Raw genomic sequence first — 72089 nt, forward strand, 5'->3', positions numbered from 1 at the left:
GATCGTTACATGTCGGCACATGTAATGCATTTTTAAAGCTTATTTTATGTGCTGACTGCATAGGCTGGCACATGACCTTTACTGAGTTGGAGTTTTCCTTCGAGATCTTTAGGGTTTAAAGGTTTTTGACAAGATTGTGCAATTTGTATCCGATCGAGTGAAAGCCTTGAGACTAGGTGTGTCGGCAAGGGAGTAGCGTGAAACGATGTGTTGACAAATCTTGGGTTCAACAAGTGTGCATTTGAGATTAATTCAGTCGGGTGAAGACATTGAGACAAGAAGGTCATGCAAGGAAGTAACAACAACATATGAATTGAAGCGGCGGTGTTGGTAACTTGATCAAACTTTAATCACGGTTTTTGGAGGTGCTAGAGTCAAGAACAAACTTAGGGTTTGTGGGATTTGATTTCTCATCTCTTGTATTCATACATTTGCAAAGTAAGATTTATTATATAAATATCTCAATTCGAATTCGAATTGAGGGAAGACGTATCCATAGATATGTCGATTGGGGAACTGTCTAAACAAATCCTTATGTACTCTCTCTCTCTCTCTCTCTTTTCTCTCTCTCTCTCTCTCTCTCTCTCTCTCTCTCTCTCTCTCTCTCTCTCTCTCTCTCTCTCTCTCTCTCTCTCTCTCTCTCTCTCTCTCTCTCTCTCTCTCTCTCTCTCTCTCTCTCTATCTATCTATATATATATATATATATATATATATATATATATATATATATATATATATATATATATATATATATATATATATATATATATATATATATATATATATATATATATATATATATATATATATATATATATATATTATTTTTGTTTCACAAATTGTTGATTACTTTGATCTCTTGATCAACATTGTTTGGATAAAAACTTTTGAATTCTTTGTTAATTTGTATTGTTGTTGTAGTAATCACATACCATTTGGTACTGATTTGATTTCTAAGAACTACAAACACTATACTAATATACAAACTTTGTTGCTTGCACGCAGAGTGTTTGACAAATTGTTTCAACTAATCTTTTGTGTGTTTTTACCATTGGAGATAGATATTTACTATAGTAGAGTATTCAACTTGCTGTTTGAAGTGTTTTTAATTAACTTGTGAATTATTATCATATCATTGACATTCTTACGCATATATGGGTTTTTCAATAGTATGGTCGGTTAGACGATTTTTGATCTGGGAAATATTTGAAACTTGCTTCCGCGTCATAAATTTTTCTATGTCAAATTTTTTAATAATTTTTTATCTTGAGATCTATTCACCCCCTCTAGATCTAGGCCTATCGCCTAACATAATATATTTCTGAGTATTACAGGTTTGTATGAACTGAGTATCATGTCATGTTATTGTGTGCATGATATGACTCTGATGCTAAGTATTAGTATTTTGTGTAAGAAATAAATTTTTTCAAAAAACATACTCACACATCATCTATCCTACAAATGGTTCTCAACTATGGCATGTAGATGGTGAATTAATGGTCAATCCATTAGTGATGAGAAAGGCAATCGGACGTCCCAAGAAGACGAGGAATAAGACCAATGATGAATTTAAAAATCCACATGTTCTACCAAGGAAGCTTGCAACTATTACATGTCACAAATGTGGATTTGTAGGATATAACATGAGAACATGTAAAGGAAAGATGACATCATATACGTCCATTCCAAAGGGTGGCAATAATACTAAGAAGCCAAAAACTATAAAGGGAAACGGGAAGAACAAGAAGTCAAAGAGTGCAACACAACCTACCCAAGAAGTTGGATCTTGCTCACAAGGACCTCAAGCTACTCAAGAATATGATTTATGTTCCGTTTTAGTATTTTTGGTATTTTTATGTCATGATCAAAGTTTGTAATTGTCATGGACAAAGTTGTAACGTTTAGGTATTTCGGTTTGTCATGAACAAGTATTTTAGTATTTTGGAATTTTGATGTTTTGGTTTGTTATGAACAAATTTGTAACAGTCATGAACAAGTTTATGAAATGTTAATGATATTTTGTATTTTGAAATTTCACTGTTAAACATTATAGGTCTATTATACAAATCAAAATTTATTGTGTTGTGAACATTACAGGCATGCCATAAACATACAAACATTACATTCATACCTGTTATTTTGTTTAACATTTAAACTTGTTAAATGTAATGTTAGACATTACGGGTCTCTCATAAATGTAGTGCTGAATATTACATATCTGCCACAAATGCTAAACTTGTTCAACTTAACAATTCACATTACTGCCAACAACAACAATTGTGTTAAACTTATCACATTACCTTTTATTCGACAACAACCGTTGTGTTAAACAGGTCACATTACCTTTTATTCAACAACAACAATTGTGTTAATCTGTCACATTATCTTTTATTCAGCAACAATAACTGTGCTAAACTGTCACATTACATTCCATTCAACTTAACATAATAAATTTCATTACATTTGACATAATCTTAACTAAATATTTCATTCAACTTAACATAATCAATTACATTGCACATACCCTTAATAGAATATTACATTGCACAAACAAACTTAGTGTAATCAACCTAAAATAAAGAACCTAACATAATCAACTTAATCAACTTAACCTAATTAACTAATTGATTACATTTGATACAACCAATCTAATTAATAGCATTAATGTCATTCCTATGGTAAATTTGTTCATCATCTTCAAGAACTTGATCTACAACTTCAGTTGATCCTCTCTGATAATGACTTCATTCAACTTGACGTTTTCTTAGTTTATTTTTTGGTGCATTGAAGATATTACTTCTTTGATTCGTTGAGATATTTCTTCATCATACCGGACGAAGTGACTACATCTCTTATATCCCTGATTTTAGAAATAGAGAAGAAAAATGAGAAATTTTATAGAAATCATAAAATAACATTGTTCATGGATATTACAAATCAAACTAATATCTTGTACATCCCACAACAACAAAAAAGACTATCTGGATTCAAATCCGTCCAAATCGTCATCAATGGAGATGGAAGACCACATTTGCATTCGACATGATTGGAGCGAGAAATAATTCGATTGCTTGATGTTGAATATTGGAACATGATTGGAGCACTGGATCGTAAAGATAACAACGATTTCTTGGGATTTTCTAGGGAAGGAGAAGACTAGGAATGAAACCTAGAATTTTTTGGGTGCAAATGGGGATGAACAACAAAATCCAACGTTGTCTAGTATTTTATAATTGTAAGAATTAATTTAATATATTTAATTTATACAAGATTTTAAATGACATGATAATTTTTTTCACTTTAGACCAATATTTCATTTGCGACATAATAATTGATCATGCCATGTAATCAAATCTGAATTAGGGAAAACAAACCCAAAAATATTCATAACAAAAGACTTAAAACGGTCATTATTTTAAAAGGGAATTAAAATATAAAATAAGAAAAGAAGAAGAAGAGTAAAACTGCATTTAATTTGAATATAACAAGAAAGAAAACTAAAGTAAGTCTTCCAACTTACATTTATCTTGTGCTCTTTTGCCTCTTTTTAAAATTACATGTATTTTCTATGTTTATCTTTTTAAATTGTACGTGATATACCTATAATAATAGAATGATTTCACTTTCATTATTTGATTGTGTCTCGATTATTAGATTCATTTTGAATGCCTCTGTTTAAATATAAATTAGATTGGTATCTGCTTAGCCGATTTTAACTAGGGGTGGCAAACGGGCATGCCCGCCCCGTTTAGGCCCGCCCCGCAAAAGCCCACAAAAAAATGGGGCGCGGCGGGACGGTCATAGTTGAGGATGCGGGCCTAAAACTTAGACCCGCCCCGCAAAAAAATGAGGACGGGGAGGGGAAAGCCCGCGGGCACTATACTCTTTAAGCCTAAAAATGCAAAAATATATGTAAATACACGTGCCCGCAAAAGCCCGCAAAAAAACGGGGCGGGGCGGGGCGGACACATTTGAGAGTGAGGACCTAAATCCTTGGTCCGCCCCGCACAAAAGTGCGGGCAAAACGGGCATTCCCCACGGGCCGAGCCCGTTTTGCCACCCCTAATTTTAACCATCTTTCATATATCAACACTACCACTACTATACCTTGCTTGTAGGTATTATCATCTCACTCTTAAATCATATCTCTTTAATTTTAGGTATTATCATCTCACTCTTATATCATACTAGTACCTCTTTAATTTTATTTAATTACATGTGGGAATATTAATTTTGCGAGTCCTCGCCATTAAATTCAAAAACATATTCTATCATTCTTTAAGTCATAATTGGACATCTAAATTCCAATTAGTTATTATTAGAGGGACAGAGAGTACTATGCTTTAAAAATAAAATAATAAAAAATAATAACTAGAGTGAGTATGACAAAATTGAGAATAAAAATTGAGTTAAATCAAGTATGATTGAGATAAGAAACTTGGATTCACAATCGGGAGTGAAACACTTACCGCGTTTTCACATGCTGCTTGACTTGACATTACCGCGAGCGACTCAACTCAACCATAAGACGACGACGACGGCGTATCATGGCAAATCAACGATCTTCCTTCACCTACGACGTTTTCATAACTTTCTTCGGCGACGATACTCGTTACGGTTTTGCCGGCAATCTCTGGAAATCTCTCAGTAACAGAGGAATCAACACATTCGTCGATGACCATTCCAAAGGAGACGAAATCGCATCAACGCTTTTGAATGTCATCAATGAGTCGAGAATTGCCATTATTGTGTTTTCTAACAACTATGCTTTTTCTTCCTTTTGCTTGCAACTACTTGTCTATATCCTTGACACTTTTCTCTTGAATCATCGCTTTATTTTCCCTGTCTTTTACGATGTCGATCCTGCTATTGTAAGATATCAAACAGGAACTTATGCCGAAGCTTTCTCAAAGCATGACAAGAAATTCAAATATGACAAAGACAAAGTTAAGAAATGGAGGAAAGCTTTATATCAAGTAGCTAACTTGTCTGGATTTCATTTCAAACATGGGTAGGTAACTTGAAAGCTTTTGTTTGCATGTTTGAATCCATGCTTATATTTGCATTCAGTTTGACCCAATCTCTCTAATTTAGCAGGGATGGATATGAATTTGAGTTTATTGAAAGGATTGTGGAAGAGGTCTCTAGCAATTTTGATCTTGTTCCAGTACATATTGCTAATTACACGGTTGGGCTGGAGTCTCGATTGGAAGAAGTGTGTTTGCTTTTAGAGTTGGGATCAAAACAAGTCCTCACAGTCGGGATCTATGGGGTTGGCGGAATAGGTAAAACAATACTTGCTCGAGCAGTTTATAATAAGATTGGAGACCAATTTGAAGCTTTATGTTTTCTTCCCAATGTTAGTGAAAACTCAAATATGCATGGAATAGTGCACCTCCAAAATAGGCTTCTTTCAGAAATGGTTGGATTGAAAGACATTCAGTCAGGAAATGCTAGTAGAGGAGGTTCTGGAATAAAGTATAGGCTCCGTCGAAAAAAAGTTCTTCTCATCCTAGATAATGTTGACACACTTGAGCAACTAGAGATCTTGGTTGGAGGACTGGATTGGTTTGGTCCTGGTAGCAGAGTTATCATTACATCACGGGACAAACATTTGCTAGCATTTCATGGGTTTGAAAGAAGATACGAGGTACAAGAGTTGAATCACGTAGATGCTCTTGAGTTGCTTAGCCACAGGGTGTTTAAACAAGGCATTGTTGATCCAAATTACACAGAACTTTTAAGCCGGGTAGTAACTTATGCTTCCGGGATTCCACTGGCCTTGGAAGTAATAGGTTCCAACTTGTCCGGAAAAAGTGTTGACCAATGGAAACATACATTAGATCGGTTTGAACGGAATCCTCCCAACAACATCCAAAATATACTTCAAATAAGCTTCGATGATTTGGATCAAGAGGAGAAGAACGTGTTTCTTGACATTACTTGTTGCTTTAAAGGATATGAATTGACAGATGTTGTAGATATTCTCCGTGCTCGTTATGGTCAAGATATGAAAAATCATATCGAAGTGTTGATTAACAAGTCTCTCATACATATCAGTTTGGATGGTAAGGTGACACCACGTCCCTTGATAGAGCGCATGGGTAAAAATATTGTCTATGACGAATCGCCAAGTGATCCTGGGAGACGTAGTAGATTATGGTTCCGAGAAGATATAGTTCAAATCCTAAAAAATAACAAGGTAAGGTTGTTAAAAGGTTGTTCATGTTTTATGTCTAACCTTTATTGATCTCTTTTCACTCATATATATACTCATGTCACAATTGTTTTTACCTTTAATAATAACTAAATCTTCTCATGATATCATTGTTGAATTCTTACATATATACTTGTACTGGGTTGATTTTTTTTTTCTTTTTTTCTTTTTTTCTTTTTGTATTTTAAGGGAACTAGTAATATTGAAATCATACATCTAGATTCCTCCTTAATTGAAAATGAAGAAGCAATAGAATGGGATGGAGAGGCCTTTGAGGAGATGCCAAATCTCAGAATACTTATTATTAGAAAATGTCATTTCTCCAAAGCTCCCAAGTATCTTCCAAACAGTTTAAAAGTATTGGAATGGTGGAGATATCCTTCAGAAGAGTTACCATCTGATTTTGATTCAAAGAAACTTGTTATATGCAAGCTACCAAACATGGGCTTCATGTCACCCGATCTAACTGAGTTTTTACAGGTAAGTATAAGTTTTTCCCCTGGGCCTTTTATGTTCAAAATTATTCATTTGATTATTGTTTTTTTTTTTCAATTCATATGTTTGAGAGCTTTAAATTTTGACTATGATCAGTTTATTACAGACATGATGTGTCTGATGTCCCAAATTTTTGGTCATCTAAAAATTGCATTATGTATGAATTGGAACAAACTTTACCAGTTTCAAGTGTTCTTTTAGCACTGTTTTAGATGCCAATATGCAGTAGAAATTTATTTTCAATTTTCTTTTCTTCTCTTTATATGGAATCCTCTGAAAGCATCTTCTACACAAACACAATTACTTGAATCATTTTAAATTTCTAAACCTTACTGAAATTACAAGCTCTTGTTACCTTGCAGATTTCACATCCAGATGTTTCCCTGATTTTAGACAAAATTGGTAGAGTCATGTTGCAGATTTCACATGGGGATTTTCAAACCGAAACAACATGGAGACTAGTTGGCCTTATGTCAAGTGTAGTTGGCCTGTCATGTTATGCTCTAAGCCCTTCTTTCAATCGATTAATTGGAAGGTGGAAACCTTTCAAGTTCTTTCTTTATGGTGTATTTTCCTTGGCTATGTTAACTACCATATTATTTACAAAGCAGTCATCACTTCCGACGCGACATTTTCAACTCAAAACTTACGCAAGCTTTGCGGTTTTAATGATCATCTCAGTGTACTCATTCTTCTACGACAAAGCTGTGAATGGAAAACCTGAAACACTGAGTATACTTTCAAATGCCTCGTTTGCTTTGGTGTCATTAAGTTTGCACAAACTGATTAAGTTCGGATTTGAGATTGGCATGTTCTCTTATTTCTTAGGTTGCTTTGCAATTCAACTTTTAACCATCAACTGGATGTTGATTTTTGTTGCAATATTCTTTGGTTGTCCGCTTTTTGTTATGCATTCCTCTATGAGTTCCCGAGCAGAGGTAGCTGCTGGAATTCCTCTATGAATTCCAATCATTCTGATTATACTCCATTTCGATCTGTTGTTGTTGAAGATAGTTACTATGTTAATGTACCAATTTAGTGCTTGTATTCTAGTCCTTTTGTTTTGCAGATATATATAATCTTTGTGCATTGATGCCAAATATATTTAGTTATACAGCATTTTACCTGTCTGTTTACTTATTCAATATTTTCCTGATTGTGACAAATCCATGGTCACATGATCATATACAAGCTTTTAGGAAGTCTGTGCATGATGCTAATTATTTGAAGATTCAGATTTGTTACACTATTTTCTTCATTACTTTCTGCTCTGCGACAGTATTCTTATCATACCGACTGCATTAGTACTTTAAGCTAACTTTTTATTAATTAGATACCTCCTGCTTAGCTATCTGCTTTGGAACACAAATCCTCACATCATCCTGAATGGTTTTCAACACTTTTCCTCTGAAACAACTCTTTTTTTCACATAGCAACCCTGTCTCTCCTTTTTTTGTAGAATTTTCAGTCTGATTATTCATGATTTTTATGTTCTTCTTAAACTTTCTCTTCTCTTCTTGGAAGTGAGCCAATTGATTGCATACTAACTTCTCCACATATCCAGATCCTGAAAATCTTTTAACATTATCTTCAAGGTCATTTTTCACTTCAATTGTTTTTACCATTTTTGCTTTTACCATTTATGAAAGTTCTGATAAATTGTTGTTATGAAAAATCCTTCATTTTTGTTGCAAGGTGAGGAAGTATCTAATCTGAGAGTATAACATCCTGGATGCAGCAGAAAAGAAACCTTGCGAGAGTAAATATTGGAGATTATGAGTTGGTGTCTTTGATTTTGCACTAGACGGGTCTAATATTTTTCAGAGTACAATTTATGGAGTATTTAACTTGTCACCTTTGAGTTGTATTTGACACCTCCATTTCATAATTTTAAAAGTACTTCTGTTAAAAATTTGAAACAAATCCACGCACAAAATTTTTGGTAATCAATTCAAAATTTTCGGTATCATCAAAACTTTTGGTATTGTATTTAGAATTTTCTATAAATTCTGTGAGTTTACAATTTTTTCGAAAATGTTAAAAAGTACGAGATTTTACCGGAATTTTCAACCAAGGTGAAATTTTTGTTAGTTTAATTTTATGATATTTTAAACGATCAGGATTTTGTCGGTAGTTTTGGACGGCTGTGATTGCACCGACTGTTTTGTTTAATTCAGAATAAATTCAAAGTTGTATAAATATCCAGTCAATGGGTCCACCAGAGAACGCTCCATCTATGTGCAAAAACGACTTCATCGATGGAGTTGTACCCTCTATTTCAGCCGTAGTAGAAGGGACCAGATATGTGACAACCATCTCATCAGTAATAGGGGCATTTGGCTGGACCATCTCATCTGCAACATGATCATTGATCAGTGCATTTTGATGCACATTCTTCTATATTTATACTTATGCATTTCCATGTTTTAGTTTGGTTATTTTTCTCTTTTAATGTGTTTTTATAATTTATCTTATTTTTACACTTATTTGTTTTTCACAGTTTATTTTCAGCATTAGGAGTCTGCACGAATAAATTCATAATTGAAGTTAGGAGTATCGGACCGAGGCGTGCTACCAATCGTTGGAAAGATAAGAGAAAGAGCTACGACTTTCATGAAGAAGTCAGAAGCTAATTTGGACTGTAGCATGGTTGAAAAATCCATTGAAGCCTTCAACACTAGATTTATATTTTGTGTTGGGTTATTTAGTTTGGGTCTGGGTTATGTTTTGATCAAATTAGGTTTATTCTACTTTTCCTATAACCTAAGCAGTCGAAAACAGTAGAGGGGATCACTATTCACGAAAATTTGAAAGCTTGTACGAATTTCATGAAGAACTAATCCCTCTGATTCGATCTGCCGTAATTCAGGTTCCAAAACTTGAGATTATTATAATGTTAATTTTAGTTTAATTCCTTTCAATGATATTTTGTGTTCTTGTATGCTTAATTCGATTGCATGAAATATATTGATTCAATTTGGTTGATTGTATGATCCTAACATAGGCACGTCACGTTTGCTTAATTCGTTTTTTTGTCTGATCAATCATGTTTGCGTAATCCATGAAAACTTATCCCGTTTGCTTAATTTGGACAATAGGATCATACATCTCACAAACTTCACCGCGCTTGTCATTGAGTTTGTATCCAAATAGGAATAGACAATCCGCTTAGGGTATTAAAATTATATTAATCGATGATAGTAGGAACTGAATCGGTAGATTGAATTATTTCATAATCACTTATTTCATAACAACTTATTTCAAGAATTGCTTTTAATAATCACTTTTTCTTAATCGAACATCAAACCAAACAACCCCCCTTAATTCGGTTTACCTTGGGATAATAATAATCAAGAATCCTTGAGAGAACGATATCCGAGTTAAAATTGTCGCCGTACTACGTTTTTGAAAAACACTCGTTTTGACCCGCGCGCGACAGCGAATCAAATTGGTGTCGTTGCCGAGGACTCTTGATTATATTAATAGTTTTTAGAGTCATAGGTTTAGTGTATACGCGTCTAGGTCCTAGTCTCCTCACGGTTCTGCCCAACTCGCATTTTAGAGTCCAAAAAGTGAAAAAAAATCGATATTTGGGAAAATTGCGTCTGATTGAAAATTTGTTCCGACAGTCTTGTGTAAAAAATCGAAAAAATTCTCAAAATTATATTTTTAAGTCATTAGATTAAATTCGGTGTCACTTTATTTTTCTGAATTTATTTTGATCAATTCCCTTCTTTGTGTTTGTTTTTGACTTTTAGGGACATTGTCGGTATTTTGAATATTGTTGTTGCATTGTTGTGCGTTAGTCCTGGCCACTAGGTCCCGCTGTTCTGAACTTGTTGCTTTTGATCCTGAAGTAGAGAGAACTTTGCACACACAACGTAGAGCAGTCCAGGCTAGTTCATCACCCACAATTGAGTCTGATTTTGAGTCCGACTATTTGTATGACTTGTTTGCTTCTAATTCTGAACTTGTTTTTGAAATGGCTGACAATAGAAGCTTAAGGCAATTCGCTGCACCTGATGTGAATTATAATGGCTTGTGTATTGAATATGATGTTGTTGCTGTTCCTTTTAAATTAAAATCGGGTTTAATACACTTGTTGCCCAAGTTTAGTGGTATTGCAGGTGAGGATCCGCACAAACATTTGAAAGAATTCCAGGTGGTGTGTGTAACACCCCGAATATTATTGGACTAATTTAAATATTATTATTATTATTAATACTATAGATCTTATTTATTTTAATAATAATTAAATAAATAAAATAAATGGAATATGAAGAGTGGAAGGGTAAAAGTGGAATTGGGTAAAAGAGGAAAAAAAAAGGGAAAACTCAGGGTGGTTTCCATTTTCACGTATTTTTGCCTCAGAGTCAGAAAAGGGAGAAGCACTGAAGAGAAAGAGAAGGAAGAGGAAAAGACCAAAGATTGCTCAGAGCTTCCTTCAATCCAAAGAGGTAAGGGGTCTGAACCTTATTAAACAATAATATGCTGAAATTAGTGAAATATTGGGTGAACGAAATTGGGATTTTAATCGAAGGAACTCGTAGAATTCGTATGCAATGTTGTTAGGATTGTGAAATCGAGTAGGGGACTAATTGGATTAGGTGATATGAGTAATTTCATGTGAAATTTGGACTGTTTAAGGATAAAATTGGATAGACCTCGTAGCAGGGAAAGCCATTGCAGATCTGGAGCTCTGGTCTCTGGTCATACGCGTATGGCACTAGGCAATACGCGTATGAAATGTTGGTACGCGTATGGGGGGGGAGCCTTACGCGTATGGGAGGAAAAGATGATAATCTGAGCGTGAAATGGTCTCTGGTGGTACGCGTATGGGGAAGTGATACGCGTAGCATACGCGTATGGAAATGGCCAATACGCGTATGAGTTTGGGCAGGTTTGGGCAATACGCGTATGGGCATAGGCAGTACGCGTATGGGCAGATTTGTGATTTTTCTGAACTGTTGTTGTGCAGTTTTGGGCTGTTTAGGCTGAGTGATGTACTTAGCGGATGTATGAGGTTATAAAGATCATTTTTCCGTTGTTTTGAGTAGTATAGATATTAGTAGAGTGTCTAATATTGGGTTTGATCATATGGCATGATGTGATAGGCTCTTGTGGTGAAATGTATTAATGATGACGATAACATGACGATATGATGTTGTTGTTGATATGTTGATTATGATGCATGTTGGTGTGCATGCATTCATGAAAGGCCGATGCCTAGTGATGAACGGACTGAGTTCCAATGATGTTGTTGACTCCGGGCTTGTTGATAGGCTTAGTTCCTTGCGGGGAACTCAGATTCTATGGTGATGAATCTGGGAGTGGTGATCCTGTAGTTGGTCACAAAATGGGTATACCGAGTCGTGTTGAGTCATGCATGGGTGTGTGCTTTGCATTGAGATGTTGTCTTGTTGATGTTCATGATTATGATGATATGATGAGCATGATGAGCCGTGTTGGCATGTGTGAAATATATTCATGGTTATGTCTCTGTTTATATTTCTGTAGCTATATTATTATTTAATAATGTGATTCTCACCCCTTCTGCATGTGTTTATGTTCATCTGTGATGAGCAATGTGCAGATAAAGAGGAGTAGCTTTTGTTGAGGTTTGAAGAATAAGTGTAGAGTATTCTACGGAGTCGAGTCAAATGCTCTGGTCATGTGACACCGGGGTTATGGGATTCGATAGATAATTATATTTTAATTATGTTGTTTATGAGGATTAAACAGTTGAGATGTTTTGTTGGGATAATTGTTGCAACATTTTTATGAATTATTATATGATGAAAAATAATAGTTATGATGTTGTCCGCTGCGAAGTTTTGATGGAATAAATAAAAAAATTTATGTTGCGATGTGACATTGGATATGACGAAAGAAATGTAAACTCTTCTACATGTTGTACTCTGATAAGTAATTTAAATATGTCGTTTGGGTAGAAGGGTGTTACATTAGTGGTATCAGAGCATTTTCAGTCCAGTCGAGTCATAATGTGATGTTTTCCCTGTTGGTCGATTAGTGTAGATGACACTGTCGATGTTTAACGGTTGTGGTGGTGTTGTGCAGAGTATGGCTGGAGAAAACGACCGTGTGATTGCTGAGGCTTTGACTGCTATGGCGCAGGCTATGCAGGCGCAGCAGAATCCGCCGGTCGACGAGTTTAAGAATCTGGGAAGGTTTCTGAAGAATAACCCTCCTACATTCAAAGGGCGCTATGATCCAGATGGTGCTCAGATTTGGCTGAAGGAAATTGAGAAGATTTTCCGGGTGATGACGTGTACTGAAGCACAGAAGGTGCAGTTTGGTACGCATATGTTATCTGAAGAGGCTGAACACTGGTGGGATAATACTCGCCAGAGAATTGAAGTACCAGGTGCTGCGATGACTTGGGTAAGGTTCAAGACGGCCTTTCTGGAGAAATACTTTCCTGCTGATGTGAGATGCAAGAAGGAGATGGAATTTCTAGAACTGAAGCAGGGTAATATGTCTGTTGCTGATTACGCTTCGAAGTTTGAGGAGCTGGTGCAGTATTGTCCTCATTATAATGCTGTTGATGCTGAGGAATCCAAGTGTGTCAAGTTTGAGAACGGGTTGCGTCCCGAGATCAAACAAGGCATTGGTTATCAGGAGATTCGTAGGTTTCCTACACTGGTTAATAAGTGCAGGATATTTGATGAAGATAGCAAGGCTAGGAATGCTCATTACAAGAGTCTCAGTGAGAAGAGGAATAAGGATCGTAGTAGTCCTTATGCATCTCCGAATGGTAAAGGTAAGCAGAGAGTGGTAGATGAGAAGAAGCCAAGTGGGGGAGGATCTTCCATAGCTAGTAAATGTTTCAAGTGTGGCGAGCCAGGCCACCGTGCTGATAGCTGTACTAAGAAAGTGCTGAGATGTTTCCGATGCGGACAGACTGGTCATAGAGTTACTGAATGTAAGGATGCTGGTCCGACATGTTTCAATTGTGGCGAAAAAGGCCATATCAGTTCGCAGTGCTCGAAACCGAAGAAGGCGGCTACTGCAGCTCATACTACTGGTAGGGTGTTTGCTCTGAGTGGGACTGAAGCTCCTAAAGAAGATAATCTGATTAAAGGTACTTGCTTGATTAATAATGTTGAATTGCTTGCTATTGTTGACACTGGTGCTACTCATTCGTTCATTTCGTATGAGTGTGCGACCAGGATTGGTGTGATTATATCATCCCTAGGCGGAAGTATGGTGATAGATACTCCTGCTAATGGTTCTGTGAAGACTTCTGTTGTTTGTCGAGGTTGTCATCTGACGATCTTCGAGAGAGAGTTCGTGGTTGATTTGGTGTGCTTACCCTTACACCAAATTGACATTATTCTGGGAATGAATTGGTTAGAATTCTATGGCGTGTTTATAAACTGCTATAGTAAGACGGTGCGGTTTTCTGAAGTTGGTGAGGAGGACGAGGCAAGATTTCTATCTGCTAGGCAGGTGGGGGATTTGGTGAAAGATGAAGCTCAGATATTCGCTTTAATTGCGTCTCTGCAAGCGGATAAGAAAGTGGTGAGCGTAGATTTGCCTGTTGTCTGTGAATTTCAAGATGTGTTTCCGGAGGATGTAAGTGATTTACCTCCAGAACGTGAAGTCGAATTTACTATTGACTTAGTACCGGGTACTAGTCCGGTGTCGATGTCTCCGTATAGAATGTCGGCAACTGAATTAGTTGAATTGAAGAAGCAACTGGAAGAATTGCTCGAGAAGAAGTTTGTGCGTCCAAGTGTTTCTCCTTGGGGTGCACCAGTGTTGTTAGTGAAGAAGAAAGAAGGTACGATGAGGTTGTGTGTCGATTACCGGCAGTTGAATAAGGTGACTATCAAGAATCGATATCCATTGCCGAGGATTGATGATTTGATGGACCAGTTGGTTGGAGCTCATGTTTTCAGTAAGATTGATTTGCGGTCGGGTTATCATCAGATCCGAGTGAAGTCAGATGATATTGCGAAGACTGCTTTCCGTACGAGGTATGGTCATTATGAATACACTGTGATGCCGTTCGGTGTGTCTAATGCTCCAGGTGTGTTTATGGAATATATGAATCGTATATTTCATCCGTACCTCGATACTTTTGTTGTGGTGTTCATAGATGATATATTGATATATTCTAAGACGGAAGAAGAGCATGCAGGACATCTGAGACTTGTTTTGCAGGTGTTAAGAGAAAAGAAATTATATGCAAAGCTATCTAAATGTGAGTTCTGGTTGAAGGAAGTGAGTTTCCTTGGCCATGTGATTTCGAGCGGTGGAATTTCTGTTGATCCTGCTAAAGTTGATGCTGTATTACAGTGGGAGACTCCAAAGTCTGCTACTGAGATACGCAGTTTTCTGGGGTTAGCTGGTTATTATCGCAGATTTATTGAAGGCTTCTCTAAGTTGGCATTGCCGTTGACGCAGTTGACTAAGAAGAGTCAAGTATATGTGTGGGATGCAGCTTGTGAAACGAGTTTTGTTGAGTTGAAGAGACGGTTGACTAGTGCTCCAGTGTTGACCTTGCCTAATCCTGGTGAGTCTTTCGTTGTTTATTGTGATGCTTCTTTGATGGGTCTTGGTGGTGTTCTGATGCAGAATGGTAAAGTTGTAGCTTATGCTTCTAGACAGTTGAGGGTTCATGAGAGGAATTATCCTACGCATGATCTAGAACTTGCAGCTGTTGTATTTGTGTTGAAAATGTGGAGGCATTATCTGTATGGTTCCAGATTCGAAGTGTTCAGTGATCACAAGAGTCTGAAGTATCTGTTTGATCAGAAAGAGTTAAATATGAGGCAGAGAAGGTGGTTAGAATTACTGAAGGATTTTGACTTTGAATTGAGTTATCATCCCGGTAAGGCTAATGTAGTTGCAGATGCGCTGAGTAGAAAGTCTCTACATATGTCTATGATGATGGTTCGGGAGCTTGAGTTAATTGAACAGTTCCGTGATATGAGTTTGGGTTGTGAAGTTTCCGCCGATAGCGTAAAGTTGGGTATGCTGAAGTTGACTAGTGAAATTCTGGAAGATATTCGGAATGGTCAGCAAGTTGATGTCGCTCTAGTGGATCATATTACTATGGTTAACCAGGGTAATGGCGGTAATTTTGAGATTGATGAGAATGGCATCCTGCGATTTAAAGGTAGAGTTTGTGTTCCTGAGGTGCATGAATTGAAAAAGAGTATTCTGGAAGAGGGCCATAGGAGTGGATTGAGTATCCATCCAGGTGCAACTAAAATGTATCAAGATTTGAAGAAGTTGTTTTGGTGGGCTGGTATGAAAAAGGATGTTGCGAAGTTTGTGTATGCCTGTTTGACTTGTCAGAAGTCAAAGATTGAACATCAGAAGCCGGCAGGTATGATGCAACCTTTGAAGATTCCTGAATGGAAGTGGGATAGCATTTCCATGGATTTTGTAACGGGATTGCCGAGGACGGTGAAAGGTAATGATTCTATTTGGGTGATTGTGGATCGATTGACTAAGTCGGCGCATTTCTTGCCAATGAAGATTAATCACTCTTTAGAGAAGTTGGCAGAGTTGTATATTGAGGAGATTGTGAGGCTGCATGGTATTCCATCCAGTATTGTGTCTGATAGAGATCCCAGATTTACTTCTAGATTTTGGGAAAGTTTGCAGAAAGCGTTGGGAACTAAGTTGAGGTTGAGTTCAGCTTATCATCCTCAGACTGATGGTCAGACTGAAAGAACTATCCAATCCTTGGAAGATTTGTTAAGAGCTTGTGTGTTGGAGCAGAGTGGTTCTTGGGATAGTTATTTGCCGTTGGTGGAGTTTACTTATAATAATAGTTTTCATGCTAGTATCGGTATGGCTCCATATGAAGCATTGTATGGTAGGAGGTGTAGGACTCCATTGTGTTGGTATGAATCAGGTGAGAGTGTTGTACTCGGACCTGAGATTGTGCAGCAGACGACTGAAAAGGTTAAGATGATTCAGGAGAAAATGAAGTCTTCTCAGAGTCGTCAAAAGAGTTATCATGATAAGAGGAGAAAGGCACTTGAGTTCCAAGAGGGAGATCATGTGTTCTTGAGAGTTACTCCGACGACAGGTGTGGGTAGAGCTTTAAAGTCTAAAAAGCTTACTCCGAGGTTTGTGGGTCCGTATCAGATTTTGAAGAGGGTTGGGGAAGTGGCTTATCGGATAGCTTTACCGCCGTCGCTTTCTAATCTGCATGATGTGTTTCATGTATCTCAGTTGAGAAAATATATTGCGGATCCTTCGCATGTTGTTCAGTTGGATGATATCCAGGTGAGGGATAATTTGACCGTTGAGGTATTGCCAATTCGGATAGATGACCGGAAAGAGAAGACCCTGAGAGGTAAGAAGATTGCTCTGGTGAAAGTTGTTTGGGGAGGTCCAGCTGGTGAGAGCTTGACTTGGGAACGTGAAGATCAGATGAAGGAGTCGTATCCGACTCTATTTGCTTGAGGTATGTTTTCGAGGACGAAAACTTCTAAAGTAGGGGAGAGTTGTAACACCCCGAATATTATTGGACTAATTTAAATATTATTATTATTATTAATACTATAGATCTTATTTATTTTAATAATAATTAAATAAATAAAATAAATGGAATATGAAGAGTGGAAGGGTAAAAGTGGAATTGGGTAAAAGAGGAAAAAAAAAGGGAAAACTCAGGGTGGTTTCCATTTTCACGTATTTTTGCCTCAGAGTCAGAAAAGGGAGAAGCACTGAAGAGAAAGAGAAGGAAGAGGAAAAGACCAAAGATTGCTCAGAGCTTCCTTCAATCCAAAGAGGTAAGGGGTCTGAACCTTATTAAACAATAATATGCTGAAATTAGTGAAATATTGGGTGAACGAAATTGGGATTTTAATCGAAGGAACTCGTAGAATTCGTATGCAATGTTGTTAGGATTGTGAAATCGAGTAGGGGACTAATTGGATTAGGTGATATGAGTGATTTCATGTGAAATTTGGACTGTTTAAGGATAAAATTGGATAGACCTCGTAGCAGGGAAAGCCATTGCAGATCTGGAGCTCTGGTCTCTGGTCATACGCGTATGGCACTAGGCAATACGCGTATGAAATGTTGGTACGCGTATGGGGGGGGAGCCTTACGCGTATGGGAGGAAAAGATGATAATCTGAGCGTGAAATGGTCTCTGGTGGTACGCGTATGGGGAAGTGATACGCGTAGCATACGCGTATGGAAATGGCCAATACGCGTATGAGTTTGGGCAGGTTTGGGCAATACGCGTATGGGCATAGGCAGTACGCGTATGGGCAGATTTGTGATTTTTCTGAACTGTTGTTGTGCAGTTTTGGGCTGTTTAGGCTGAGTGATGTACTTAGCGGATGTATGAGGTTATAAAGATCATTTTTCCGTTGTTTTGAGTAGTATAGATATTAGTAGAGTGTCTAATATTGGGTTTGATCATATGGCATGATGTGATAGGCTCTTGTGGTGAAATGTATTAATGATGACGATAACATGACGATATGATGTTGTTGTTGATATGTTGATTATGATGCATGTTGGTGTGCATGCATTCATGAAAGGCCGATGCCTAGTGATGAACGGACTGAGTTCCAATGATGTTGTTGACTCCGGGCTTGTTGATAGGCTTAGTTCCTTGCGGGGAACTCAGATTCTATGGTGATGAATCTGGGAGTGGTGATCCTGTAGTTGGTCACAAAATGGGTATACCGAGTCGTGTTGAGTCATGCATGGGTGTGTGCTTTGCATTGAGATGTTGTCTTGTTGATGTTCATGATTATGATGATATGATGAGCATGATGAGCCGTGTTGGCATGTGTGAAATATATTCATGGTTATGTCTCTGTTTATATTTCTGTAGCTATATTATTATTTAATAATGTGATTCTCACCCCTTCTGCATGTGTTTATGTTCATCTGTGATGAGCAATGTGCAGATAAAGAGGAGTAGCTTTTGTTGAGGTTTGAAGAATAAGTGTAGAGTATTCTACGGAGTCGAGTCAAATGCTCTGGTCATGTGACACCGGGGTTATGGGATTCGATAGATAATTATATTTTAATTATGTTGTTTATGAGGATTAAACAGTTGAGATGTTTTGTTGGGATAATTGTTGCAACATTTTTATGAATTATTATATGATGAAAAATAATAGTTATGATGTTGTCCGCTGCGAAGTTTTGATGGAATAAATAAAAAAATTTATGTTGCGATGTGACATTGGATATGACGAAAGAAATGTAAACTCTTCTACATGTTGTACTCTGATAAGTAATTTAAATATGTCGTTTGGGTAGAAGGGTGTTACAGTGTGTTCTACACCATTGAAGCCTGAAGGGATCACTGAAGATCACATCAAACTTCGAGCTTTTCCTTTTTCATTGCAGGGTGCAGCAAAGGATTGAATATATTATCTCGAGCCAAATTCAATTGCAAGCTGGAATGCCCTGAAAAAAGTGTTCTTAGAGAGATATTTTCCCGCCTCCAGAGCTGCCTCGATAAGAAAGGAGATTTGTGGTATTAGACAGAGTAATGAGTCATTGACCGAGTATTGTGAGAGATTCAAACACTTGGTATTCAGCTGCCCTCAACACCAGATCACCGAGCAACTACTCATCCAGTACTTTTATGAGGGTTTGATACCAATGGATAGGAACATTCTTGATGCTGCTAGTGGTGAAGCACTTGTTGATAAGACTCCAGCTGCTGCCAAAGCCCTTATCGAAAATATGTCCCTTAATTCCCAACAGTTCACTACTAGAGACAATTCTGTGCAAAGCAAAAGCGTGAATCAAATTTAGGTTTCTTCCAACAAAGCTTTAAAGACCAGAATTGACGAGCTCACTGCCTTAGTCAAACAGCTGGCAGTAGCAAAACCTCAAACAACAATAATGTATGGTATTTGTACTTCTCATGAGCACCCGACCGATACTTGTCCTATTCTGAGAGACGAGTCCATTACTGAGCTGCCTCAAGCTTATGCAGCCAACCTTTACAATCAAAACAGGTACAATAATACTCCTGACCTGTCCACCAACAAATACCATCCCAATTGGAGGAACCATCCCAACCTTCGATATGGAAACCCACAATAGAATCCACCTCAAGTGGCTGCCCCTGCACCTTCCGGACCATCCTTAGAAGATCTTGTCAAACAAATGGCCGCCAACAATCTCCAATTCCAACAAAGGACCGATTCTAGCATTCAGACCTTGAACACGTAAATGGGACAACTTGCTACTCAAATAAATAACATGCAAGCCCAAGGGTCGAACCAGCTTCCAGCCCAAACAGTTGTCAATCCAAAGGATTCTAATGCTAATGTGAGTGCGATTTCGTTGAGATCTGGAAAGGTTACAGAAACAACCCCTGAAAAAAATAAAAAAAATTATTGAGGTAACATCTGAACCTGAACCTACTCCATCTGAACCTGTTTCATCTGAAAAAATTAAAGAAAAGGAGTATGTGCCACCAGTCCCCTTCCCACATAGAGTTCTGAAAAATAAAAGAATTGAGATGGCGGTGCTGCAATCGCAACTGCTCCAACAGTATGGTCACGATTTTTCTTGTTATGACCCCTTTGACCGTACACAACATTTGATTCATTCTTCCCCTGATAGGACTTTTTGGTGCTTGCAGAGGTAGCCGCCTGTATCTTTCCACTTCGAATGCCGCTTTCAACACGTTCACCCGTCAATATAAGTTCAGTGAAACCCGATGAGGAACTTCCCAATAGATGGCTGTAGAATGGGCCAGTCAGTGTACCCATGAACATGTCCACTAATTCTCGATCAGTCATAGGGGGTTTGACTCTGCCAGCCAAATCTCTCCATTTTTGAGGATATTCTTTGAAGCTTTCTTTAGAGCCCATAGTCATATTCTGCAGCTGTAGCCGAGTAGGCGCTAATTCAGAATTATACTGGTAGTGCTTGTAGAAAGTTGTCGCTAAATCAGTCCAGGTGCGGATGTTAGAGCTCTCGAGCTGATAATACCACTCTAACTGTGTGCCAGACAGGCTCTCTTGGAAGAAATGGATCTATAGCTTCCTATCAGTGGTATACGGCTGAATCTTTCTCACATAAGCTCTCAGATGCATCTGAGGACAAGACGCACCATCATACTTAGTGAAAGCGGGGACCTTGAATTTGCGAGGAATGACCATATCAGAGACCAGACCTAAGCTTTCGAAATCCAGACCAGGCGCCTTCTGACCCTCCATAGCTAGCATACGTTCTTCCAGCAACTTATACTTATCATCTTTCGGAGAGTACTGTTCATTTTCATAATTTTCATAGTCGTCCTCAGGGTTGAAGGGATCAGCATTCTCATCTTCCGAATCATTTTCTGTTTCATCTTCTTTATCCTTCGGAATTCCAATCTTGGCTCCTGGAGCCTGTCCTTTAAGCCTTCTTCTCGGTTTAATGTAACTCACAGATTTCTTGTCCTTCTTCTTCTCGAGCAATAGAGTCTTCAGTTCCTCTTGCCCCTTGGATAAGTTCAAGATCATCTCCTGGAATTGAGCATTCTGAGCCTGGAGATCCTTGACAGTTTGTTCGAGGGCCATTTTTCTGTTTGAGAGGAAGACCGTGAGAACATTGATCCTTTAGAGTACCTGTTATGCAATGTTATGTTATGCTATGCAATGTATGAAATGTTTTCAAGGACTTTTGGAATTTAACTTTGCGTAAACCACCAAAAAGGGGAACTTTTATTAATAATTTCTTCAATCAATGTTCATTACAAGAAAAAATGAAAGCTCAAGTCTCCCAGGGACAGCTTCTTTTTGGGCGGAGATATGCATTGAGACTTCGTTCCTCATTAAGCTGGCTGGTGAGCTCTAATACTTTCTTCCTTTCAGCACAGAACTGAGCTTCAAAAGTATCCCTTTCCTCTCTCAACTGGATCCAAGATTTCTTCAATTCTTCAACATTGGTAGGCATATTTGGATAAGGAATGATCTGAGGGGTACCTCCTTCAACTTTTGGTTCAACAATCAGAGGTCCGATTGCAAGATATGGCATGATAAGCTCACGAGCTTTGGCGTGTACCCATCTGAGATAAGGTTGAAGGAGAATTGGCATCCAAGGCGCAGCGGAATTTAAAAATTTCTCCATTTAGTGATCCTTACGAATGGGCATGATCAGTGATAGAATCGTTACCTCTTGTGGCGATTCAAACCTTTGGTGCAGATCTCTGATAATGATCAAAACCTTTGATACAGATCCACGGGGCGATCACGAACGTTGAACGATGACAACGTCTCTACTCAGTCCACACGAACGGATTCCTTCAATCGCAGTGCTAGCTGTTACGAATGAAGGCTTTGAGTGAGAGAGAGATACGAAATTCCAACTCTTCAGTTGTGTTTTCTGTCTCAGTGAGTTACAATGCTTCTACCCAAGGGGTTCTATTTATAGAAACACTTGTGTGGGCTTCAAGCCAAAAAACCCACTTAAGTGCATTTTGGCCCATATCTCATAAAGTGCCAAAATCACTTAAGTATTTGGTACCTTACCATATTTCGTATTCTACTTAAGTACACCGTACCTTACGATGTTCCTTAATTATTCTATCTCTCATCAATCCGTCCTTTGTGTGTGACCCTATAGGTTTTCGCGGCGTTGGCAATTATATTAAATCACGCATTTAACATAATAAACAGTGAGCGGTATCTAGCAACACATCACTGCTACCCAAGTCACGAAAATGTCATGTGATCTGACAAAACCTCCTGTGATAATAATTATGTGTATAATTACCCCTTTGCCCTTATGTCTATATTGAACACAAGGTATAGACCGTGTCACCCTTGTCCAGTTCAATATCAGGCCCATAGACATTTATCCTGTTACGCAGGATGGGCAAATTCCATCTAGGACACTCATGTCCCTCAGCATGCTTTGTGGAGTACCCATCAACTGTCTTTATGGTTATCCAGTTACGGACAACGTTGGATCAGCAATAAAGCACTCGACTCTACATCTAGGATCCATAGTGGTTTCAGGTCGAAGAGTGGTATACACTATTATCACCATGAGAATAACTTATGACACTTTGCATAACTTTCTATATAGTATTCTCATAGCGGGTCAATCCGGTATAAATATTACTCCTAATATTCATACCTATGTTTAAGACTTGATAACTCTTTATCCATGATCCATGAGATGTGATCATCAGTCTACAAACATAATAGTCTTAATGCTTTAATGTTATCCCACTTCACACTAAAGCTCGACTACAGATACTTTAAGAATAGTGTCCTTATGTTTAATGTGTTCTCATGATTAAGTCACACTTAATACATTAAACGGACTATCTATTCCAGGGACTTTATTAATCAACCATAATAAAGAAAATGCCTTTAAATAATTCGATACAAGTACCAAAAGTATTGGCCTCTAGGGCTTACACCAACAAAGGTTCCATAGGAATAGAGTTTTTCTATCCTAAAGTACTTCTTTTCACCATGCCCCAAGCTCGTACAAACCTTTGACGGAGACCTCGAGAATCGTTGTCATAGTCAAACACAGTGCCTTGGATAATTATTTCATGTGGACCATCTCTTTGAGCATAACCAAACTGACGTAGGGCTAAAGCAGGATTATAAGTAATACCTCCTCTTATCCCCAGGAGTGGTACGTTAGAGAATTCTCCACAACGGTCAATGATGATAACATTTTCTTTGGGTTGGGGACACCAATGGATGTCTGAATGGGAGAGCGACATTATCCTTTGAGACCATTTGAAAATTTTCTCATTCTTCAAGACTGATTAAGGAAGGTGCGAAATAAACCACCTAGATAATAAAGGTACGCAGCACATGAGAGTCCCTTGCCTTTTCATAGTACGAGTGTGAAAGGAATGCAAAATGTCTCCAAGCAAGGTGGGCACAGGGTTATGAGTGAGAAATATCTTAACAACATTCATGTCTATGAATTGATCCGGATTAGGTAATAGCACCAAACCATAGATTAGTAATGCTAGAACATCTTCGAAAGCGTGGACACTCATAGCTTTTAGGAATTCTCGGGCCTTATTTATCAGAAATTTGGCAAGTAAACCCTTAACTTCACTTCTTGTTACCCAATTAGTTTCAATGTCGGACTTTGTCATGTGTAAAGCCGCGGCAACCTCTTCAGACCTCAGAATCTTTTCTAAACCACTGAAAGGTGTTTGATCAAGGATAGGTATCCCAAGCAACCTAGAAAATTCTTCTAATGTGGGTACCAACTGATAATCTGGGAAGGTGAAACAATGATGTTTAGGATCGAAGAACTGGAATAGAACTCTCATCATATCTTCCTTGAAACCGGTGGTAACTAAATTGAGGAGATAACCATGTTTCTTGATGAACTGAGCATGATCGGGAAGTTCTGACACTAAATCCTTGAGTTGAGGAGAGGTCGCTACAAAATTGATCCGGATGGTCTTTCTAGAAGCCATAACCCTACAAAACAGAGCAAAGTTAAATCCCTAAGTCCTCGAAATGGTTAGTACAATGCCATGATGTCATGATGTTATGATGTTATGATGTCAAGTAAGTAACAAGCACAAACAAGTCACACCACAATCATTCCTAGGTTTTAAGGCTTGCTTGAGTTCCATAGGTAAGTACCCTCCCCACTGAAGTTTGGTTGGTTCAACCTGTCCTAGAATAGTAACCGGGTTCTAGAAGGATCTCAAATCATTGACCTTTCCTTAAGTCCACTTCAGTGCAACACCAAGCGGTTGACCAAAATTTCCCTAAAGTCCAATCTCAAAGAGTGTAGTATCGAGTATCAACCAACCCCAGTCGAAACCGAAGTCAGTTATCTCACTACTTTCTAATGGCTAGGATGAGTCAATTAGGGTTCTAAAGGTTTGGTTAATGCTTTGATGACACCACGCAGACGCCAAATTTTTCCTCAAGTAAACATGAGGAACATCAGGACATCCAAAGTGTCACATTAACCGTAGCCATCATTTTAACCATTCCAGTATACGCCGGACAGTCGCGATGATCTCTTGCTACTTACCTAAGGTACACTAGATCCGGGTGTAGGATCTTTCACTCAAGCATAGAATACCCAAACAATCCCTTAAAATTAAATCAGACAAAGAAACAATTCGAAAACATAAGTGATCTTATCTTTAAGGTAACCTCTCTTTTTAAGAGTCCCCAGTAGAGTCGCCAGTTCTGTGATACGGTGAACTGACTTTGTGTTTTTGCTTTGAAAAGCAATATTGCGGATAGCAAGAGTCGCCACCGACTTTTCTTTTATCCAATAAGGAAAGGCGGAAAAGAACAGGAAAGACCTTGATTAGATTTTGAGTTCGGGAGGTACATTATACAAAGGGAATGTGTTAGCACCCTTTGTATCCATGGTTATCCATGGGCTCTTAATTGCTTAACTTACTTATGTTTTCCTTGTTTGAGAAAGTGTTTGAGAAATGTGGTATGTTTAGAAAATATTTTGAAAGGAGAGTTTAACTTTGTAATGATTCTTGTACGAATGTATACAAAGTGTTCATCTCGTTTGATTTTGAAAGATGTTTAGAAAAATATAACTCGGCGATGATTCTGGTGCAAATGTATACAAGTGGTGATTTTCTAAAAGATGTTTTGAAAAGTGTGAGGTGTGAAAAGTATTTTAAGCTATGAGCAAGCATTTAAGAGTTATACCTAACCAAGGTCTTTATAGGTATTTCCTATCCTTAGGAGGGTAAAACTGTCCTTACTATTGAGAAGTAAGTAGTTTTATCCTTTAGATGTAAAGGGACATCGTGGGGTCGTCGATTGGTCATTGAAGGCAACATTTGTAAAGATACCTTAGCATTCAAAGGGACGATCATCATTTAATCGTAGGCTACAACGAAGGGTCATCGAGGGACAAAGTCATATATTCGAAGGCAACGTTCGAGGGACAAGGTTATATATTCGAAGGCAACGTTCGAGGGACTATGATTTATCTTGTAGGGACATTTACCTTTTGATCGAAGGGACTATGACTTATCTGTTTAGGGATGATGATGATTTAATCGAAAGGGTCTTTGCTAAGGGTATCCCCACATTCGCGGGACATGACCGTAATATCGTAAGGCAACAAAGAGAGGGTTACCCTAGAGGTGCAAGTGTGGAAATGATTGGATTCGGATATATTATCTTGAATTAATTTATCTAAGTTCGATTATTTATCTTTCCATGCAATCCTATTAGCATACATCTAGACAGTTATATTCACAATATGGAAAAATTAAAGTGCAAAAAATAAGACTACGCTATTACATGGCTTCAGGATGAGGGTACATAATTTAAAAGGGGATATAAAATATCTAAATCTTAATTAACGAGTACAAAATTAAAAGGGCATAGAAAGTTCATGACAAATGAAATAAATAAACTAAATTTAAGAATGAATTAAGAATATTTTTAGTCTATATTAATAGAAACTTTTTTTTATGAATTTATGGAAAAACTTAGACTAAATTGATAGAAATTTTAAAAGAAAAGAGAAAAAAAAAATATAATTAGATTTTTATTATTCAAAATAGCCCATTTTAATTAATTAAGTGATATATGAAAATTTAATTAATAAACTAGATTAAATTATATCCTAGTTTAAATAACCAATATAATATATTAATTTAAAAAATTAATTAATGGGTTTTATTTTAATAATAGAAAAATAGTGGTGAATTAATTATAGTGGAAAGGGAGTAAGCATAGTAAAAAAACTGAAAAGAACCTCTACGTTGCAGTGAGGGGGGAGCTACCAACGAGTCATGTTGGTCCATTCGTTATTTATTCGCCTTCATTAAAACATATATTAATTCTACACGCCACCATGCATGTTACAGCTTTCTCTCTTACGGCAAACTACTTTATTTTTTCTCATGCTGTTTCTTTCATGTGAATACAACAAACCTGTAACTTCATTGAGGATTTGATTCTTCTAGCTCGCTCACTGTATGTGTTGTTCTTATTCAGGCTATGGGTGCTTTATGGTTGCTTCTCTTTTCCCTGCCCGTGAATCTTCTTGTCTCTGTCTTGCCTTGTGTATCTTCTTCTGTTGTATCTCTCCTCTTTTTCCTCTCTCGTTGCAGCCATATGAAGTATTTATAATGGTGTGGATTAGGGTTTAACCTTGCTATTTGGATCCCTTCCTATACTTTAGGGTTTAACCTTGCTAAATATTTGGATCCCTTCCTATACTTTAGGGTTTAACCTTGCTAAATATTTGGATCCCTTCCTATACTTTAGGAGAGTTAGGGTTTAACCTTGCTAAATATTTATTAAATACAAATAATGAATAATTCAAATGACTTTTAACAAATAAAAATTAATTTAAATTTTAGTTACATAATTGAATTAAAATTTAAACCTATTTCTATTTTTACTTTCATCATTTAAAAAAAAATCAAAATTATTCTTACTTATATCAACCAAAATTATTTTATAATTTATGGACTTTTAAAAAAATGTTACTCTTATAAATAAATTTTATTAAGTAAAAAACGTGAATTACTAAATAAATATTATTTATAAATAATGAATAAATGGAACATGAGTCACTAAATTATAAAAAATAGTTATTATAATTTAATGAGCTTTAACAAATAAAATTAATTTAAAATTTTAATTATACAATTAAAATTCAAATCTATTTTTATTTATCATTAAATTAAAACTATTTTATTTATAAAATTTATTTATATCATACAGATAACCAAAATTATTATTATTTTTTTATATCTGTATCACATAATAAATAAATTAAAATTTATAATTTATATGAGAATGTATGCTAATGAATGAATGCAAATGTGAAATGAATGCCATGCATGAATCAATTTATCATAAAAATTAACAGGCAAATTTTGGGGTATGACAGAGAACTCACCGAAGAAGATGACCGGAGTATTTCTCAGGTGGTCTGAGTTTGGACCAGACACGTTGGCATTTTGAAATATTTTGATTGATTAAATTCAAACTAGATCTTGTGCTTTGATTGCAGCGCATTCCATCATGTTTCTCAATATTTGGAGTGTTGGATTTGCCAATTTAATTAATGAGGCGTGATCTAACGCTCCTGGTCTTTTATGATTATTTCTTTTTTTATTTTTATTTTTAAATTAATTTTTCTTTACAAATTCATAAGAATTTTATTTTTTATTCAAAAAATCCCAAAATAATTTCTAAAATTCTCTTTCATTTTTCTTCATCTGATTTTTATTTTTTTATATTTTATTTTATTGATTTCCTATTTTTTTTATGAATTTTCTCTTTTCTCTTTTCTCCCTTATTTTAATTTGTTTAAAAATATTTTTCTGCATTTTAAAATTTTGAAAATTTTTATTATATGTTTCTCATTTTATTTCCAACCTTCCATAATTTTCTTGGCCATTTATTTGGTATTTTGAAGAACTTTGTGGATTTTTCCATTTTATTTCCATTTTAAAAATCATTTAAAAATACCTTTGATGCATTTTTATTTCATTTAATTACATTTTAAATTTGTATGAACTTGTGGACTTCTGTTGGCCTTGGATCATGATGATTTTGACTTCAAGTCTCATCAAACTCAATGCATCTTGGGTGTTGATGGTGTGAAAACCCTAATCCACCAAAATTGAATATTGATTTTGATGATGACTTGATCAAATTTTTTGATCCAATTTGGGTGTGATCTCTCTTATCCCCTTCTTCTTCATCTCCTTCTTTTCCCTTTGATCAATTGGATGAATTGTGTCCATCTTGTTCATGATGTGTGGATTGGTACTTGATGAACTTTCATCATTTCAAATCTACCTTCTAAATGATCATGAATCATTTAAGGTACTTTAGATTGATGCATAAGTTTGTTCTAAGTGTCATGAAGTGTGGATTGAAGTAATGGACCATCCTCCTAGCCGTTGTACTTGATCATCCCTTTTCTTTTTCTTTTCTTGTGTGGCATGACTTTAGGAGGATGATTTACATATCATTTCTCTAGCATGTATTAACACAAATATTATTATTGATCGGTCTCAGATAGTTGTGACTTCTACATAAGTTCAATTATGATTGCTTAACATAGCGCTAAATTTGTCCCAAAGGAAATGAAATTTTTATAAGTGTGATTGTAAGTCTCTTGTTCCTCATGGTATTGTGTGAAAATGTTGTTTCTTTTCTATTTGTGGGAGCTAGTGGCATACTTGTTGATTTTATCCCATCGGAGCCCTTCTCATAAATGATGTATAAGTTCATATTTTCATGTTGAGTGTTGTCCAAAAAATAACCAAAACATCCTTTCATCTTCACTAACATCTTTTACTAACATTTTACTCGTATTAACTTTTACTTCAAAGTCATTTACCTTTATGCCTTTATTTTATGTCATTTACTTTATGCTTTATGTTTAATATTTCATATCATATTATTTGTGTTTATGACATTTTATTCTTTATCCATTTGGGTTTTTTCTTTTTATATCATTGCTAAGAAGACATTAATAAAAAGAATTTTGTTTCTCCTAATTCACAGACTTGTGATTACTATCCTTGACATCATTATGGAGTTATGGACTTAGGATTAAGATCTTGACCTTTACTTTGGCGGGAAGGAATGGTGGATCCCTTAAGAATGTTTAGGGTGTTAATATCTTTTCTTTTCATCACTAACCCTCGAACCCTTGTTCTCTTTTTATTAATTTTGTTTTAAAACTTTTTTGGCTTTTGTTCGTACATTTTTTCTTTTCCTTTGGAAATAATAAAAGTACGGTGGCGACTCTTGCTTTGCGAGTTAAATTAATCAATAGATTAATCTCAAATTATTTACCGTTTACAAAGGCGTTGTATAGACATGATCCCCACACATTCTTAAGGGATCCACCATTCCTTCCCGCCTTGAAGAAGTCAACAAACTTACAATTGCTCGGGATGAATTATTGGCTACCCTAAGAGAGAATTTGTTGAAGTCCCAAGATGTCATGCGCGCAAATGCCAACAAACGCCACCGAGATATAGAATATGAAATTGGTGATTGGGTGTTCTTAAATATGCAACCTTACAGGAGAAGATCCTTGGCTACAAGGATTAATGAAAAACTCTACCCTCGATTTAAGGTCCTTTCCAGGTGTAAAAAAAGTGGGTGTTGTTACTTACAAATTGGATCTTCCATCTCACAGTAGAATTCATCAAGTAGTTCATGTATCTCTCCTCAAGAAGGCCATTGGTGATTCTTTCCAATCCCAACCTTTACCACATATGCTATCTACGGATCATGAATTACACTTTTATCCGGACTCTGTTTTAAATATTTGTGAATTACAACCTGGCAACGTTGAAGTCTTAGTTCAATGGCTGAATCTCCCTACAAGTGAAAATAGTTGGGAATTTGTTGATAAATTACAAGAGGTCTTCTGAATTATCACCTTGAGGACAAGGTGAGTCTTTTAGGTCAGGGTATTAGTACGCATAGGCCACCAATCACCAAGTTATACACCCGCAGGCAGCGACGCTCAAGGGGTGCAAGGTTAAGAGATGCTAATCAGATGGGCGTGAACCTAGGTGGAGACTAGGGGTGTGCAAAAATATGGTTAACCAAATTATATTACTAAACTGAATTGCATTGCACCATAAAATAACTAAACCACTTGAATGGTTAATGAACTGAACCATTTAAATTAACCAATTATAATTCAGTTTAAAACCGGTTCATAACCAGTTTTCTTTTATAAACTGTTTTAGTTATAATTTTTTTTAATAAAAAAAAGAAAAATTATTGAGAGTGAAAAAAATAGAAATTAAAAATATTTATAATTATGAAAGTAAAAAATATTTTATTGAAAATTAAAAATAAAATTATAAAAAAAATATAGTTTTTTTAGAAAAAAATCTGAAAATAAAATATTTTGTATTCCATAAAATAAAAAATAATTTTTTTCTGAAAATAATTTTTTTTTATTCATTAAAAAAATATAATTTAATTTGAAATAAAAAAAAATATTTTTTTAGAAAAATAAAAAATTCTGAAAAAATTATTTTTCTTTGAAAAATAAAAATTTCAGAATAAATAATTTTTGTTTTTTTCCCAAAATTTTTGAAATATAAAAATAAAATATATTTTTTTTTTATTTTTCCAAAAATAAAATTCAAAAAAAAAATTATTCTGGATTTTTTTCCCCGAAAATTTAAAATTAAAATATTTTTTTTAATTTTTTTTTGCATGAAATTTTAAAAATATCTATTCAGATTTTTTTTTTCAAAAAAATAAAAATTTTAATTAATTTTTATAAATAAAAGTTTTTTTTTTAAATAAATATTTTCAAATATTCTTTTTTTTTAAATTAATTAATTTTTATAAAATTAAAAAAATTGATTTTAAAAGAGTTCAAATTATAAAATTGGTTTATAATTGCAAACTGATTATAAACTAGTTTATAAATACAAACCAGTTATAAACTAGTTTTAAATTGAATTGAAACCATTTTTGCAATTAACTGCATTTTTTGTAAAATGGTTATTATAAACTGAACTGAACTATAAATGTGGTTTGGTTCAATGCAGTTTATGAACCACGAACACCCCTAGTGGAGACACACCCATTAGTGTCAAGAAGTGTGACCCAAGAGGATGCAACTGGTGGAGAAAGGATGTAATCTTTGGAACCAAACAGTATCAAATCTAACAGTCACAACCCTTCATATTAATTGTGTCGATTAGGAACAGATGTTAAATGGAGTATAAATAGAGGCAAACCAAAATTAAGAAAGCATTTAGGAAAATTAGGAAGAATTTGAATCGTGGAGAGACAGGCTTTCGAAAACCTGTGTTGTAATATTCTAAAATTATCTACATGAATTTTTTATTTCATCTTTTCATTTCTGTTTCATTTTTTTTTCTTCATATAAGAAAATATTAGGTTTATAAGAGAGGTGACTCATATCCCCATTGCCTTAAAGACTTTAGATGGATACGTGGCGTCAAGGTCTCTTAGAACCATGAATATTTGACCCATTAACACTTCTTGACACAGTTCTCCAGACTTCCCCAACAGTTCCAATATCAACTTCAGTTACATCTAAATTGAACAAGATGCCACATTGTTAGACCGCGGACACTTTCATTCCGAGTTAATATATGTTTGTTATAATTATCAGAAAATGCATAAATTGGATAGATGTATGCTATAAAAGTGCATAATACTCAAACACGGAAAGAAAAAGAATGAAAACACTTGAAATCAGTTCTGGCCTTTTTTTTTTGTTGACATCATTGAACTTGTATCATAATACTTTATGCATTGTTGGAACAAGAAGAAATGAAAACTACTACATCACCATTTTCACATCCATGACAGTTGATCCATGCATCTTTGCTCAAACATAAGTATACAAATTCTACACACACAAAAACTTGCATGTCAAGTAACAAATCTATGCCTTTTCACCGACACATAATTTTGTGATTCTTCTGCACTACTGTGAATGTTCATCATCATCAACTGCTTTTCTTTTTTTACAAGGAAGGGTCGTTGAATTGAATATCCTCCATGCTACTTTTGTGCGTGAATACGTGGATTCCGCTTTTTATACGAAGTGAATTCACCATTGAACCTACATACCTAACCTCTACTTGGAACCATTCAGTTGGTGACAAAACTCCGTCGTTGTCCAGTGCAATTCTGAGACCCCTGTCATGTAGTTGCAAATCATACACATGTGTATGGCCTTGTTTTACCTCAAGTTTGCAATATCTATATTTATAGCCATTGATGAACAATTTGACCTTTAATGAAATTAGTTCATTATTGTAGCACTTGTTATGTGTTGAGTATGACTCATATTTATTCCGTTTCGATTTACATACCACAAAGGGAGCTACGGAAGGGCGTTTATTACGAAACCAAAAAGAAATTGATGGTCCCCTACTTTGGTGCTCAAACCACTCTGGAATACTTGTACTTCTTGGCAAAATAAACTCAGTCCCTCCATACTCATGCACTTCCTATTAGTAAAATATGATTCACATGTTTAGTTTAGCAAGATAATGGTTGACCTTTTGATTTGGTTCTTAAATTATTGATCTCTTTCATTCTTGGTCTTTGAACTAGACAAATATAAGATACATTATTCTATACTAGGAAACATGCAATAAAAGACAGGAAGAATAAAAAATAAAACCTGATTCAGTAGCATGCTTCTACTCATGGCTGTCAAAGATTTGCATTGTAATGCAGATAAACGCCTTAACTTTGGTGGAATCCCTTGAATTTCTCGAAGATACTTGCAACCATTCAAATTAAGGGAAATCATAAAGCAGCATTCTTCGAGACATTTTGGAAGAGTTGTGAAATTATTCCCTGATAGATCTAAATATTCCACTTTAGCAAACCAATGTTAGAATTAATGAAAGAAATTCATTTGACGGGTTACATTTTGGGAGTCCAAGCGTTTGTAGATTTGAAGACACTCTCGAGCTCAGTTTATCATTTGGTTTTGGCGACAAACAACCTGAAGCATTGATCAATAATTTTTGCTTCATGGGAATGTTGTTTTGTAGTATGTGATTTTCGCGTCCCCATAATCTTAATTTACGAAGTCGAGTAAGATTTTGAAATGAGAATGGCAATTCTTGGATGGAGGTGTCCACGACAAAAATGTCAGTTAAATTTTCCATCTTTCCTAATATTTCTGGAAAATTCTCAAGACTTTTACAATATGAAAGTTCCAATTCTTCTAGAGATGTCAATTTCAAAGGCGGAAAACTCTTCAGCTTGCTGCAACCAAATGCATCTAATCTTTTCAACTTATTGAGGAATCCAATAGAATCGTGAACTGTGACTAAATTCTCACATTTTCGAAACGAAAATTCTTCTAAATTTTGGAGACCAGATACATCAAACATTTGTGTTAGACATTCAGAGTTGTCTATATTTAGCTTTGTCAGATGTAGAAACCTCTGCAACAGAAAAAAACAAAGAAAAAGAAACAACAATTGTTAAAGTGATGAATCGGTATATAGATGGAGGGAAATGAAATCAATAGATCAACCTTTCTTAATGAGCCAGACAACTCAAATGAAGTAAAGCCATTTTCAGATAGCTTGCATATGGAAAGTTTCTGACAGAGATAATTTTTCTTATCATTGATTAGAGCAGCCTGTGCTCTTAAATAGAATACAATATATTTAGGAAAGGAAATTCCTAATAAATACTTATCATTTCCCTCAATCAATTCTATAAGTAAGGACCAATAATTTCTATAAATACATACACAGCTAATCAAATCCTATTTATGGGATTTTAATCCTATTTAACTATAGAATATATCACTAATTAACACATGTACAGCTCGTTCTGACACTCCCCCTCAAGTTGGAGAGTGGATGTTACTCATTCCCAACTTGCCGATAATAGATTGCAATGTAGAACCACTTAATCCTTTTGTAAGAACATCTGCCAGCTGATTTCCAGTTGATACAAATGGTATACATATTGTCCCACTATCCAATTTTTCCTTGATGAAATGTCTGTCTACTTCGACATGCTTCGTTCTATCATGTTGCACTGGATTATGTGCAATGTTTATTGCTGACTTGTTGTCACAATATAGTTTCATGGGTCCATTCCATTCAATCTTTAGGTCTTGTAGAATTATTTTCAGCCATAGGAGTTCACAAATACCTAAAGCCATAGCCCGAAATTCTGCTTCTGCACTTGACCTCGCAACAACGTTTTGTTTTTTGCTCCTCCAAGTCACCAAGTTTCCTCCAAGAAAAGTACAATATCCGGATGTGGATCTTCTGTCATCTACTGATCCAGCATAATCAGCATCTGTATAGGCTTCCAAAGTAATTCCTTGACCCTTTGTAAATAGAATTCCTTTTCCAGGAGTGCCCTTCAAGTATTGCAAAATTCGGTAAACAGCTCTAAGATGATTTTCTTTGGGATTATGCATGAATTGACTCACCACTCCCACTGCATAAGCTATGTCTGGCCTAGTGTGAGATAAATAGATTAACTTTCCAACCAACTTTTGATAGGATTCTCTGTCCACAGTTGCATCTTCAACAAATTCACTAAGTCTGTGATTTTGTTCAATTGGAGTTTCTACTGGTTTGCATCCCAATTTACCAGTTTCAGATAATAAATCCAGCACATACTTCTGTTGAGAGATGAAAATACCGTGACGAGAGTGTGCCACTTCAAGGCCCAAAAAATATTTTAATCTGCCCAACTCTTTTACTTCAAACTCTTTTAGCAAACACACTTTTAGGCTATCCATTTCTGCTTGATGATTTCCTGTTACAATTATATCATCCACATAAACAATTAGTGCAGTAACTCCCCCTAAGGCTGAATGCTTAGTAAACAAAGTGTGATCTCCCTGACTTTGTTTATATCCCATATCTTTCATCACAGTGGTAAACCTGCCAAACCAGGCCCTAGGGGACTGTTTCAGTCCATAAAGGGCCTTCCTTAGCTTACAAACTTTGTCTTTCTCAAAGTTAAACCCAGGTGGGACCTCCATGTAAATTTCCTCTTCAAGGTTGCCATGTAGGAAAGCATTCTTGACATCGAATTGCTGCAAATTTCATCCATAGTTAGCTGCTAGAGATAACAAAATTCTGACAGTGCTCATTTTTGCGACAGGAGAGAAAGTCTCATGATAGTCAATCCCATATGTTTGTGTGTACCCCTTAGCTACTAGTCTTGCTTTATACCTTTCTAGTGTTCCATCGGACTTGTATTTAAGGGTGAATACCCATTTACAGCCAACAAGTTTTTTGTCATTAGGAAGCTCTACTAACTTCCAAGTTCCATTTTTCTCAAGTGCATCCATTTCAACTTTCATAGCTTCTCTCCACTCTTTGCTATCTAGTGCTTCGGTAACATTTTTTGGGATAGCGGTAGTGTTTAAATGAGCAAGAAAACTTCTATGATTGTTGGACAAATTATCATAGGATATAAAGTGAGACATTGGATACCTTGGCCTTTTTGTACATGCTCTAACATCCTTCCTTATTGCAATTGGAAGATCTCTAGCATCCATGGATATATTCTGCTCCTCTAAATCAGTCCCAACAACTTCAGTTTCAGGGGGCACAATTTGCTCCTCTAAAACAGTCTCATTGATTACAGTTTCAAGAATTGGGTCAGATTCTGGGACTTGCACAGATTGGATAATAGGTGTTGCCCTTCTTGTGTAAACTTGTAGTGGACGAGTAGCATTAGAAGTCTGTAATGAAGTGGTTATAGGACTTGACTCGGGAGTCTTGGGCATAAAAGAAAGGTCTTTGAACAAATCATCCTTATCTTCGATGCATTCCTTCTCCCCCTGAAGATAAGGTTTGGAAAAAAAGGATTCGGTTTCGACAAAAGTGACATCAATAGACACAAAATTCTTTTTTGTTGTAGGTTGATAACACTTGTAACCTTTTTGGGTAGGCGAGTAACCAAGAAATATGCATTTAATAGCTCGGGGATCAAGTTTTCCTCGATGTGGAGAATGAACATGGACAAATGACACACACCCAAAGATCCTAGGAACTAGGTGGTTTGAAGTTTTGAAATTTGGGTAGAATTTGGAGAGGAGCTGAATGGGGCTGTTATTCTGAAGAATTTGAGAGGGTAAGCGATTAATCAAGTAGGCTGCAGTAAGAGCAGCCTCCCCCCAATATTGTTTTGGAACATTTGTGTGGAATAAAGATGCTCGGGTAACATTGAGAATATGCCCAATTTTTCTTTCAGTCATCCCATTTTGTTGTGGGGTGTGGACACATGATGATTCATGAATAATACCATTTTCAGTGAAAAAGGAAGACAATGTTTGATTAAAATAATCTTTGGCATTGTCAGAACGAAACCGTTTAATGGTAGTCTCAAATTGGGTTTTTATCATTTGGAAAAACAATTTAAATATTTGAGTGACTTCACTTTTTTGTTTTAAGAGATACATCCATGACACTCTAGTACAATCATCAATAAAAATGACAAACCAACGGGCCCCCGATATATTTGGGATATTGGATGGCCCCCAAACATCACTATGGATTAAGGAAAAAGGAGTAGACATTCTTTTATTATTATTAGGAAAGCTGACACGTTTGTGTTTAGCAAGTTCACAATCATCACAGTGAAAATTTTCTAAGTTTATACCTTGAAACAAGGTGGGAAACATATTTTTGAGAGTGCTAAATGAAGGATGACCCAACCGGAAGTGACGCAACCAGATTTCTTTATTGAGGGAAGGAATAGATTCTGACAACAAAGACAGTGGAAGTTGACTCTTAATGCTACTTGTCTCACGCGCTTCCATAAGAAGGTAGAGCCCATTGTCCTCTCTAGCAAGTCCAATCATCTTCCCCGTTTCCTGATCCTGAAATTTGCAAAGTGTAGGAGTGAATGTTACCAAGCATTGTAAATCTGTTGTAAGTTTGTGAATAGATAACAGTTTGGCAGATAATTTGGGCACATGCAAGACATCTCTCAACATTAAATTTTGACTTAGTGGAATATCTCCCTTTCCTGCAACAGTAATAAAAGTGCCATCTGCAGTGACAATCTTTTTATTACTTGGACACGGTGTGTAAGAGATAAACTCTGTAGAGGAATGGGTCATGTGATTCGTAGCCCCAGAATCAACAATCCATGTCCCTTTTCCTGTAGATTGTAAAACACTAAGAGCATAGGGATGAGAACTACCTGATAATGTCATGGAAGAACTACCTGTGTTTGTGGGTTTGACTAAAGAGTCTAGTAGTTCCCTTAGTCTTGTAATTTCTTCTGAATTGAAATCAGCAGTAGGTTTGGAATGACTTTCCTTGACAACACTTGATTGGACCAAGTGGACATGTGCTGGTCCTCCTCGTTGAATGCCTTTGGTGTTCCAATTTCGGTTCTGATTTGGCGGTTTTCCATGAAGTTTCCAGCATCTGTCTTCGGTGTGCCTTGGCTTCTTGCAGAAGGTACACCATAGAGAATCCTTGTTATCCCCTCTTTCAATCTCCATTTTGGGAGCTCCTCCGGTTTGCCCGTTCTTCCATTGGTCAATGTTCTTCTCTCGACTTTGTGCTACTAAGGCTGAACTTTCAGTTGATTGAGGCTTCATCATCACTCCTCTTCGTGATTCTTCTGTTCGAAAGGCAGCCATGGTTTCATTTAGTGAGGGTAACTCTTTTCCGAGTACTTGAATCCTTATTGGATCAAACTCATTGTTCAGACCGGTTAAGAACTTATAGATTCTATCCTTCTCCTTATAATTTTTTAGTAAAGTAGCATCTGCAGTGCATTTTGCTTCAAAATGTTCATAGTGATCCAACTCCAACCATAGATTTTGTAGAGTTTGGGCATACTCACTAATGGACTGATCTCCTTGCTTGGTAGTTGCAATCTTCATCTTAATTTCGTAAATTTGTGCAGCATCACCAACCTTGGAATAGTTTTCTTTACAGCTGTCCCACACCTCTTTGGCAGTCTTCATGAATATGCATGCGTCACTAATCTCAGGCACCATGGAATTCCATAGCCATGATATTACAACAGCATCTTCTTCATCCCATGCAGCAAATTTCCCGTCTGTAGCTTCTGGAGTATCCTTTCCAGTAAGATGATTCAATTTGCCCTTCCCCTTTAAAAAGGTTTGGACAAAATGAGACCATTTGAGGTAGTTTTTACCATTGAGACGAAGGCTAGGTTGAACATTTTTCAGCTCAACAGAGCCGGTGTTTGGGGCAGGGGTATTAACTGGTTCAGACATTCTGAATTTTGTTGGGAAAAACGGCAAGATAGACCGTAAAATAAAATCGGCAATGCAGGCCGCACAGCGGAAACAATGGCAATGCAGGCCACAATTTTTAACAGGCTCCTATGGATTTTGGAGCTCTGATGCCATGACAGAGATAATTTTTCTTATCATTGATTAGAGCAGCCTGTGCTCTTAAATAGAATACAATATATTTAGGAAAGGAAATTCCTAATAAATACTTATCATTTCCCTCAACCAATTCTATAAGTAAGGACCAATAATTTCTATAAATACATACACAGCTAATCAAATCCTATTTATGGGATTTTAATCCTATTTAACTATAGAATATATCACTAATTAACACATGTACAGCTCGTTCTGACAGTTTCTTTGGACAAAAATCACGTGGCATATACTTTGAAGGATATCTAGGCCATTCCAAAACTCTTAAACTATTTGGAAGTTGTTCAGGAGCTCTAGAAAAGCGACCATTTTTTATAATAAGTGTTTTGAGGTTTTTCATCTTCTTCAGTTCATCTCCTTTCCATTCTACCTCTTCTTCGTTGTCGACCTCCTCTTCAAATAGTGGGAATTTCAAATATATAATTTCAATTTGACTTGTTCCCTTTAAGAAGAAAAAAAAAACACAGGTGAACAAAAATCCATGTATATATGTTACAACTTCAACATATACTTATAGATTTTACATACAATTAATATATAATCATTAATAGCTCTAATAATCAAACAAACTAAATCAAGATGAAAGATGAAAAAACAAATCATCTGTATATAACAATCTTGCTCACCAAATTTTCTTCAAAAACTTTAACTATATCCTCATAGAACCACAACCTACTGCGTTTTCCAGGCTCTTTGGGTGATTCTTGTCTTACAATTTCTTTACCCATGTCCTCTATTAAGTCATGTAATGTCACAGTAGCATGTGAATCCAAATGAATAATCTTGATGAGATTTTTCTCGACCAAGACACCGATAAGATAGTCTATGCATTGGCCATGATGAGCACAAAGTATATCTTTGACCTCTCTCAAATCATACCCTTTGAAGCAACACGCAATGTCGAGAAAAACACCCTGCTCGTCTTCCTCCAGAGCATCAAAGCTTACTTTAAGTATCTTTTGGATCTCTTTATTAGGAATCCTTTCATACCTATGTAATATAGATTTCCATTCTTCTATATTCTTTTCAAACAAGTTGGGACCTAATACTTCTAAAACCAATGGAAGGCCAGAAGCATAAGCTATTGCATGGTCTAAAATGTCATCATAGCTCGAAGCAACTGTCGTATGTTTAAAAGGCTTCCAGTTGAGCAATTCAAGGGATTCTTTTTTACTTAATGCATGTACTTGATATTTTTTGTAAATTCCATGACTTGCTAGCAAATGTTGGTCTCGAGTGGTAATGATCATTATGCTGCCAGAACCAAACCAATCAAGTCCTTCAGCCATAACTTGCAGTTGCTTCAATTTGTCAACATCGTCCAGAATCAAAAGAACCTTCTTTTGTTGTAGCCTTTGCTTTATTAACGGAATTCCTTCACTAACATCTCCTATCTTAATATCCAAGTCAACTATTTTGGAAAGAATTTTCTCTTGGAGTTGTTCTAAGTCGTGTTTAGCTGAATTTTCTCAAACATTATGGAGAAAACATAAACATTCAAACCTGTCGGCAATCAAATTATAAACTGCCCGTGCAAGTGTGCGTTTACCTAATCCTCCAATTCTGCAGATCCCCAACATTTGGATTCCATGATCATATTCAACATCTAGATGTGACATTAACTGAAGTAGTCGAGACTCGAGTCCAACGGGGTAATCTGCAATATGTAAAGGACCACGGTAGATCTTGTTGGAGACCTCTTGGACTATTTTCACAATAAACTCGTATTCATATTCATTCCTGTCCAATGACATAAGTTTGAGTAGATGCTTCAAAATCACATACATGTATTGGTAAATCTATTATCACAATTCAAATTGTTTACATACAATGAACTGACTTATTCAACATAAAAAGGCAATATCTATCTTTCCTCATTTAAAATATTGATATATATTCAGACAATTGAAAAATTAAAGAAAGGTGTTAAAATACAAGAGACTAAGAGACATTTGAATAAACCGTGTGTTTTGAAAAGCACTACGGAGACTTTATTATAGAGAGAGAGATTATAACTAATTACATGATATAGTCGATGTGGGACTATTCGATATACAAACATTCTTAATACTATATTTACAAATATTAACACTCCCCCTCAAGCTTGAGCATATAAGTCAAATGCACCATGCTTGTTACATATATAATTAGTTTTAGGGCTTCGCAGAGATTTTGTAAACATGTCTGCCAATTGATCATTAGAGTTGACAAAGTTTATGACGATGTCACCTGATTCGATTTTCTCTCTGACAAAGTGACAGTCTGTCTCAATATATTTGGTTCTCTCATGGAAGATTGGATTTGAAGCAATGTGCAATGCAGATTAATTATCACAAATAAGTGTCATTGATCTTGCTTCTTTATTTTGAAGTTCCTTGAGCAACTGTTTTAACCAAATAAGTTCACATGTTGTCATTGCCATGGTCATATACTCTGCCTCGGCGTTTGATCTTGCAACTACGTTTTGTTTCTTACTTTTCCAGAATATAAGGTTTCCTCCAACAAGTACACAATACCCAGAAGTGGGTCGTCGATCAATGGGTGACCCTGCCCAATCAGCATCGGAGTATCCAACTATCTGGCTATGTCCTTTATTTTCATACACTAGACCTTTTCCTGTAGCACATTTGATGTATCTCAGAATCCGGATAACAACATCCATGTGTTCCTGAAAAGGGGAGTTTAAGAACTGACTTACCACACTAACTGCAAAAGAAATGTTTGGACGAGTGACTGTGAGATAATTCAACTTTCCAACCAATCTTCTATAGCTTCCTGAGTCAGATAGAGGCTCCCCCTGATTGGGTAGTAGTTTGACACCTGGATCCATAGGAGTATCAGCTAGTTTAGCATTCAACAAACTTGTTTCTTCCAAAATATCCATAGCATATTTCCGCTGAGAAATCACCAAATCATCTTTAGATTGGGCTACCTCAATACCCAAGAAATAACGAAGTTTACCAAGATCTTTTGTCTGAAATTGATTCGAGAGATGTTGCTTTAACTGGAGTATACCCTGCTGATCACTATCAGTTATGACAATATCATCTACATACACAATAAGATAAATACACCCTTGGGCTGAGTGACGATAAAAAATAGAATGGCCAGCTTCACTACGGACCATACCAAACTATTGTACTACAGTGCTGAATCTTCCTAACCAAGCTCTCGGAGATTGCTTAAGACCACCATAAAGAGACATGTGCAACCTACACACCATATTCGATTACTCCCCTGAACAACAAATCCAGGTGGTTGCTCCATATATACTTCCTCTTCAAGATCACCATGTAAAAAAGCATTTTTGATGTCAAGTTGATGAAGAGGCCAATGTCGAAGGCTGCAATGGCTAGAAGAAATCTAACAAATGACATCTTGGCTACAGGCAAGAAGGTATCATTATAATCCAATCCAAAAATCTGAGTGTATCCTTTGGCTACCAAGCGAGCTTTAAATCGATCAATCTTACCATCTGAACCAACCTTCACTGTATAAAGCCAACGACAACCTACTAAAGATTTCCCATGGGGTAGAGGAACCAGTTCCCAGGTACCACTGCTTTGAAGAGCACACATTTCATCAATCATTACTTGTCTCCACTCAGGGTGAGATAATGCTTCACCTGGAGTTTTAGGAACAGAAACAGAAGACAAAGAAGACAAACAAGTATATTGTAAAGGGGAAAGACGATGATAACATAAATCAATATAATATGGAGAAGGATTTCATGTTTGACGTATACCTTTTCGAAGGGCAATCGGAAGATCGGACTCAGGTTGCAGGATCAGATCTGGTGATGGCGGAGGCGTCGGAGGAGAGTCTTCAATGACCTCAGGGACAGGTATGACTTCAGGGACAGGGACGACAGGCGTTGGGTGACGACGCTGATATGTTTGAAGTGGTCGAGAAGTGGGTGGGTCAGGAGCCCTAGACTGATGGGGGATAGTGGTAGGCGAGACATTAATAACTGTCGAAAAAGATGTGGGAGTACTTTCTTGAATGGGTTCTAGAGTTACGTGACTGGACTCGAAATATGGAACTGACTCGAAGAAGGTGACATCGGCCGATACTATGTATCATTGTAGAGTATGTGAATAACAACGATAACCTTTTTGGATCGATGATAACCAAGAAAGACACACTTTAATGATCGAGCTGAGAGTTTATCAAGATCAGGAGCGAGATTGTGTACAAAACATGTGGACCCGAAGACTCGGGGAGGAATTGGGTGAAGTGGAGAATTGGGAAAAATGATTGAATGAGGGATTTTATTGTTAAGGACAGATGAGGGCATGCGATTTATAAGGTAACATGTCGTTAGCACAACATCCCCCCAAAACTGAAGTGGAACATTACCATGGAGAAGTATGGTCCAAGTGGTTTCTACAAGATGCCGACTTTTGCATTCGGCTACCCCGTTTTGTTGAGGTGTGTGAGGACAAGATGTTTGATGGAGAATATCATTGTGATGACATAAAATTCTAAAATTGTTGGGATAAATATTCACGGGCATTGTCACTTCTTAAGGTACGGATAGACACACCGAATTGATTTCTTATTTCTTGATAGAATTGTTCAAAAATAGAAAATAATTCAGATCTATTCTTCCTTAAAAATAGCCACGTGCAACGTGAAAAATCATCAATAAAGGTGACGAAATACCTAGACTCAAGAGTAGAGACAGTACGCGAGGGACCCCATACATCGGTGTGAACTAAAGCAAAAGGGGACGAAGCTCTTTTATTGACTTGATTGGGAAACTGACCACGAGTGTGTTTCCCTAGCTGACACGACTCACAATGTAAATTAGATACCTTCGATAAATTTGGCACCAACTTATGTAGTTTGGAAAGACTGGGATGACTTAACTGAGCATGGATAGTGAGTGGAGAATCTTTGGCTGAGCATGTCTGAGATGACACTGAGAGGTAATAAAGGCCTTGAGACTCATATCCGACACCAATCGTCCGTCCCGAACTCCAATCCTGCAGGATAACATTATTGTTAGTGAAGGTGACACTACAATCAAGAGAACGAGTTAAACGACTGACTGAAAGTAAATTAAATGGACAATCAGGTACATAGAGGACAGAAGTAACCGTAAGAGAAGGTAGAATTTGAACAGTACCAATCCCTTCAAATCAGGTTTGAGAACCATTGACAGAAGTTATAGTAGGTAAGAAACCGGATGTAGAGAAGGAAGAGAAAAGATTTTTATTACCGGTAACATGATCAGACGCACCAGAATCAAGGACCCAAGATCCAAGAGAAGATGATTGAGAGAGACAAGCAGATAAATTACTAGTGTGTGCTATCAAAGCAGTAGAATCTAAGTTCTGATAATTCTGATACCACATGAGGAAATTATCATAGTTTGGCGTACAGTTATGAGAAGTAGCCATGAGTATCAGATCTGAAACAATTATCCTATGGAGAGTGGGGCGGTGGAAAAATTGTCAGGATCGGTCGGCCATTGGACGTGCGGAGGTTTCTGCCGATTAAAAGTGGGGAACGACTGGATCGGAAGAGGCGCTTTTGCTGGTAGGTTACCGGAGAAATTTGAAAAGTGAGAGGCAAACTAGAGTGATGACACGGTTTGAAGAAAAAAATATCACCGGAAGACAGTGGGTCAACCGGATAAAATATGGCGAAGAAAGAATTGCCTCTTAGAAGGCTCTGATACCATGTTGAAATACAAGAGACTAAGAGACATTTGAATAAATAGTGTGTTTTGAAAAGCACTACGGAGACTTTATTATATAGAGAGAGATTATAACTAACTACATGATATAGTCGATGTGGGACTACTCGATATACAAACATTCTTAATATTATATTTACAAATATCAACAAAAGACAGGAGTGAAGTTGGTACCCAATATTGAAATGGTAGCCCGACAAGTTAGCTATTTGATTAAGAGCCAACTTCCAATTCTTCAACCTCTCCATGCTATTTTGAAGCTTGTCTTCCAGCTTATCCAATCCTTCGTCGTAGCTTCCAATTTGATGACGCACGTGAGAAGGATCCACGCCATAGAATACGGGTAAAACCAAACGACCCTTCCTATTGACACACTCATTGATATGGACAAGTTCATCTAAGCAAAATGAAGAAGCATAGTTGGTAGAGAACACGGGAATGACAATCTTTGATTCTTCAATTGCCTTTACAAGTGAGGGTGTGATTTCTTTCCCTCTAAGCTCCCTGTCATCAATGAAGGTCTGGATTCCCTTGTCGGTGAAAGCTTTGTAGAGATTTTCTGTAAAGCCTAAACGAGTATCAACACATATGAAACTGAGGAACACATCATATGTGAAATTATACGAGAAAAAAGAAGGTGGTGATTGCCATAAAAATATTGATGAGATGTGTGTATCTGATGTATAGATCTAAAATGAAACAAGAGAAGAAACTGATTCAGATGGCATCACTCTTACACTGCCTAGAATCCGTAGACCAATGTGAAACCACTTTACTACTTGCTATTTCTTTATTGTTCAACTTCTCTATATTAAAAACACAAGTGGAAAATAAAGAATAGTGTTGGAACTTGGAAGTACCAAAAGCATTATTTTTTATTTGACACGTTTGTATCATTATTGTATAAGAAATCAAGAATCTAGTCTACTTCATCACATGTCTCATGATTAGATTAGTTAAATTTCATCAAAAGACTTTATTTATGCTCAATTAATTTGATCTCCTTTTGTTTGTTTTGGCTCAAAGTCAAAGCTACCAAGTAACAAATTAAAGATCTGACAGCTCTAAAGTGGCTAATTTGGTTTAGACAGTAGAGTTAATAATATCAATCATTGATTAACATATAAAAAGTAGATTATTACATATTGATAGTTACTGATAAGTGGAGACGTTTGATGCAGGGGGTGCGGAGGAGCGAAGGCTCCGACAGTACCATTCAGAGGTAGAGTTGTAACTTGTACACTGTAAACTCTAATCTTTCACCATTAATACAGAGGAACTGCAGATGCTCTGTGGTTGGAGACAAAAATTGGCCGAACTTTATTATCAAACATTGTGTGTTCATTGATTAATGATTATGAGTAAAACTCCATGATCAAAAAGGAAGAAATTAAGAGGGAAAATCAGCTAGAGTCTTTTATATTGACTTCTTGACTTGCTTCTTCTTCTGTTACCTCCAAGTTTGAAGGTGGAACATGCCCACCATACCAAGCTTGTAAAGCATCTAAAAAACGAAGCAATGTATGATGCCTTGGTAAAAACATCAGAAAAATGCATGGAAGCTAAGGCAAGCAAAAGCCTCACAGAGGAACTGAATTGATGAAGATGCCAACAATCAGTGGAAGCTAAGGGAAGAAAAAGCCTCGCAGTGGACAGTTTGGCTACTGGTGAAAAGGTTTCAAAGTAATCCAAGCCTTCTGTTTGAATGAAGCCTTGTGCTACAAGTCTAACCTTGAATCTTTCTACTGCCCCATCAGCATGCTGCTTATTTGGAATAAGCATGTTGTTATAGAAGAATTGGAGCTGACACCTGAGAAAGATGCCCAACAAGCAACACCTTTGATAGACATTGATAAAAGAATACTTGTAGATATTATCAATTATAAACATCTCAAATACATATACTTGTGGCATTCTTTTTCCTTTCAATACTGTTCAGTTATTTAAATCCTCTAAAGCGTGTAAAATAGCTGACTTGCTATAAAAGAGACTAGAAACAGACTTTGTGTGCATGAGAGTAAAAAACCACGTATAAAAGCACTGGCACAAAACTAAATTTATTTTCACAGTTCAATTACAATAAAGCTACTTTAGAGCTATAGAGCAGCACAGCAAAGAATGCACCGTCTATATATAGCTTAACACAGTGATCAGAAAATAAATAAGACACCCCACAACACATCATAAAGATTTAATATGAAAACTATCAACTACGCTAACCATACTACAAAATCTACCTTAGCATGCAGTTCTGCAACTTGTGTTAAATCAGTATCATAACTCCAGTTCTTAAATCACTTCAACACCTGTAAAAGAAAAATTGAAATGGTCAATTTAAACAGTTTATATAGCACACAATCTAGATGTGAGGATGACTTATTTAAATAATTTATTATCTACATGATAATAGTAGAACTAGTACCACTAGTGCCCCTAGCGGATGAAACAGCTTCAACAAAGGAACCTAAATGCTTGCTTTGAACTGAGTGGGGGGGTAAACAGACCAGCAGGTTCTGTGAGAAAAGCTACGACTGCTGAACTAAATAGTAGTGACAACCAAGCAAGTGAGACAGATGAATGGAAAATGTTCTAGGCCAGGCCACATACATTTAGCTTTTATCATAGCAAATTATGGTAAAAGAGAGCAAACATAACCTTCTACTACCAAGTTCAATTTCACTTCACTAGAAATAGAACAAGCTGCAATAAGCTGGCTATTAAATAAGTTGTTACAAGAATTCTTTTCAATGGAAATTTGTCTATACAGCAGTCTGGATCCTTCAAAGTCTCACCCAAGATAAATAAATAAATGCAAATCAAAGAATAAAGGCATACTAACATCAAAATCTGCAGAAAAGGTGAGTCCACAGCTTTTCATAAACTCGAATAATGAAAAATTTATAAAGGACTGAAAGTAATTTATAGAGAAAAAGGTCTAACTTTCTGTACAAACTAGCAATACTGACGGAAAGTTCTAAACCCGTCCAATTAAGTGACTGAAATAATAGTTATTTCATAAGGTTCTAGAAATGGTAAAATGTAGCATCAGATGGTCCGGCCTACTAGTAAAGTAACCTCCAATTCTAAGTTTTCACTTAAACTACACTTCTAATTTAAACTAGGGCGAATAAACCTTTATTTTAGATTCACTTCACTTGATATTCAATCTTTCCGTATGTTCTTTTGGGTCAAATAAATCATTCAATACTTTTGATAGCGATTCTAATTCCTTTATGTACTAACCAGTGTTGCCTTTATCATGTTCTTTTGGGTAGAATAAATCATTCAATCCTAATAGAAAATTTAATTTCTTACCAAAAATATCTGAAACCTTCATGAAGATTCGATGGGCATTTCCAGAATGTTCGATGTCAGCCTCTATGGCACATATCTCACTCGTTTCAATTGGAAGAGCCCTCAATCCAATGTACAAAATATGCCCCATATATTCCACCTGCATACACAAGTGGGAGTTCTCACGCATTCACCGTAATAAAAAAATAGGGAAGATCAACATTTATCTCATAGAAACCATAACAAAGTGGAAATTTCTGAGGGGTGTATTCTATTTATAAGAAAATGTCAAAAGATTATCTCGTAACTAGATGTATATTAAACTAGTAATAAAAATATAACAAACAAATATAGAGTAGACAAGGTTGTACAAAATGATTGAGAGGAAAAATAATCCAACCCTACAAAACCGGTTGGTAGAGTGAGGACTGCCCCCACTTATAAACCCATGTTCAGACCATATATTATCCGATATTATACTGGTTAGCAGTAAGTTAAAAATGTGGCAGTGGAAAAAACATAAATTCAATTATAAAGACCAAGGTTCAAAGTGTTATTTACAAACTTTCACTTTTGAATTTGGAATATTACAGTAAGTGTAAAATGTGGTTGTTAGTTGTTACTGGTGCCAATATATCGTGAAACTACTACAAATACTTCATTCACACTGCTGGGTGCAGTAATAAGAATATCCATTTGGAGGATGTCTTATGTTTGAAAAAGAAACTACGTATCAAGTAGATCATATAAAAAGAAAACAAAGTTCCGGGTACAATTTTGAGGACACTTCTATATATACTAGTTTGATAACATGTATCATACTTGAGCATTTAATTGATAACATTATTTAAAAAGTAATTAGTAAATCAAAGTGATCACATTTTAAGTCATTAAAATATTTAAGTTATTTGTGAACCCAACCAACCTATACTAGTTTACCCGCGAATCCAACCAACCTGAATATGAGCCAACTCAAAATTCGGGTTTTGACATAAATGTTATCAGGTACTAGACAAAATATGAAAGAAGTTTATTTTTGTAATACACAATTGCAAGAAACGGAGTGATATTCTCACTTGCTACTAAATATGAAGATCCAAAATCGAATTATTATTAGTTGTTAAGAATTTTGTAGTATAGTTTGTCATACTGTATATTGTATATAACTTCCTAAATCTATAACTTAAATTCCTGTGTCCTAAACTCCTAATAGTAGTAGTTACTAGTTAGCAGTACCTTACTGCATTTTTGTTGCCAAAATAAATCATGTGTCCTAAATCTACATTTGCATTTGTTAGGATTCCAAATAGATAGATATAAACAGCCCAGCTGCTACATGTATTTTGGTGGAAACAAATTCAAAGGGACATTTTACTAGTGAAAGTACTGTAATTTCAGAACACCAATAACATTAAAAAGACAACAGAAACAGATCAAAACCAAAGGAAATGAGACCCTGACTTCCAAATCTAAAACTGAAATCAGAACTCACAATGTTCTACTTCTCTAACCAACCATTTCACCTAAATATCATGGGCCATGCTTTTAGGCCTAAATAAGCAAACATGAATCCATGATCCCAATTACATTTTCAACATTTTCTAAACTGTGAATGATAATGATGTGCATTTGAACATGTACCCATTAAGAGATCAACAAATCTGTAAAATAGGAACTGTAAATTGTAGTACTACTTTAGGCTGATGGTAAATTTTTTGGTGGAAACAAATTCAGCAGGACATTGTATCAATGAAACTATTGTGATTACATTATAGCAATGACATTCAAGAGATAAGAGCAATACCTTAAAACCAAACATCTTGCATGAAGGCCTAAATAAGCATCTTTCCTATTTTCGATTTTATAGTAGACCTTTCGCAATCATTTCACGAAGAAGTTTCTCTGCTTTATCATTTTCATCATTTTCAAATAGGGAAATAATAATGATTTCATAAGTTTGAGCATTTGGAATGCAACCATTGTCTTTCATTTTGGACAGCATGGTCAATGCTTCATCAAACAAACCACTGTTACAAAATCCATGGATCATAACAGTATATATATAGACATCAAGATTGTAGCCTTTGACCAAAAGTTCATCGAAAACCTTTCGTGCATCCTTTAGTCTTCCACCTTTACACAATCCATTGATGAGAATAGTGTATGTGTACACATTAGGTTGAATACCTTTGTCTTTAAATTCTTCGAATAATGCAATTGCCTTATCAACTTGATGGTTTTTGCATAAAGCATACAATATAGAACTGTACGTAATTATATTAGGTGGCTGACCTCTAACACACATCTCATCGACAAGCTCCAAAGCATATGAGATTCTCCCTAGTTTGCACAAGCCATCAATAAGGGAACTATAAGTTATCGTATTAGGAATAATTTTTCTAAAATGCATTTCTTTGAAGAGACTTATAGCTTCGTCTACCATTTTAATCTTACATAATCCATTAATCATGATACTGTAGCTATGAACATTAGCAGTCACTTTCCTCTGGGCCATAGCATTGAATATATCCTTGGCCTTGTCCACTTCTTTAACCATACAATATCCATCCATTAAAGAGCTATAAGTAATAACATCAGGTTTTACACCTTTTTTTATCATCACAGCAAACACATTTTTAGCTTCTTTCACCTTTCCTTCCTTACAAAAAGCATCAACTAATAGATTAAAGGTATAGGCATTGGGGATGATGTTTTCCAATGTCATTTTATTGAACAAACCAATTGCATCTTTCAATTCACCCACAATGGAAAGGCCATAAATTAACGAGTTATAAGTGGAAACATCAGGAGAGATTCTGTTAGCAAGCATTTCAGAACATAAATCAAAAGCATCATTAACAAGTTTATCTTTGCACAAGCTATCAATAATAGTGTTGTACATTACCGAATTAGGCTGAACCAATTTCACATCCACTTGTCTGAGAAATTGCAGGGCTGCTGCTGTTTCTCCAACTTTGCATAACCCATTGATCAAGGTGCCATAACAAACTTGATTAAAGTGAAACCCCTGCGCTACCATCTTATCATGAAATTGCAATGCTTTATGGACCTCACCTTTGAGACAGTGTCCCTTGATGAGTGTAGTCAGAGTTATGACATTTGGCTGGTAACCCTTTTTGAGAATGTTTGCAAATACAGAAAAGGAAAGAGAGTTATAACCCAATTGACAAAAGCAATTAATCAAAATGCTCAAAGTGACTAAGTTTGATTCAATTCGTGTGCTTAATTCCAATTGTCGATGAAGTGAAATAACAGTGGAGTAATGGTTGGCCTTGACAAGGGAACCTAAAATGTTGCCAAATTGAAAGATGGTTGGTGTAGGATTCTGATGGAGCAAGTGATTGAATGAGGAAACGAGATTGTCTTGGTCGAATAGCATCGAGTTAGAAGAGAGAAAACGACGAAGGAAAATGGGACTTTGACATTGAAAATGAGAAAAATTGGGAACGAAAACGCATCTTAACCTAGAAATCGACATTGTCAAAACAAAGAAAATGTCACTTTTATACCTAACTGCTCATAGCCTTTTCTCCAATTTCTTACCCATAGGCAGCGCCATTACTGCTTCAAATTATTCTTTCAATTTGTTCTTCTAGAATTAATCTCCCAAAAAAAAAAACATCAATGGCGGCTGTTCTTCATTTTTTTTTTTATCCTTCTACTACCAAGTTCAATTTCACTTCACTAGAAATGGGACAAGCTACAATAAGCTGCCTATTAAATAATTTGAAGCAACATACCAAAAAAAAACATCAATGGCGGCTATCTATATCCTATTATGTTAAAGAGAGCAAACATAGCCTTCTACTACCAAGTTTTTGTTACTATGTTAGAGAAATTGTAGGAGGATTGAGCTCTTATTTGAGACTCATTCACTTTTTTTTATAAATTATACAAAATGATTTTTAACATAAAAGTACAGAATAATACATTTTTAATTATATTTTTTATTAGTAATTTTACTTAAATCTCTTATATTTAATTATTATTTTTATTTCATTTTTTAAAATATAATTCTATTTAATAATAAGCAATATTGTTTTTATTAGACTACAATTATGATATTATCATATGTTGTTAGATTACTTGTTTAATGTTGTTACGAATGTTAACTTCTATGGACTTCAGTTTTTAATTCATCGATTGCATCCATTTTGAGTTTTTAAATGCTTCAGGTACATTGATTGGTTCAATATCTACATAAAAAGCATAATGAACAGGTTCACCTTCATCATGGACCAATACATCTGGCGCATGCATGTATGCATTGGTGTATGCACCAATACATCTGGCGCATGCACCTTTAATTTTTTATTTTATTTTAATGTTAATTTAACAATTAAATAAAAAATATTTATGTTATAATAAAAATTACATGGAATTGACCAAAAATTCAATGACCAACTTGATTGAAACGTCCCCATGTTCCACATTCAGGTGCATTAGTGTGTCTTTGAGGTCTCCCACGATTTTCTTGAGGTGTTTGGGGTCTTTGAGTGCTGACATGATTCAATGGTAGCTGGTGTGAAAGTCTGGTGGAAGGTTCAACGGTATTTGATAGATGTGTCATCATTTGTTCCCAATAGCTGGGGGTTCTCACCAACAGTGCTTCCGTAATTGAGTTCGGTGTCCATGTTGTCATAGTTGGGTCGATGTGGTTGGGTGAATTGTGGACGGTATAGTTGCTCGAATTTGGACATTTAATCATTTTGGAAACGAAGCAATGGCTCCTAGGGTGTACTATAGTTAAACAATGGTTGGGTGTTGTAGTGATGGGATGTTTGGGTGGTTATTGGTGGGGGACTGCGATGGCATGAATTGTATGAATCATCTAGGTTATAGAGTGTCGTGTTGGTTGTGTATGGTTGTTGGTGGGTAGCGTTTGATTTTTGGTTTTGAGGTTAGGTGTGTGGCATGAATGGATTACGAGGTTGGGTGTTTGGTTGTTAGGTGTATGTGGTAGGGTGATGGTGTGAGGTTGGTCGTTGAGTTTAGATGGTTTGACATTGTTGTTGGGCGTATGATGACGAAGCTAGTTGGCGTGGATCAATCAAATACCTTGGCTCAGACACAAATTGTTGCGTTGTAGCCGACCTAAACCGTGTCATATACTATTAAGTTGGTCTAGCACCCTGTATGACTGGTTCATTTAAGATGTGTTGTCGTCGATTCCTCCAGTGACGGCACGTCTCTTTTGCGAAGTCTCTACAGTCTGAATAATCTCATTGGGTATCGACTCTTTTTTGATGTCGATCTCCCAAACACGTTAGAGGTTCTGGAATTTGTTGTTACATGCCGAACTGCAGTTTTACCCAGTCACTCTACTGCATCTCCACAGTAGTGAACCGGATAATTGGTGCTTTTGCTGTCCAAACTGCAACATCATCATGGTTAACTTGATGATCAAGACCCATATATGGCCTCCAAATAAACTGTACAACAATACGACATTATTAGATGATAAATAATTTGATAATTATTTTTAAATTAAAATAGAGTTGTGTAGGAGTATTACATCATCTCGTCCAATGTGATCCAATAGATTGCGATAGACTACTATAGCGTGTTTCGGACACCTATTATAGTACGTCCCTCTAACTGACCACATAGATCAAAAACAATTGAAAAATATTATTTACAGTTAATTGTAATATAAAATCTAATTAATTATATGGTAAAGTTTTAAACTTACTTTGTTACAAATGGGAATATGAATGGCTTCTCGTTTACCGGGGCGAGTGACGACATTCTTGACCAACCTCATGCTTGTAGCAAATATGCGCATGAATAAGAAGTACAAGTATTTTTTTGGCATTTTTACACATCGCACTATATAGATGGGCCAAAACAGCTGAATCCCAACTATATGTGCTTACCTTATTTATGTTTCGTAACAACGGTAAATACATAATATTTATCGTATTACTAGTACTTTCGGGAAATAAAAAATTATCAAATAAAATTATAATATAACACCGAGATTTAATTATTTTTTCGTACTCAATAGATTCTTCGGTCAATGCTATACTCGCATAATATTGTTTGAGATATCTTAAATTAATACCTTGCCCCCTAGCTTGATCGGATGTCTCTCCCGTAACTTGGTCGTCACACAAAGGGGCACCCAATAACTCATTGCAAATAGAGTTATCCTAGTTAACTTTACCATTCACGAATTTACCATCGATACATAGACCCAACAACATGTAGACATCCTCAAGTGTGACGGTACACTCACCGAAAGGAAGGTGAAATGTGTGGGTCTCGAGTCTCCGTCTCTCCAACAAAGCAGGAATAAATTTGTAGTCAATCGAGTACGAGACTATGTTGAGGAGATTTCCAAAACCGCATCCTCGAATATATGGTTCTATCAAAGGATCGTGGGGTACATATTCATGTACACGGCATCAAAATCGTTTTGGATCCTAATAAAACATAAGTAAGAAATAAAATAAGAAGTAATATACAATAAAAGCATAAATAAGAAATAAATATGAAATAAGTAAGAAGAAGTAATGACATATAAATGACGAGATATTGTCGATTGTTCCTCGATGTTCATCACCCATAGTCAATAGAGACATAATGTTGAAGAGGTTAAGTGTTGAAGAGGTTGAGTATGGTAAAGATGGAGTGTTGTAGAGGTTGATTGTTAGTGTTACAGATGTTGAGTGTTCTGAGTTGATGCCTTATTTATAGATGAGTAAGCGTTGCAGAGGTTGAATAGGTACGCAGCATGTGAAGCATTAGATAGGGTGCATGCATGTGACATAGATGTAAGTTCCTAAGGCTATGGCGCATGCTTGCTTTATGACATGCATGGTCACATGCGCCAAAGCTAGTGGCGCATGCATGTCTTTTTATGCATGCGAGGAAGAGGCGCCTAATGCTAGGGCACATGCTTGCTTTGTACGAGAAATATAAATGAATGTTACTGGTGGCAGTGGCACAAGATGGCAACAACAATATTTTTTCAATCGCCTTTGCCCTAGTTGAAGGGGAGACTGCTGAGGGATGAAGTTTTTTCCTAAGAAATCTCCGAATGCACGTTGCTCCTCAACCTAACTTATGTTTAATCTCTGACTGACACCCTTCAATAGTCAGTGCATACAAAAACATTGATAATGGCTGGCAGGATCCTCCATCGATGCATGTCTTCTGCATTAGACATATCGCTCAGAATTTTATGCGAGAGATCAAAGACAAAACATTACGGAAGAAGGTTTTCAACGCAGGTTACGCATTATTAGAATCTTCTTTCAAACACCACCGCAAAGACATCAGATTGTCAAACACAGATGCAGTACGGTGGATCGACAGTATTCCATTGGAAAAGTGGACTAGGGCATATGACAACGATGGCCACATTACAACAAATCTTGTGGAATCAATAAACTTCGTCTTCAAAGGTATCTGAAACCTACTTATAACTACTTTAGTGCATGCAACATATTTCAGGCTAGGGACTTTGTTTGAGACCAGACGTTCCAAATGGAGTTCAATGTTGCAATCTGGGCAGTTGTTCAGTGATGCTTCAATAAAATTCATTAGACACGGAGCTTCCAAAGCAAACACACACGTGGTCACCGTGTTTGACCGTACTAAAGGGTGGTACAGTGCTGCTGAGTCCATGAATCACAATGAAGGCATACCAATGGGACAATACAGAGCGGAACTATATAGAGGTTAGTACGACTGCGGAAAGTTCCAACCCTTTCGTACGCTCTGCTCTCATGTCACTGCGGCATGTTCAAAGGTTCAAAGGGATCTGTCATACTTACTATCTAACATTTACAAAGTCATAAGCATATCCAATGTTTACAAAATTAGTTTTTTAGTAGTTTCAAAAGAAGATTAGTGGCCAGAATGTCAAGGGGGCATTCTTTGGTACTGATAACGCGAAAATACATCGTATATTTGCCTTGATTTACATGCAAAAATCGTACCATTTTCATTTACGTTCCGATTATTCCGCAAGTGTTCGAGTTATTTTTGCAGGTATTCCATTTCCCAAGCTTAAATGAGCAAAGTATAGAAAATGAAGGAAAAGAAGAAGAAACTGAAGAGAAACAGCAGAAAAACCAGAAGTATGAATTTTGTGCAGGTGACGACCGTCACAGGCTCGTCACGACCATCACACCCTGGTTGTGACGAACGTCACAGGCCCACCATGACCGCCACAAGGCCAAAAGCAGCGTAATGAATTTGTCAACAGAAGTGATCCACACGCCCATTTTTCTCGCTCCTCAACCCACTTTCCCGTGAATATCTCACTCAACCAAGTCACCCTTATTTCTCTCAACTATGAAGACCAATTGGATACTGTAACACCTCAAAATTTGCCCTCCTCTCTTGGGACTAGCTTAGCATATTGCATTTCATTTTTAGGACATTAGTCATTGCATCTTTGCATATCATGTGGAAGCAATAAGCAAGTCATCCTCCTAGGTCTTGATCAGAAAATAAAGAGGTTAAAAGATTTAAGCCTAAGGGTCTCATGAATTGATCACTAATCATCTGAGGATTGTGCTTCAATTAGGGTTTCTTGGTTCCTCAAGGAGGTTGACCTTTATCTTGGCTGAAATGGTACATCACCATCATCATGGTCTTATCATCACCAAGAGGTTTATTGTGCCTGATCAGTTCCTTGGGATTAGGGTTTTGACCTCTGGTCAACCCTAATCAGTTGTATTGTGCCAGTCAGGGTTTTGCAAAGAGATGAGGTCTTTCATGAGATGGGGATCATCACATGGTTTTATTGAGCTTGTATAAGCTAGGGTTTCATCTGGGAGCCATTTCATCAGGAGATTGAGGCTCAAATTCATCTATGCATTATCAAGTCATCTATCAGTCAACCAAAGTCAACTGTGCATTCAATCATGGATTTGGAGGTGGGAGATGGTTAGAGAGGCTTCATTCATGTCCATACAAGTCTCATTTGACATTTCAAACATCAACATTGAAGAAAATAAAGTCAGGACAAAACTTTCTAAAAATAGAAAGTGACTTGTAATTCAAAATTGCCAAAAATGGAAAGGTTTTCTCCTCAAGATTACATCATCAAAAATGATTCAAATGAAATTTTGTCTAACATGAAAGTTGTAGATCTTGCTCTCACCTTTCCAAAAAGTCCAAGAACATGAATTTCTCATGTATGGTTGAGAAGATATGGATCAATCATGGTCAAGCAAATTTGAACTTCACAAGTGCATAACTTTTGAACCAAAAGGCCAAATGAAGTGGTTCTTTTTGCAACATTCTTGTTTTGATGTGCACTATCCAAATTATACATTATAAGCCATGCATTTTGATCACAAAATTTTTGGACTTTCCATTTGAATTTTGGAGGGAAAATGATAATTTGAAAAATATGCATTGTTTTCACTTCCAATCACTTGCCTTGGCTCCAAAACAACATTTCCTGTGGATTTCAAGTGAATTTCGTGTACTGTAGCATCCATTACATGCACATGAGGTGAATTGCACAATTGGCCATAACACTTCAATTTCACTAATCCATTTGCTTTTGGCTTAATTGTGATTACTAACATCATTAGCACAGCATATAAAAGCATAAGCATAACTGTTTTTGTGATTAACACATCAAATTCTCAGATCTAGATCTAGTGTCATAAATCTTCACATTTTTTTCTCTCAACTTTTCTTCAAAATTCTTCACAAACCTTGCCTGGTTCATGATCTATCCTTGATCCATAAGCATATTTGAGTGTGTTTGAAGCAAGATTTCAAGGATTTCGTGCTGGTTTTGGAACTGTTGCAACATTCATCCACTCATGGCAGTTGAAGATTTGAGCAGGATCGTGCAAGATTAACTTCCAATTCTTCTTCCATTCATTCATTCAAGAGCTGAGGCGCATCTGTTTTGACCGTGCCAAGCCTAAGGACACTGATTCCAATTCTGTAGCTTCTTGAAGGTTAGGATTCGAATCTCACCATTCTTGAAATTATGATATGCATGTGATAGATCTTCCAACACTGAGTAGTTTGAGCTTTGTTTCATTGAATTTCATCAAGAAACGAGCAAGATATGTTGAATATAAGTTTGATGATTGAAATTTCTTTTGATCGAATCTTGTGATATAATGAGAATTAGCATAATCCAAGCATAGCATGTTGTTGTACATTGAAGGATGAATCCAATGGTATAGGTTTTGTCAATTTCTATGAACAATTGTTCTTGACCTGGAAATTTGTGATGAACATGGATGAACGCATTAGGTTTTCATTTCCAGAAGTGCTGTAGATCTTTTGAGCGCGTGATCGCATGAATCTTTATGTTAATGGCCGTGTATTGGTTGCATGTAATCCAACATGTCCATTTGATTGGTCCAGAGCGCATGGCCTTGCCACATAGGCTTTAATGAAACAGTGAGTTTCATTGCTTAGGCACGCTAGTTCAAGTTTCTGCACGGATCGATCCTTGGCTTGGACAGTTTCACATGAGCCTTTGCATTTTTAGTTCATTTACCATCCATGTTCATGTATGCCATCTCATGTGATTTTTTTTTTCCATTCATTCAAAAATGCATAACTTCATGAATAATTGTCCAAATGAGATGAGGTTTTTTGCAATTTGTCCCACATGAGGTCTAGTATTTTATGAAATTTTTTCCAGAAATTTTGCACAGATGGAATTTGTTTTGGCTTAGGGATTGTTCATGTATGTGCTTTCTTGACCTACCTTGCCAAAAGCTTTGTGAAATGATGAGATTTTATCCAATGATCTTGAAACTTTGCATGCTTAAAATAGACACCTTAATGATGAGATATGATCTGTTTAATGTAGGTGTGACAATGTGTGTCACACTATTGCTTGCTCAACTTGTGGATTTTCTTTGCCATGCCAATTCAATGCCAAATAATCTGATTTTTTTCATGATGCTTCTTCTGGATGTTAGGATTGATCATGAATTTTCTTGGAATTTTTGGATTCATCTTTGATTTGTTTGGGATTTTTCTTGCTGGCTTGCCATTTGTGGACTTTTGGATAGTCATGGATTTAAATGATTTGTGAAATGCTTGATGTTTATCATATGGGATTGAAATTTTATACATTGATTCTAGACACTTTGAAGTTTATTATGGATTTGGTTTGAGACATTTATCATGTTTGGATTCTGTTTTAGGCTTGTGTTAAGTTGATGTATGAAATTGTGCCCTAATTGAGCTTGTTTGTGCATACCTTGACTTAATGAATTCAATTGCCTTGCCTATACTTGTCCAAATTCCTTGATTTTTGGTGTGTTGATCATGTGATGTGTGCTGTTTAGCCATGATTTTTCTTGGAATTAATTGAACCATTTTGGAATTAATGTGGATTTGTTCATTCTGTTGTATCAATGTGGTTCCAACTTGCATGCTTTGCCTTATTTGACTTGTGAAATGATTTTGGTGCATGATATGGGTATGAGACCACTTGGATATTGTTCTTAATTGATTGAGCTTGATTCTTGTAGATTTTCATGTTCTGTTATGAATTATTTCTCCCACTTTGACCCTAGGCTTTGTCCTAGTGGTTTGTGCTTATGTTTGAGTTGTGTTTTCAGGACAAGAAGCATATGGCCTTGAGGAATTGATTCATTGGTTTGAGTTGCCTATTTGATTAATGTTGATTAACATTGAGTTTGTTTTGTAGGTGGCTTCTAAGTCATTTTGTGTTGAGCACGTTGGCTTGTGACTTGCATTGTTGTTTGACTGTGTACAGCTGTTGACTATTAACTGTCTGTTTGACTTTTGTTGATTGTATACTGATTGTGTTGGATTGTTTTCAGGTACCTTAGTTGCTATAGTTCTTTGAACTTTGCTTGGTTGCTTAACCATCTAGGTATAATTTCTCTGACTTCATGTAGTCTGGAAGACCTGTCCTGTTACTTGGGCAGACACCTGTCTGAAGTCCTCCTTAAGAGGCAATGCTTGTGATTGTTTATATTTGTGCCAAGCAGGAGAAGACCTCTAAGAGGCAATTGGCAGATACAAGAGATATGAAATCCATCTCCTGCTATTCAGTTGAGTCATCCCTTTGCTCACACAACTGGTGTTGATGCATTGTGGATATTAACCCAAGATCCTTGTTGAGTCAGTCTTATGTGTAGAAGGGTTCCAACTTTCTGAACCCACACTCTCCTTTGTCTGAAGCTCTCCCAGGCCAGGGATAAGAGCTGTGAGGTCTCATCCTCACTTCCCATTTCATCTGCTTCACCCTAACTCTCAATGTTAGGGTTAAGAGCTAACATCACCCGATGCCAGTTGGCTTGTGTTTCACAGCCTAACCTTGTGTGAGCCCACTTTGTTTTTATATAGTGTGTGCTAATTGTGCATGTTTGCTCTGTTTTGCTTTGCCTGTTTAGGATAGCTTGCTGCCTGTGCAAGTTAGATAGCAAACTCAACCTAGGACCATGGTGGATTACATGATAACTATTAGGCTCGAGTTAGTCTCCCTTTTAGTTGGTCATTTCCCAATCTCTGGTTAGGAGAAAGTTTCTCCCCTGTTAAGGGGAACTACGTTGCCCTGATCCTCATACCAGATGAGGTACGTAGGCAGGAGGTCGTACGAGATCTCTCCGGGCACCCTTTTTCTTTTTTGTGTGTGTGTGTTTGTTTGACAGTTACTAGGCTCGAGTGCCAGACTCATTGGTAACCTGTTGTTTGTTGATCCTTCTTGTGTGTGTTAGGAGATGGATGTAAGCCCAGCGATTGGCATTCCGTATCCTATTGTTGTGTGCTTGGAGTCCGATATAAGTCTAGAAATTGGCATTTGGTTTCCAGTGTGGGTTTGTTTGGTTCGGAGTCTGATGTAAGTCCAGCGATTGGCATTCGGTTTCCATGTTTGCATGTTTGTGTGTTTGTTTTGACGTCTCAGCGTCTGTGCGTGTGTTTTGCTTCGGCGTGCGTGAGCCGAACTACGGTAGCTCTGATTCTCATTCCATATGAGATACGTGGGCATAGGATGCGATATCCTAGTGAGCCCTTTCCCCTCTTTCCACCTGTTTTGTTTCCAGTATGTGTGTGTGATGTTTGTGAGCAGTTTAGCAACCTTATTCTTTTCTTCTGAGCGTGGATCCCGTCGAGTACGACGGATGCGTAGGGGTGCTAATACCTTCCCTTCGCATAACCGACTCCCGATCCCATCTCTCTTTGGTCGCGAGACCATGTCTTTTCCAGGTTTACTTCGAGCATTTCCTTTCCCTCTTTTGGGATAAATAACGCACGGTGGCGGCTCTGTTTGTTTTGTTTTTAGCCTGCCGGTTGTTTTTCGCGGATGCGACATATACTATAAAAGGATGGAAGTTGGAAACCTACAAACGCTTGATTTTTCCTCCCTGAAACCAGCTTTCAAGATTTTTCTCTGCATTTATTTTCCACATCAATTTTGTTTTCTATTATTTTTCTTCAGCATCATTATTTTCTTTTACCGTAATTTGTTTTACCGTCCCGTTTAGAGCTTTCGTTTTTCCTTTCCCCTTTCCGTTTTTCATTTAGCCAAAAGTAGTAGTTTCCTACATTGAGGAACTACTGCAATTTATTTAATTTAGTTTAAGAAATTATTTTGAAGAAGCAGAATCCTACCGACCTGTGGAGGACTGCTCAAGTACTTCAAGATTCGGCATATTCGATTAATCCAAGTTCCAGGTTTTTATTCAATTATTATTGTTATTGCTTTATTATTTAAACATGTCCGCTTTATTGTTATTCTGTTTATGTTCATCTGTGTTTGCATTAATTAGCATGTCCAGCTAAACTACCGGTGTCGGTATGTAAACAATTTAGTTAGACGGGATTTAATAATAATCGGTGTAAACTTCTTTTCTCAAACAATCTTTATGGCTGTGGTTTTTAATTTAAATTTAATTAACTTTGTCACGAGAGTGAGAAGCTATTTAATACGATTTTGCCACGAGAGTGGGAAATTAACTAAGGTTAGAATCGACAATCGCGAGAGCATGAGGGTCGAACTGGATAGTAAAAACTAGGCATTGATTTTAAAAACAGCGAGAGCACTTTAAAAGCAATTAGAACTTATTTATTTTCAAAAAGTATTTTTAACTTCAAATGGGACAGCGAGAGCGTACATTCTGACTTAAAGGTATAGTCTGAGTCAACAATGACGAGAGTGTGAGATAAAGCCTTTTAAATAAGTATTTTCTACTAAAGGATATTTGGTAATTAAAATATACACCGGTGACTTATCGAATCCCTGACGATTAATGTGTTGCATACTCATATCCCTCTATTAATATTTTCTTAAAAACTTAACTTCCTTTAGATTTAATTTTTGTTCAACCAAACCTCTAAAAATCATCTCCTTAGCTAAACATAGTAACATCGATAGCATTAGTTTGACCATCGGTCCCTGTGGGTTCGATATCTTTTAAAACTAAAATGACTAGACTGTGCACTTGCAGTCAAGTACTCGATAGCCTATATTTTATATACAGTCACGAGACGTATCAAGTTTTTGGCGCCGTTGTCGGGGACCTGATTTAGTCAAATAGTGCGATTCTTTCATTGCGCAGTATAGACTAAGGTAAAAACTAATTTGCTTTCCCTTATTTCCGGTTGTATGCCAAGTACTCGCTCACAAGGCGAAAACTTAGCACCACCAATCGCAGAATTAGAGTGTTTCTTATATTTAAGACGCTGAATACTATAGTACCAACGAAGGTACAATATTCCTGATATCTTCTTTCCTACTACTGAACCAGTTGAAAAACCAACCATGGCTACAGTGGAACCACATAATCGTCCTCTTAAGTTCTACGTTACCCCGTCCCAACAAGAACCTCACAACAGCATTGTCGCCCCTACTATCAATCGAAACGATTTCGAGTTGAAACCCTCATTATTATCAGTTGTCCAAAAACATCAATTTGCTGGAAATCCTACGGACGACCCTAATGAACATTTGACCAAGTTTGTGTAGTATGTAGACATTGTGAGGGCGAATGGTGTATCTCAAGATGCGATAAGACTGCGCCTTTTCCTTTATCTCTAAGAGACAGGGCTTGGGCTTGGTTGAAATCCTTGTCATCCAAATCAGTCACTACATGGGAAGAACTGAAGAACATTTTCTTAGCCCGGTATTTTCCGCCAAGCAAAACTGCTATGCTGAGAGCTCAAATCAACGGATTTCGACAAAAAGATGTAGAATCTTTCTACGACGCGTGGGAGAGATACAAAGACATGATGAGGATATGTCCACATCACGGTCTCGAAGACTGGGTGATCATTCACACATTTTACAATGGGCTTCTGTGCAACACAAGACTGACAGTAGACGTTGCCGCGGGCGATGCACTTATGGACAAGTCATACAACGAAGCCTATCAACTCATTGAAAACATGGCCCAAAACCGTTGCCAATGGGGAGGTGAAAGAACTCCAGTAGAAAAGTCTCAAACAAAAAGTGGAATGTACAAAATCAGTAGCCTTGACCATGTCCATGCAAAGGTAGATGCCCTTGTTCAAAAGTTAGACAACTTGACCATACCACTCGCAACCACCGTGGCTGTCGTGACTCCTAACTGTGAGTTATGTGGAATTCCTGGACACACTACACCAGAATGTCAGATATTAGTAGGAGTCCCCACTGATCAAGTAAATTACGCACAAGTAAATCCTTATTTGAATACATACAACCCATGTTGGAAAAACCATCCCAACTTTTCGTATAAGAACAACAACGCCTTGTATGCACCTGGCCAAGCACCCGTTGTTCCACCTGGATATCAAAAGTCAGCTAATAATGCTCCTAACATGCCTAGGAAGTCCAACCTTGAACTAATGATGGAAAGCCTCATAGCTACCCAAGCTCAAACAAGCAAAGACTTCTTGAACCAAAACATACATACTAGTGAGCAACTTAAACAATTAGTGAGCAAAATAGACGCCTTAGCCACCCACAACAAAATGCTTGAAACATAGATTTCAAAAGTGGCTCAACAACAAGCATCTACTGTTGCTCCCACTGGCACATTTCCGGGACAGCCACAACCTAATCCAAAAGGACATGCAAATGTCGTTATATTGAGAAGTGGAAAAGAACTAGACGGACCCATAGATCCAAGACTCCAAAATCCTGCCATGTACCAAAAACCTGACAAAACAACAACTGAGAAGGTAAGTGAACCAAATGAGAAGGAAGATAATACCCAAGAGGCCGAAGAGAAATAAAAACCTTATGTGCCTCCACCACCTTATAAACCATCCATTCTGTATCCTCAAAGACTCGTAAATTCTAAAACTGCAAGACAATTTAAGAAATTTGTTGAACTTCTGAAGCAACTGAATATTACAATTCCATTTATAGAAGCCATCACACAAATGCCCTCATATTCCAAGTTTCTTAAAGAGATCTTATCCAATAAGAAAAATATCGAGGATAACGAAACAATTACGCTTACTGATGAGTATAGCATAATAATCCAAAATAACATGCCTCCCAAACTAAAAGACCCAGGTAGTTTCTCCATACCCTGTGTCATTGGAAAGTCCGTCATAGACAAAGCTCTATGCGACTTAGGAGCCAGCATTAGTGTAATGCCCTTAACCATCTATAAAAGGCTCAACATGGGAGAACTAAGACCAACGAAGATGTATGTCCAACTAGCTGACCGCTCAATCAAATATCATGTTGGTATACTAGAGAATGTCCCAGTACGTGTAGGACAATTCTACATTCCTACAGACTTCATAATCATGGACATCAAAGAAGATGCCAGTACACCTATTATATTAGGAAGGTCGTTCTTAGATACCGTCAGAGCCATAATAGACGTGAAAAGAGGTAAGCTAACATTCAAAGTTGGAGAAGAAAAAGTTGGATTCATCTTGACACAATTCTTACAAGCGTCATCTATAGATGATACATGTTATCTACTTGATGTCATAGACGAGTGCGTAAGAGAGATGGAGATGCAAGAAACCACATATTCAGATATAATGAAAATCCAAATCCCTCCAATCCTTGAAGATGATAATTGGCGTGAACCATACCAAAATGATAGTCTAAGTGAATGCTTAGCACTTACACCCAACCACATGCCATGCCCGAAGAAACCAAACTTAGAATTAAAAACACTACACAAGAACCTAAGATACAAATTCCTAGGCACTGAACTCAAAAGACCAATAATAGTCAAAGCAGACTTAGGACAGATTGAAACTGAAAAGTTACTAGATGTTTTAAGAAAATATCCAACTGTGTTAGGCTACAGCATCGCTGACCTAAAAGGAATAAGTCCTTCTATCTGTATGCATCGCATTATGCTAGAGGAAGATTGTAAAACCTCTAGAGAACACCAGAGAAGGATCAACCCAATCTTAAGTACTGTAGTAAAGGATGAAGTAAAGAAGTTATTAGATGCGGGAATCATATACCCGATCCCCGATAGTCAATGGGTTAGCCCTGTTCAAGTAGTGCCCAAGAAAGGGGGTGTTACAGTTGTTAAGAACGAGAAGGGCGAATCTATAGAACAAAGAGTTATGATCGGAAGTAGAATGTGCATCGATTATAGGAAACTGAACAAAGCCACTCGAAAGGATCATATTCCTCTGCCTTTCATTGATCAAATGCTTGAATGATTGGCTAAGCATTCCCACTTTTGCTATCTAGACGGTTATTCAGGATTCTTTCAAATTCCTATATATCCTGACGACCAAGAGAAAACAACCTTCACATGCCCCTATGGTACATTTGCTTATGGACGAATGCCATTTGGACTATGCAACGCTCCCGCAACATTCCAAAGATGCATGATGTCAATCTTCGTTGACTTTATAGACAACATTATGGAAGTCTTTATGGATGATTTTTATGTTTGTGGGCAGAGCTTCGAAGGATGTCTATCAAACCTTGAAATGGTACTTGAAAGATGCGTAAAGGTGAATCTCGTCTTGAAATGGGAGAAATGCCATTTCATGGTCCAACAAGGAGTCGTGTTAGGACACGTCGTATCTAATAAAGGAATTGAAGTAGACAAGGCTAAGATCGAAATTATAGAGAATCTTCAACCTCCGAAAACCGTACGAGAAATACAAAGCTTTTTAGGACACGTCGGTTTCTACCGACGCTTTTTCAAGGATTTCTCAAAAATTACCAAACCACTGTCTGGTTTATTAACGAAAGACGCTGACTTTATCTTTGATGAGTAATGTTTAACAATGTTTGAATAATTAAAAACATCTTTAATCACCGCACCTATCATCCAACCACCTGACTGGAGATTACCATTCGAAATCATGTGTGATGCGAGTGACTATGCCGTAGGCGCAGTGCTAGGACAAAGAAAGGATAAAAAACTTCATGCGATCTACTATGCAAGTAGAACATTAGATCCTTCCCAAATGAACTACGCCACCAATGAAAGGGAACTTCTAGCCGTTGTGTTCGCTTTAGACAAATTCCGTACTTACTTAGTAGGAGCGAAAATCATTATCTATACTGATCACGTTGCTATTAGATATTTGCTAAGTAAGAAGGATGCCAAACCAAGACTCTTAAGATGGATCCTACTCTTACAAGAATTTGACTTAGAAATAAAAGATAAGAAGGGTACTGAGAACGCAGTAGCATACCACTTATCACGAATCGAAGGGAATAAGCTTGAACAAATTCCAATCAATGATGATTTCCCTTACGAACGACTTATAGCCCAAATGGAAAGCGAAATGTCTGAACTAACCTTAAACGATACCAAAATAGAAGAATCCGTGGAAGAAATTCATGCGAATATTACTCTGCCATGGTATGCTGATTTTGTCAACTACCTAGTTGTTGGAGTACTTCCACTGGACCTATCATACCAACAAAAGAAGAAATTCCTTCATGATCTAAAACAATACTACTGGGATGAACCTCTACTTTTCAAAAGAGGTACCGAAGGTGTTTTTCGTCGATGTGTTCCTGAGGATGAAATAGACGATATAATCTCTCATTGCCATTCCTCTCCCTATGGTGGGCACGCAAGCACTTCAAAAACTTGTGCTAAGATCTTACAATCTGGCCTCTTTTGGCCTACTCTATGGAAAGATGTCCATAATGCGGTTATAAATTGCGTCTGGTGCCAACGCACTGGTAACGTTTCAAGACGCGACGAAATGCCACAAACATGCATCTTGGAAGTGGAAGTCTTTGATGTGTGGGGGATTGACTTCATGGGACCATTCTCGTCTTCTTTTGGTAATAAGTACATACTCGTCGCTATCGATTACTTTTCAAAATGGACCAAGGTTGTAGCTTCTCCGACAAATGACACACGAGTAGTGATTAAGTTGTTTAAGAACATAATCTTTCTTAAATTCGGTGTGCCAAAACTAGTAGTTAGTGACGGTGGCTCCCATTTCATATCAAATATCTTTGGAAAACTTCTTCTGAAGTATGGAGTCCGACACCATGTAGCAACCTTATCACCCACAAACCAGTGGGCAAGTTGAAGTTTCGAATAGATAGATCAAACAAATGCTAGAAAAGACTGTCGGAATATCTAGAAAAGACTGATCATCTAAACTAAATGAAGCTCTGTGGGCCTATAGGACAGCCTACAAGACCCCAATAGGGACCACACCCTTTAAATTAGTCTATGGTAAATCATGTCATCTCCCTATGGAGTTAGAACACAAAGCTTATTGGGAAATTAAGACCCTAAATCTAAATTATACCTCCGCAGGCGAGAAGCGAGTTTTAGACATTCACGAATTGGAAGAACTTCGACTAGATGCCTATGCGAATGCCAAGATATACGAAGAACGAACCAAAAAATGGCACGATAAATGTATATCTAGGAAAGAGTTTAATGTCGGCGACATAGTGCTACTATTTAATTCAAGACTTAAGCTTTTTCCGGGAAAACTTAAATCTAGGTGGCCATGCCCTTTCGAAATTACAAAAGTTTTTAAAAGCGATGCGATATAAATCAAAGGTAGAAATAGTGAACCGTTTATGGTAAACGGGAAGCAATTAAAAGATTATCATAATATTAACAATAGAGACTATTCAAATAGTCTAAGACTTATATAGTTGCCCGCTCAACCCCAAAACTAATGCATCGCAACGTTACTGTCGAACTTACGACATTAAACAAAGTGCTTAGTTGGAGACAACCCGCCTCTTTTTAATTTGTTATTTTTGTTTTTAAGTGTTTCCCTTCTTTAACATTGTTATTTCTTTTTATTATATGATCAATTTAATTTACCTCGGTCAGTTAAATTTTATTATTTTCCTACTGCTGTTAATTCCATACTGCTGTTATTTTATTTTGTATTGCTGCTACAATTATTTTATTACTATGTTTCTATTGTCTTTACTGCGTTTCTATACTGTTAATGTCCTTACACTCATAACATGCAAACAGTTAGAAATTAAGCATGCAGTAAAATATTTATATTTTTTGGCGTTTTTGCAAAAATTATGACCGTCGCATGTGACGAGCGTCACATGCAGTATTACGCTCGTCACAGAAGCGTGACGCCCATCACAGAAGCGCCACGCCCGTCACATATGAACATAACCGTTACATATGATCGTTGCTTGTGACCGTTACACATGACCGTTACGCATGACGACCGTAACAACCATGTGATGCTCGTCACAGATCCAGAAGGCGCGTTTTGTTGCCCTATAAAAGCAAGCGCACTTCTCTTCTTTTTCCTCATCTAATCCTTCTGTTTTCCTTAACCATCCCACTCACACCACTTATTTCTCCATTAACCCTTCCATCACATCCTATTTTAAGCAAGAAACGAGTGAGTTCCCTATAACTCACGAAATTCATCTCTTCCACCAAAACCTATATTTGCAATTTGCACACTCGATGGCCCGTCAATAAAGACCTGCTCCCGGCCTTTCAAATATCACATTCAGAGAGGGAGAAGCCGGAGAACAACAAAGAGACAACTACCTCAGGTTCTATCAACGTTCAGTCTAAGCTACGAGGTACATTGATAATGACTGTCTGACGGAGTTAGGGCTTTCAGAGGGCGTGGAATGGATGTTGAACACCTCTGATTTGACACAGCTCTGCACCAACCCACAACCAACTTATGAGGCATTGACCCTGGAATTCCTAAGTTCGTTCTTCTATATAACACCTCCCGGTGCAACTCAGTTCCTCACCGGAGTTGCCACATTTAGAATGTTCGGTACCGAGTATTCCTTGAACCAAACTCAAATAGCGCGAATACTTAGTTTCCGACATGGAGATGGAGCTCACTGCTGTATCCCTGACGGATGGTCAGAAATAGCATTTGGAGTGTGGCACAACCTTACCAATGTGAACATCACAAACTGGGATGTGCTCAATGCAACGTACATCCACAACCCGACTATAAGATATTTCCACCGAGTCTTAGGACACACGGTTTTCGGAAGAGTCAACAATCATAAGGTAAACTCTAAGGAGCTCTTTTTCCTACACTGTGTGTTCACTCAGGTGGCGTTCAACGCCGCCCCGTTCTTGTTGGCCAACATACAGGCTGCCTGCATGAGAGGCAACACATCGTTCTATTTTGGAGGAATCATCACCTCCATAGCATTAGGCCTGAATCTGGGGGATAGGCTCGACAAATTACCTGCCTTGACGGCCGATTTCCTCAACATCGACTATTGTCGTTCCTCGCACCTCATCAAGGTCAGAGACGACAGAAAGTACCACCCTGTGGTTCAGAACAAGATAGTTCGATGCATCATCATGCCCAACAGGAACCATACAGATCCGCAGAATATGGAAAATTGGACTTTTGATTTGAACGCTCCTGATCCCAATGAAGAAGATCCTAATAATGGAGTTGATGAAATTGAAGAAGAACTGGACCGACAGATGCCATAACCACCTCCTGAGTATGCTGCAGAGACATCTTCCCGAAGCCAACGGAGAAATGAGCGTCGACCCGCCACCATGGAAGACATTTATGCTAAGATGTTGCGACATAACCAGAAGATGGAAGAGCGCCAGACATAAATGATACAAACGATCCAACAGATACAGAGAGATCAACATGACTATGCAAACTGGCATGACCAAGGGATGGCGGAACTTTCCGAAGAGATGAGTGCCTTGACACATCGTGTTGATGCCATCCAGAAGTACACTCAGCATGTGGGGTTGGATCCTACCCAGCATGGTAGAAGTGAACATGCACGAGCAAGAGTTAGAGCACGCAGAGCCCAACGTCATGGCGAAGAGTAGCGATCCTCCTGTTTCTTCCCTTTTCATTCTTTATCTAATTCGCCATAACAAATTTTTTTGTTTTTATGTTAAATGCATACCCTACGAGTATATAGGTTGTCTTACATAGGTTCTGTTAGGAAGCTGAGAAAAATCTAACAAGATTGATACCGTCCCGATACCTTAGATCTCTCACTTTCACGAGATCAGTTTGAATAACCATTATACTGATACCTTAAGTCTCCATTCTAGACTAACCCATGGTAGTTTATACTAGCAGTCAACACCGTCTTAAACACAAACCATGTGAAGAGCCGATGAATATAAATGATTGATGCCTACGAATTAAGAATATCCTTCATACTTTTGCTATCGAGAAATTGAAAATGCACCATACAAACGGTTGCAAGATGTACAAAAGGAAAGAAAACCTGTTGCTGGTTGGTTCAGAGGTACCTGGTACTGGACTCGGTAGGGCGAACTACGGTTCGATCCCCCACAACCTTCAAATGGGATATATAAAGGGTTACCACACTAGTGTACCAGACCCCGTGCTAAAAAAGGATCAAAGCCACTAACCGGCTACTTCACTAAGTGCGTGTAAAGACAAAGGGCTTAATGTGATTGCGCTAGAATGAAACCGGGTGAAATAGGGACAAGAAGCATTAGGTTGAGCTATAATAGCATGATTCGAATTGGTTTGTACAAAAGAGAGACCTATGTTAATGCTTATTGCTTGTGTCGTCATTGTACCTTTAGTATTTTACTTGAGTATCTGTCATTCTAACGAAATACCTAACAACCACGTACGAACTGGAAATATGTTATGTATTCGCGTTTAACTAATGTTTCAAATTTTATACTGATTATTTGATTGAGGACAAGCAAAGATTCAAGTATAGGGGAGTTTGATAACGCAAAAATACATCGTATATTTGCCTTGATTTACATGCAAAAATCGTACCATTTTCATTTATGTTCCGATTATTCCACAAGTGTTTGAGTTATTTTTGCAGGTATTCCATTTCCCAAGCTTAAATGAGCAAAGTATAGAAAAGGAAGGAAAAGAAGAAGAAACATAAGAGATACAGTAGAAAAACCAGAAGTATGAATTATGTGCAGGTGACGACCGTCACAAGCCTCGTTACGACCGTCACACCCTGGTTGTGACGAACGTCACAGGCCCACCACGACCGTCACAAGGCCAAAAGCAGAGTAATGAATTTGTCAACAGAAGTGATCCACACGCCCATTTTTCTCGCTCCTCAACCCATTTTCCCGTGAATATCTCACTCAACCAAGTCACCCTTATTTCTTCTAACTATGAAGACCAATTGGATACTATAAAAGGATGGAAGTTGGAAAACTACAGACGCTTGATTTTTCCTCCCTGAAGCCAGCTCTCAAGATTTTTCTCTGCATTTATTTTCCACAACAGTTCTGTTTTCTATTATTTTTCTTCAGCATCATTGTTTTCTTTTACCGCAATTTGTTTTACCGTTCCGTTCAGAGCTTCCGTTTTTCCTTTCCCCTTTCTGTTTTTCATTTAGCCAAAAGTAGTAGTTTCCTACATTGGGGAACTACTGCAATTTATTTAATTTAGTTTAAGCAATTATTTCGAAGAAGCAGAATCCTACCGACCTGTGGAGGACTGCTTAAGTACTTCAAGATTCGACATATTCGATTAATCCAAGTTCCAGGGTTTTATTCAATTATTATTGTTATTACTTTATTATTTAAACATGTCCGCTTTATTGTTAATTTTTTTATGTTCGCCTGTGTTTGCCTTAATTAACATGTCCGACTAAACTACCGGTATCGGTATGTAAATAATTTAATTAGACTGGATTTAATAATAATCGGCGTAAACTTCTTTTCTCAAACAATCTTTCTGGTTGTGGTTTTTAATTTAAATTTAATTAACTTTGTCATGAGAGTGAGAAGCTATTTAATACGGTTTTGCCACGAGAGTGGGAAATTAACTAAGGTTAGAACCGACAATCGCAAGAGCGTGAGGGTCGAACTGGATAGTAAAAACTAGGCATTGATTTTAAAAACAGCGAGAGCACTTTAAAAGCAATTAGAACTTATTTATTTTCCAAAAGTATTTTTAACTTCAAATGGGACAACGAGAGCGTACATTCTGACTTAAAGGTATAGTCCGAGTCAACAATCACGAGAGTGTGAGATAAAGCCTTTTAAATAAGTATTTTCTACTAAAGGATATTTGGTAATTAAAATATACACTGGTGACTTATCGAATCCCTGACGATTAATGCGTTGCATACTGATATCCCTCTATTAAT

The 72089-nt window shown here is 36.9% G+C and overlaps 3 protein-coding genes, 1 non-coding gene and 1 pseudogene across 14 annotated transcripts; 1 reads left to right on the forward strand and 4 right to left on the reverse strand.

Annotated features, from left to right (window-relative positions):
- Positions 1-4424: 4424 nt before the first annotated feature.
- LOC127132204 (disease resistance protein Roq1) lies at positions 4425-7764 on the forward strand. Of its 2 annotated transcripts, none has more exons than XM_051061106.1 (4): positions 4425-5011; positions 5098-6202; positions 6407-6697; positions 7075-7764. In XM_051061106.1, the coding sequence occupies exons 1-4, from the start codon at positions 4548-4550 to the stop codon at positions 7672-7674; spliced, it is 2460 nt and encodes an 819-aa protein (XP_050917063.1). In that variant the 5' UTR covers positions 4425-4547; the 3' UTR covers positions 7675-7764. The 2 variants fall into 2 exon arrangements, with proteins under 2 accessions (XP_050917063.1, XP_050917072.1); XM_051061115.1 differs by having other exon boundaries at positions 7119-7764.
- A 24113-nt stretch (positions 7765-31877) lies between these two features.
- On the reverse strand, positions 31878-46201 carry LOC127104354 (TMV resistance protein N-like; annotated as a pseudogene).
- On the reverse strand, positions 40616-44123 carry LOC127132283 (uncharacterized mitochondrial protein AtMg00810-like). The gene is made up of 2 exons (XM_051061198.1): positions 42329-44123; positions 40616-42208 (listed from the first exon to the last, which is right to left on the reverse strand). Exon 2 carries the CDS (start codon positions 41708-41710, stop codon positions 40907-40909), a length of 804 nt encoding a protein of 267 aa, XP_050917155.1. The 5' UTR covers positions 41711-42208; positions 42329-44123; the 3' UTR covers positions 40616-40906.
- On the reverse strand, positions 44719-51417 carry LOC127132219 (pentatricopeptide repeat-containing protein At1g62930, chloroplastic). Of its 10 annotated transcripts, none has more exons than XM_051061188.1 (5): positions 51146-51417; positions 49386-50714; positions 46710-47741; positions 46525-46593; positions 44876-46097 (listed from the first exon to the last, which is right to left on the reverse strand). In XM_051061188.1, exon 2 carries the CDS (start codon positions 50619-50621, stop codon positions 49443-49445), a length of 1179 nt encoding a protein of 392 aa, XP_050917145.1. In that variant the 5' UTR covers positions 50622-50714; positions 51146-51417; the 3' UTR covers positions 44876-46097; positions 46525-46593; positions 46710-47741; positions 49386-49442. The 10 variants fall into 10 exon arrangements, with proteins under 10 accessions (XP_050917109.1, XP_050917145.1, XP_050917138.1 ...); XM_051061181.1 differs by having other exon boundaries at positions 51112-51417; XM_051061176.1 differs by having other exon boundaries at positions 49386-49921; positions 50036-51417.
- Positions 51418-62725: 11308 nt separating this feature from the next.
- LOC127117127 (small nucleolar RNA R71) lies at positions 62726-62832 on the reverse strand. The gene has a single exon (XR_007801887.1). It is a non-coding gene; the product is annotated as a small nucleolar RNA R71 (small nucleolar RNA).
- Between the last annotated feature and the right edge of the window lie 9257 nt (positions 62833-72089).

This window comes from Lathyrus oleraceus, chromosome 1 (genome assembly GCF_024323335.1).
Source record: "Lathyrus oleraceus cultivar Zhongwan6 chromosome 1, CAAS_Psat_ZW6_1.0, whole genome shotgun sequence".
NCBI classification, from domain to species: Eukaryota; Viridiplantae; Streptophyta; class Magnoliopsida; order Fabales; family Fabaceae; genus Lathyrus; species Lathyrus oleraceus.

What these genes read in the sequence shown, in the direction of transcription:
- LOC127132204 (XM_051061106.1), top strand. Translation starts at nt 4,548, where the DNA reads ATGGCAAATCAACGATCTTCCTTCACCTACGACGTTTTCATAACTTTC. An exon ending in GGATTTCATTTCAAACATGG is followed by an intron (nt 5,012 to 5,097) that starts GTAGGTAACTTG and finishes CTAATTTAGCAG; the next exon opens with GGATGGATATGAATTTGAGT. An exon ending in AAATCCTAAAAAATAACAAG is followed by an intron (nt 6,203 to 6,406) that starts GTAAGGTTGTTA and finishes TTGTATTTTAAG; the next exon opens with GGAACTAGTAATATTGAAAT.
- LOC127132283 (XM_051061198.1), bottom strand. Translation starts at nt 41,710, where the DNA reads ATGGTCCGTAGTGAAGCTGGCCATTCTATTTTTTATCGTCACTCAGCC.
- LOC127132219 (XM_051061152.1), bottom strand. Translation starts at nt 51,080, where the DNA reads ATGTCGATTTCTAGGTTAAGATGCGTTTTCGTTCCCAATTTTTCTCAT.